Source organism: Suncus etruscus, chromosome 5 (genome assembly GCF_024139225.1).
Source record: "Suncus etruscus isolate mSunEtr1 chromosome 5, mSunEtr1.pri.cur, whole genome shotgun sequence".
Taxonomy (NCBI): Eukaryota; Metazoa; Chordata; class Mammalia; order Eulipotyphla; family Soricidae; genus Suncus; species Suncus etruscus.
The window spans coordinates 95,707,442-95,779,530 of record NC_064852.1 but is presented as its reverse complement, the minus strand read 5'-3'; the positions used below and the strand labels follow the sequence as shown (position 1 = coordinate 95,779,530).

The 72,089-nt window shown below is 40.7% G+C and overlaps 1 protein-coding gene and 1 non-coding gene across 2 annotated transcripts; one reads left to right on the top strand and one right to left on the bottom strand.

Annotated features, from left to right (window-relative positions):
- Window positions 1-5,582: 5,582 nt before the first annotated feature.
- Window positions 5,583-5,689, bottom strand: LOC126010642 (U6 spliceosomal RNA). Its single transcript, XR_007496661.1, has one exon. It is a non-coding gene; the product is annotated as a U6 spliceosomal RNA (small nuclear RNA).
- Window positions 5,690-22,900: 17,211 nt separating this feature from the next.
- On the top strand, window positions 22,901-67,893 carry GORASP2 (golgi reassembly stacking protein 2). The gene is made up of 10 exons (XM_049773445.1): window positions 22,901-23,032; window positions 46,240-46,320; window positions 47,786-47,989; window positions 49,404-49,490; window positions 50,963-51,093; window positions 57,458-57,590; window positions 59,574-59,697; window positions 63,999-64,082; window positions 65,105-65,215; window positions 66,772-67,893. Exons 1-10 carry the CDS (start codon window positions 22,970-22,972, stop codon window positions 67,107-67,109), a joined length of 1,356 nt encoding a protein of 451 aa, XP_049629402.1. The 5' UTR covers window positions 22,901-22,969; the 3' UTR covers window positions 67,110-67,893.
- The last annotated feature ends 4,196 nt before the right edge of the window (window positions 67,894-72,089 follow it).

Sequence of the window (72,089 nt, the reverse complement as noted above, 5' to 3'; positions counted from 1 at the left end):
GGCAAGCTCAGGGGATCACATGGAATCCAGGGGATTCAAACCTATCCACTGTGCTAAATTCTTGATCAAGAAATTCCAAACCAAATAAAGTTTTCTAATGATATTCACAGAATCTAGGTGTATATTGTTTTTGTTTCTTTGTCTTTTTGCTTTAGGGCCACACCTTACAGTTCTTAGGGGTTAGTCCTGGCTCTGAACTCAGGAATCACTCACAGCTCAAGAAACCATAAGGAGTGTTAGGAATGAATGTGCATGACGAGTGCTCTATCCAGCTGCTGCACTATCTCTCCAATCTCTAGTTGTACATTTTTTTTTTTTTGGTTTTTGGGCCACACCCGGCGATGCTCAGGGGTTCCTCCTGGCTGTCTGCTCAGAAATAGCTCCTGGCAGGCACGGGGGACCATATGGGACACCAGGATTTGAACCAACCACCTTTGGTCCTGGATTGGCTGCTTGCAAGGCAAACATCGCTGTGCTATCTCTCCGGGCCCTCTAGTTGTACATTTAAATCACAATTTTTTCTTTCCCTCCAGTGCCAGTCGAAGTCTTGATTTGATAAATGACTTAATTCTAGAAAAGCTTTGACCAGACCTCATGAATCCCTCCTCTTTGCCCCATGTTTTGGAGAGTCTTAAAGACCATGTTTGGAGTCAGATATATTCCATCCACTTTAATACAATATTACATTTACACCCCTAAGTCTATAGTATCGTGATGGTTGACAACATAGTACAGATAGAGAAACCGAGGCTCAGAAATTTTTTCTGTCTTGCAATTCTATAGACATTTTGACATGGAATAATGATTTGAACCCTGATCTCTTTGATTCTAAAGGTCATGCTTTTTATTACTATCACATTATTCCTTCTTAGTTTCTTCTATTCCTATGAATTTTGAGGGGTCTCCCAACCAATATTAAGGACCTTTGGGGAGGCCACTAGTAATTCTTCACCATCTAGGCTGGCAGTTCAATGCAAGGGACTAAAGATATTCTTCTATGGTGTTCATATATTGCACTACCAGTAATATTTAAACCACCCTGGCTATACTGGATACCACCAGGGCTACACCCAGAAATGCTCAAAGGACATGTGGTGCCATAAATCACATTGTAGACATGTGCCCTAACTATACTAGCTCCTTGCCCCATCTATGTCACTTTTAAATAAAAAATGTTAGTTGTATAATATATTGCTACCAACTTAGACTGTGCTAAATTTCACATGCTAAATTCTCAGACAAGATAAAGCAGAGATTATATGTTGCTGATTCTTTTTCTTTTTTTTTTTATCTGTTGCTGATTCTTAAGTCTATGAGGTGACCATAGGGGCTGAAGCAGTAGTGCAAGTGGTAGGGTGTTTGCCTTGCATGCACTGACTTAGGACAAACCGCAGTTCAATTCCCCGGCGTCCCATATAGTCCCCCAAGCCAGGAAAGACTTTTGAGCACGTGGCCAGGAGTAACCGCTGAGTGTCAACAGGTGTGGCTCAAAAACAAAAAACAAAACAAAAACAAAAAAAATGTTGACCATAAACAAACAGACTGTCCTTGTCTAAAAATCAGCCACAGATTAGACCCTCAACTATGGAAATAGCTTAAAGGGCACAGGTTTATTACTAACAAGCACAAAGTTCTAAGATCAATGTTTAGCATCTCATGGTCCCCTGAGCACTACCAGAGGTGGTGCTAGAGTCACCCAAGCACCACTGGACCAGAGCAGCACCTTATCACCAGCCAAGCATTGAACAATTTAGGCCATATAGCCATGCTGAGATTCCCTGAAAGAGGTCTCCAGACCTTCCAAGCTCTGCTTGAGAGCACATTTTCCACCCCCAGTAAAAGGTTAAAATTGATGCTACAAATGTTTGCAAAATTTTCAGAGCCAGAAAAGAATGCTTCACTGATCATTGTATTTCTAACATGTTCTTTGGCTTAGTAAGTGGTATTTTTCAAATGTCTCAATTCCTTAAAATCCTTTCCCCAGAATAGAATTCTAAATAAATGCATAATATCTATCTGTTAACCAAAGTATAATATTTTCTGATATTTAATTCTAAGTCCTTTGTATTATATTTAAGCATTTACATTAAATATAAAAACCATCCTTATAATGTCAATTATTAGAAGGAAGAAGTTTGGTTTTAATTTCTAAGAGATATTGTATACAAAATAAGAACCTAAAAGAGGGAGAAGAAACATTGTACTTCTTAAGGACTAGTCAGCCTGTTTCTGCATTAGCAATTTGGAACAGGCTGAAATGCTATAGTGAAGAGGAGGAATTCTGGAGTGATACCTAGAGAGAGGCTGAGTGGAAACTTTATTCTGAGATAATTCCAAACTACTCTAAGATTCCTCAGCAAGAGTGAAAAATGAGAGATTTCATTTAGAGGTTAAAATGCAAGAAAAACACATTCTGAGGGCTGGGAAGGTGGCGCTAGAGGTAAGGTGTCTGCCTTGCAAGCGCTGGCATAGGACAGACTGTGGTTCGATCCCCCGGCGTCCCATATGGTCCCCCCAAGCCAGGAGTGATTTCTGAGCGCATAGCCAGGAGTAACCCCTGAGCGTCACCGGGTGTGGCCCAAAAACCAAAAAAAAAAAAAAAAAGAAAAACACATTCTGGATCAGAATTGAGAGGGGCAAAATCATCTCAAGAAAGGAGGCTTTCCCAGGAGCGATTTCTTAGCACATAGCCAGGAGTAACCCCTGAGTGTCACCGGGTGTGGCCCAAAAAAAATGAAAGGAGGCTTCCTCACAAACATAGTCACCTTGTCTGCATTCAGCCAGCTCTAAAACTCATTGAGAACTCATTCTGTTCTCAAAGGAGATGTAAAACAATCCATAAAAAATTATGGGTACACTGGCCACACAGTTGAAAGCTGGCAATCTCAGGAGGAGAAATGGGCCACATCCTCACCTCACACTGCCAACGTCACATCTGCTGCTCCCATCACCCACAATCACTGCTTGCCAATGGCCCTTTTTCACCACTCTTCTACAGCTCTGCAGAGACACCAATCTGACCAAAACTCCAGGTATGCAGGTATTTAGGCTCATATCACCAGGGCTTTTTTTTTTTTTTTTTTTGAGAGTGTGGGTATACCCCCCCACACACACACACACACATACACACATGCACTTTCTTGTGCTTCAGGAAGCACTGGTAGCCAAAACCATGCCCCACAAAAGCCACAGTATCAGCAATAGTGCTTGGAATTCCTGGACAACTCCATTGAAAAAAAAAACTGTCCCTTAGAAACATACCAATCTAGATGCCAATCTAGAAGCCACCTAATGTTCAGAAACAAAAGAAGTAACTGAATGATCAACTTAGAACAAGAGCTTACTAAACTTTCTAATGATGACTTAATGACCTCATGGGAGATACAATAATTTTCACAAATTTTCTTGTTGCTATACCTTTCTTTCCTTCTTTTTTTTCCTTTCTGAATAATTTCTCTCTCACTTACCTAGAAATAAATAATGATGATATGATCAACTATGTGATACATGGCTATAAATAATTTTAAAAGGGAAGAAAAAAAGGAGGCTTCCTTCATGGTAGCATGGCTCTCCTCTATCTTGCACCTAGTTTTTCATTTCTGTTCTTCCTCCTCCTGAGTGGCAGGTTTAAATACTAACCTTTTAGCTCCTTTGAATCCTGAGAAGACCAATAACAGATATCCCCTGATTGAAAACAGGAAATAAAATATAAAGGACTTTGTGTCCATGACACAAAAAAGCTACTGTAATTCTGTTCCTAGAGAACTGACTTCTGACAACAAATTGTTCTCCATTGTAGACAAATATTTTGCATTCTTCTGTTGTCTGTCATCCAAGCCAATATAAACAAGTCAGTGTAAGTAGTATTTACCATTTGGGTAAGCTCCCCACACATAAATTAGCACTCCCTAACCCATGTCCTCTGCAAATTAAGGAGAAATGATAAATAAATTCAAGGGGGGAATATAAAGATGAGTTCTGGAATACCTGTGACTGAAGGTGTTACTATGATTGAACAGAAATATTCCTCTAACCAGTTCAAAGATGAAAAGGGCCCTCTTCGGCTTGACTACAAGATGGCTTAACATCTTTTTATTCCTGGGATTCATATCCCTGGAGGAAATTGGGTAAAGAGGTGAGAGGATGGTTGTTGCTAAGAGCTCCACCCTCACAGGTGCAGTACAAATGTAACGGTGCAAGAATCAAAGTCCCCAGTTCCCCAAACTGAATTTTACCTGTTAGTGTTAGCTGGAAAATTATTGCTTAGCCAGGATGGCACATTCGAATAAGAAACTATAATGATTTGGTTCTTTGTTGATTCTCTCTAATTTGTTCATTTGGTCTGACCTGCACTGAACAGAGGTCACTTCCCTTAGCCTCCTTTAGTTACAGGACTTGCTTAATTATTCTTGGCATCTAGTTACTCACCTTAGTGCTTTACAGATGAAAGTTGTCATTGACACCGAGGATAATGGAATTCTTTACAATAGAGGATGTTAAAGAGAGCTTTAACCTTGTCAAACAGGCTGGTTGAACATTTTTCATGCCTAGAGTGTTCTTTTTGCTCTTCAGTAGGCTATGTTTTTGGGTGGGTGGGTGGGATATACTCAGCAATCTCAGGGTTTATTCATGATTTTGTGCTCTGGATCACTTCTGGCAAGATTGGGGGTCATATGGGATCCCAATAATTGAACCCTAATTGGTTGTGTGCAAGGTAACTGCCCTTCCTGCTATACTATCTCTCCAGCCTAATCTAGACCATTTCAAGATCTACCCTCAATCCACCAATGGCTGTGCCTACAGACTGATTCAATCAGCCACATGATAGCACTTCAGTGGGACTCATTTGCAGGTGTTGTGTGGCTCTACAAGGGATGCTGAGCTGCTGCTTGGCGTCCGGCATCTAACTCTGTCCCTCACATAGATTTGATAACTGCTTTGAGCAAATCAGTTAACTTCTCAGGTTACTTAGTTGACAAGACATTAAACTGTTTTTAAGGAAGCTTTAACTTTAAAATACGATAACTTTTGTAGAGGTTTCTGTTAGAAATAAAAAAATTAAAACATTAACTATTTTCTTCGCCACACATAAACAATTGTTTTTGCTATGTTAGTGGGGCTTATATTTTACCCAAAGCAAAAGATAAATATCAGCATATAGATCAAAATATAAATATTAGGCTGGGAGTTAACTCCAAGGGCTGGAGCATGTGCTTTGCATGTGGATATTCTAGCTTGTTTACTGGTACCAGGGGCTTCCAGAGCACCACAAGTAACAAGTATTAGCTCCCAGCACAGAGCTGGATTTGGCCCAAAAACAAACAAAAGGATGTGATTCATCCATTCTCTTACCACCTCTCATATTTCATACATCCACATATGAACATGCTATAGTCGTATCTATTTAGATTAACTGTTCTTGTCCTTGTTTCTCATTAAAGCACATCTCACTGAACACTGTCTTATACATATGAACCACCATAGAAAACATCACATTGTTTTTCATTGAAAGAATGTGGAAAACTTATTGAACCCAGCTTCTGTCATTATTGCCATATTGAACATTCTTTTTTATTTTTTTGAATAATATGGAATGCTTCATGAATTTGCATGTCATCCTTGCACAGGGACCATGCTAATCTTCTCTGTATCATTCCAATTTTAGTATAGGTGCTGCTGAAGTAAGGACCATATTAAACATTCTTTTTTTTTTTTTTTTTTGGTTTCGTGCCACACCCGTTTGATGCTCAGGGGTTACTCCTGGCTAAGCACTCAGAAATCGCCCCTGGCTTGGGGAGACCATATGGGGCGCCGGGGGATCGAACCGCTGTCCTTCCTTGGCTAGCGCTTGCAAGGCAGACACCTTACCTCTAGTGCCACCTCACCGGCCCCTCATATGGAACATTCTTACCATATTTTCCGGTGTATAAGATGACTTTTGAAACAAAAAAAGTCAACTGAAAATCGGGGGTCATCTTATACACCAAGTATATCCCGAAAAATGTTTCAATATGCTGCTAAACGAAACAAACAAACAAAAAAAAAATCAGGCTGCAGAGTTTCCAAATCTCTTTCTTGGGGGCTCCCAAACAGTACTCAAGAGATCTGGGGGCCACTTCTGGCAAAACCCAGCTAACCTTGTTAGTGGTTCAGTGCTAGGGTCCGAGAATGGGTGTTGTTTGGTTTATGTAGTGGGGGAGATTAACTGACACCACCAGGGAATTGCCAGAGAAGGTGCCTATGATAAGGGACCAATCACTATAAGGCTGCTCGGACGCCTCTCTAACTCAGCCAATCCAAGCAGGCTTTTTATGCATACAAATTAGACAACTGTAGAAAAACAGCCCTTAAGATGGGCTTGGATGGTGGATGGAGGCCTTTGTCCTTAGGCCCCGCCACCTGGCTCCATCCCCCATTAACCGGCAGGTCATTATCTTCAGGTGGTCCTGGCGGGTATTGAACTCACTCACAGGTAGGCTTCCAGAGAGATAACATCTTTATTGCCGTGGCCAGCAGATGTGGCTGCTAACCATTTACGCATGCCATTCTTTTTTTTTTTTTTTTTTTTTTTTTCGGTTTTTGGGCCACACCCGTTTGACGCTCAGGGGTTACTCCTGGCTATGAGCTCAGAAATCGCCCCTGGCTTGGGGAGACCATATGGGATGCCGGGGGATCGAACCGAGGTCCGTCCTACGCTGGCGCTTGTAAGGCTTACACCTTACCTCTAGCGCCACCTTCCCGGCCCCACGCATGCCATTCTTAGCTAGCCCTGCATCTTACTTCTTTCATCCATGTCACCTCCAACATCCATCCTGGCAAAAGACCAAAAGCCCCCTATCCCTGGGCCCAAAGGCCTTTTCTAACCTTCTCAAGACCCCTCCCAAGAATGGGAGGGGTCTTGCAGGTAAAGTTACACGTAATATCCACGTCCCAAGAGCCCTCCCAGGAATGGGCGGGTCTCAGGTAGATACACCTAAATCCAGGGTGGAGTCACATCTCCCCCTTCTCTGAAATATAAGTGAGCTTTTGTAAATCTGACCCCGCCTTTAGCCAAAGGTGGGTAATATTTCCAAAGCAACAATGTAATAAAGTGAAAATTAACATACCAGCCCTTTTCAAAAACATAACATTTCTGCAAAATATACCATATACCTGTAACTTAAAATTTTCGTAATGCTTTTTTACCAAGTACTATCCTGGAACTTTCATGTTTCTATACCTTATAATACTATATAAACTATTTCTTGAGAGAACTTTTCGTTCCTATAAATTTTCCCTAAACACAAGTACTACAGCAAAAAATGCAGAACATACATTTTTAAAACAGGCTCAATACATTAAAATACACAGTAGAAGACTATACCAATGAAAATATTAACTATGGAAAACAATAAAGCACATTAAATTGTCAAGAACATGACTTAGATCAGGGGTCTCAAACTCAATTTCCCTGGGGGCTGCAGGAGGCAAAGTCGGAGTGATCCTTGAGTGCAAAGTCAGTAGTAAGCCTTGAACATTGGGGGGTGTGACCCAAACAACTAAAACAAAACAAAACAAAAAAAGATTTCTCTAGGGCAGGGCCACAAAATGTTGTACGGAGGGCTGTTTGCGGCCCACTGGCCGCAAGTTTGAGACCCCTGACTTAGATTAAAGTTAGATGCAGGCGGTTATTTTTTAAGATCTTAAAATGGGCTAAGCTGAATCACTCCCCTTTTTTTAAAATTTTTAAACCATTAACTAACTAAAACTTATCCCATCACCAACTTTGTGTAAAATATGTGACTACCCTTCACCTAAAACCACAAGTCCAGACGCTGGTTTGTCCCACGCTGCTCTCACCACGTGGTTTCACTGCATGGAGTTTCAGCCTCTGCAGGCTGGTCCTCTTGCGTGGATCCCAGGCTCGCTGCTGGGTTGGCAGCTTTTTTCCGCAGGGCACGTTTGGATGTTGAGGTCAAAGTGATTCAAACTAAAAGTCCAGTCCGAAATTTTCAAAGTCGAAGTCCAAATTCAAGCCGAAGGATCTGGGGGTGATCCAAGTTTTCACCTCCCCTGTTTTAGTTGCCCTCCTGCCCCTAGAAAGGGTGTCGGCCATATTTGAAAATGGTTCCATGTGGCCGAACGCTTTGGGCTGACTCCATGTGAAAAGAGCTAAAATCAAACAGAAGATCAGAAATCTCACCATCATCACTGCTTTCTTGGGTCTAGGATTCAGGTCAGAGTTCAGGCACCAGTTGTAGAAAAACATTGTCACAGACAATGTTTTGGACCCGAATCTACACTGTAAAAAGCCTGCTCAGATTGGCCAGAGTCAGAGAGGAAGTCTATTACAGTATAACCTTTGAATCTTTGCTTGTTTTGATTGGCTCACTGTGGTACATAGAGGTGCAGCTCAGGAATGTTCTGTCTGATACAGCGAATATAGGCCTAAACCTATGTTTTAACTAAAAAATTAGGGGGTTGTCTTACATGCCCAGTTGTCTTATACACTGGAAAATATGGTATATTTTTCCTAAAAAGAATTTTTAGAAGTGAATTTATTAGACTTAGTTGTATCCTTCTTTTTAAGAACCCTAATCATACTCCAAATTGTCCTTCAGTAAGTAGTACTAATTTGCTTCTCCCCAAAAATGCCTTTTGCTCTCCCCATTCTTTTTTGTATGTCTGGTATAATTCTACTACTTTTTTCTTTTATTAATTATTTTATTTAAAACCATAGTTACAGGTTGTTCATAATATAGTTATTTTTTCCCCTCTAACACAAAGGTCTGTTTGTCCCTCACATACTTTTCTTTAAAGGGCCCAGAGGTTCCATCCCTCTGTAGGCAGCCTCCAGGCTAGGGGAAAAGCATGTGGGACCACTTTGTAGTGATCTAAGAATCTTCCAAATAAGTAACAGTCATTCAGAACCCCAGACCTGTATTTCTGCAGTTCAGGAGAATTCATTCTTAGTATAGAAAACTCATTTTCTCATGGCAGTGATTCAGGCTGCTCACTTCACAGAGAATATTGCCAGCACCAATTTCTTTCTCTGTTATGGAGGTCAGGGTTGAAGCAACTGCTTACAGGGCAAAGCTGTTTTATGGATTCTCTGAGCTCTCTGCTTTTTTCTTTACAGCTGATTAACACCCAGTGGCTATTTATGTTTAAAAGGAAAGAAGAAAAGAAAAGAAAAGAAAATTTCAGTTCTTTGGTGGTTTAATTAACTTTCTTAATACAGTGTTCACCACAGTTTGATGGAATCCAAACAAAGATTGTGTGTATCATAATGCTTGATTTCATTCATGGTAATTCATTGCCACAACTAATTCCAAATATTGTCTCAGGGCTAGTGTGGTCAGAATAAGGCCTGACCCAACCCTGTATGGGTACCTTGGGGGGACTCCTGAAGTCTGAGTAGTTGATATGTGGTTGGAGGCTGACTTCTGAGACTTTTGACATTTGGTCTCAACTTCATAGTAAAGATCTTAAAATCAATCTTCTAACCTTCATTAATCCCAGACTCAATGACACTGAGTTGCTTCTGTTAATTTTGAAACACTGTGGGTAACTGCCTTATTCTTTGAACAACCAATTAACATTTTTTATTGAAAATTCAGAGAGCTTGAGGTATTTTAGGCACTGACTGTGTATCTTTGGAATTAAAGAATCACATGTATATTAATTCTTATAATATAATTCTTCCATATTATACTGTAGAAGTAATAGCATTTTGGAAGTTTGTTTTGTTGGGTTCTTTTTAGTTTTTGTTTTGTTTGTTTTGGGTTTTTATGAGTGGATGAGGGGAGAACTACACCTACAGTGTAGATGCTCAGGGTCTATTCCTGAATCAATGCTAATGGGTCACTCTAGAGGTGGTTAACGTTCAGCTAGGGACTGAACCCAGAGTTCTGCATGCAAATCATGAATTCCAGCTCTTAAAGCCATTCTCCATAAAGTACAAGTTTTAAGTGCTTGGATAGCTAAGTCATATTGCCTGAATTCAAACCTACCTTTCACATTTCTCAGCTTTGTCTCAATTTCTGCATATAAAGTCAGAATAATAAAACTGTCTATTTTGAGGTTTTTAAATAGAAGACTAATTAACAAGTATGAATCATTAAAACAGTCCCTGCAACTTTGCCTTGCCCCTCATGTCTCTCTCTCTTTGTCTCTCTCTCTTTGTCTCTCTCTCTCTCTTTCTCTCTCTCTCTCTCTCTCTCTCTCTCTCTCTCTCTCACACACACACACACACACACACACACACACACTGAGTTCTTTTTTTATTTGTTTGTTTTGGGGTCACACTTGGCAATGCTCAGGGATTACTCCTGGCTCTGCCATCAGCAGTGCTCAGGGTATCATATAGGATGCTAGCGATTGAACCTGGGTTCAATTTAACCTTAATTGCTGTACTATTGCTCTGGCCCCTTATTTTTATTTTTTCAGTATTTATTATTATGATTTTTTAAAATTATTATTATTAGTTTCTTGGCCACTCCTGGTGATACTCAGGGATTACTCCTGGCTCTGCACTCAGAAATCACTCTTGGCAGGCTTGAGGAACCATATGGACGCAGAGGATTGAACCTGGGTCAGCCGTGTGCAAGGCAAATGCCTATCCACTGTGCTATTGCTCAGACCCCACAATGAGTTCTTGTATTGCACATAACAAATATTTCTTATATTTGTAACAGTTCAGTATTCCATTGAGGAGTGAGAATGTAAATAATCTACCATCAATTTTCCTGCCAACTGCTATCCATTACCTGCTTTGTGCAAGGCACAGTGGTTGACGAAGTCATGGAAAAATCCCTCAAGAAGGTTGGTAATTTTACACATATCCTGCAGTTTTATGATGAGGAAAATTTTATGTTTCAAGAAGTTGCCTGTTGCCCAGCCTGGCTAAGACTAAGTCAGGACTCCATTCATCACAGGATGGCATGAAGCGTGCACTGATCTCCAACTCGTTATTTCCTTTCAGCCTTTCTAAGTGACCTCACCTTTGTTGACGATCTCTGCTCTTGAAAAAAGACAAGGCTATAGGACAAAAAACAATTCCCATTGTCCTTTGAAAGAAACCATGAAATAGGTTATTATTGCATGTCACTGATTACAAGGCACATCTGCCCCCGACCTTTTTCACTCTGAAATCAGATGCTGTCAGAAAGCCTGGTCTTTGCAATCACACGCACAAACATAGTCATGGTTGCTCAGCTGTCATTTCGTTTGAGTTATGTGCATTGTCGGTATCACATGATTTGAGATTTATTGTCCTTAAAATGTCTTCCAAAAGGTCACAGTATGATTCACTTTGAAATGAAAAGTTAGAGAATCTACAGGAAAGCACAGAAACAAAGCACTGTGTTATATGGTAAAAAAAAAAAAAAAAAAAAAAAGGTGCCATCTCAGTCTCATCATTTTTTTTTAAAAAGTCAAAATGTAGAGAAAACTAGGGCCCTAGTTTGGTTGATAGCATTTTTATGCTTTTTTATGGTACATGAAATAATGGTTTATTTTACAGTTAACAGTTTCTTTAGATTTGATGAAATATTTTAAGCATTTTGTTCTATGGATGAAATGTTTTCCCTTTGTTGCTATTATGATGATAGTGAATTGTACACACTTGTGGTGCTAACACACCATTATGGTTATGATGTGGTTATGATGCTTGTACCTAAGGATCACATTCATTTAGCTACAGAGCTCATACACATTCTAGCCGGAATGTTCATTGGTAGGGGTGAAAGGATGTTATGTATTCACACACTTTCCAAAGTCACACTTTACCCCACAATGCTGATACACTTTAGCTGTGATCCTCACACATACCATACTATATGCTGGAGTATATACAGCATGTTGTAACCATTGAGAGTTCCAGACAACAGAACCAATAAGTCTGACCTTTTTGCATTATCTAACTTACAGCCTCGTGCATGGCTCTTAGATACTGAGTCATCTCCCAAGTTACATTTTAAACACTTCAAAGCCCTAGAAATATTAAAAGATCCAAAAGAGTTACTTTTAAAGTTCCCAACATTTCAATTTTTCCATTTCTTTTTTAAATCATAATAATATCTTTATTTAAATTTCAGTCATAAAAAGTACACCCTTCCCTTCACCAATGCAACTGACAGAACCAAATTCTCACATTAAATTAGTTCAGTGGTTCTCAAATAGTGGGGTGCTCCCCTACAGGGGGTCGTGAGGCTCCATAAACAGCAAACACTATCATAACAAGCTAAGCCCTGTGTTTTATGTCTCTGTATGTCTCTGGAGCTGAAAGTTGCTGAAGCTGAGAGTTGCTCAAAACATGCTCATTGTAGCCATTAATCCAGACATCACCTCTGATTAAAAAAAATCAGCTCAAATTATTTTATATATTTTTGGTTTGCAGGTTAAAGTATTTTTAAATAAAGATACTATTTACAGTCACACGGAGGTGCAAAAAATGTTTTCTTTTTCTTAGGGGGGCATGACAGAGAATAATTGAGAAGCACTGAGTTAGTTCAAACCTGTTGGGCTTTTTTTTTTCCACTTGTTTTTATTGAGGGGAGGAATTGGGTCACACCTAGCAGTGTTCAGGGCTTCTTTCTGGCTCTACACTCAGGAATCACTTCTGACAAGCTCAGGGGATCAAGCGGGATGCTGAGAATCGAACAAACCTGGGCTGGGCACACACAAGGTAACTGTCCAATCCACTGTACTTATCTCTCTGGTTCCCAAAATTCATTTTATTTTTTAAACTTAATTATGTTGAAAGAAAAATTATATAATATTTTAAGGCAAAGTCTTTTATTTTTTAAAGCTGAGTGGTTTTAATATAAATTTTAACAAAACTTTAAAAATTAAAATGAGAAAAAAGAACTTGTTTGGCCACTCACCACTTAAAAATATCTACAATAGTATGCAGATATGTAGTGTTCTGTAGAAATACATATTAATTATTGAGTCCTGGATGGTGATGGGTGGAAGGTGAGGCCTTTCTCTATCAGACAGGCCATGCACCTGCAACCCCCTCCAGCCATCGAATCTCAGGGTTCAGGGTAGTCACGAGGAAATGATCCACAACAGTCATTAAGTTCCAGGAGACATTCAAGGCCCTAGCAATCAAGAGTAGCTTCTAAGCTTAAACCTTTTAAGCAGGCTCCATAAGCAGCCCCGCACTTTAACCTACCCCTGATATCTCTCCATGTTGACAGCCCTCCTGCTGCTTCTTCCTGTCTCCTCTACACCCCTCAGGCAACCTCTTTGTTACCTTCCATAGACCCCTCCCAGAAGTGGGCTGGTCTGACCATCAGGTAAAATTAGCATTTAGCCTAGGGTGGGGTGACAGGGTTCTTTATGGAAACCTTCCCATTTTGATTAGATTCTGCTCCTTGTATCCACTGTGAGCACCACCACTAACTGTTATCTGCTAGCCTCTCTTTCCAGCAAATGTGGGAAAATGGTATAGCTATATATGCAAAGCACAGATTTGACAACACTGAAAACATGAAATCTAATCTGAAACCACCAAACTTTATAACGTGCCTGAAAAGGTGGCAGGTGGGGTGATCAGAGTGACAGTGCAATGGATAGAAGGTTTGTCTGGTGCATGGCTCAGCCGAGTTCAATCCCCTACATTCCATATGGCCTCACAAGCCCACAAGGAGTAATTCCAACGAGCAGAGACAGGAATAACCCCTGAGAATTACTGTGTGTGGCTCAACACCTCTCTGCAAAATAAAAGGACATGGGAGATGATCCGAGTATAGGAACACTAGTTGAGGAAGTTTATGGGATTGGTGTTAAAATATTATATGCCTAAAACTCAACTATAATTTGTAAATTGTGGTTTTATAATTGAATAAATTATTTTGAAAATATCTTGACCAAACTGAAAGTTGTTACCAACTTGGTGCTTAACTTTTTGGTATTCATAATTCCCATGTTTATTTTTGTAACCAAGGCATCAAAGTTTGCATGTCCTACTTGGGCTTTGATGACTGACTGCATTTGCTGGAAGCTTCACCACGAATTCTTAATTACATTTAGACAACAATTTTAGACTTGTCAGGAAGGGATTTAATTTTAGCTTAAGGAAATCATTTTCAAACTTGGTACTTGCTCTTCAATTGACTTTCACTCTGTAAACTCAGTAATAAGTCTTCTTTCACTCAACAGAGAAGCACTTTCACATATCCAGGACTCTGGATCAACTAGCTGAGAGAATTTTTTCATCAGCAAGTGATGCTTTCCCATTTTGTACTTCTTACAATTATGGCTATTATGTTTTCAGCTCATTAAATTTAATTATTTTTTAAAATTCATTGGTGATATAGAGTGAAGCTGTCAGAGAGTTATGGTTGCAGAAATTAATTAACAAATGAATGGAAGTTCTTGTTAATGCCAGAATTTTCTGCTATTATTCTTTTATTTTTATTTAATAAGTTCATAGTGGGCTTGAGACCTGCAATAGGAGGCATGGGGAAAGGAAAGCATTAAAAGTCCAAAGTAAAAGAAATACAAGTCTTAGACCCTGACCAGAAACAGAACTCAGGACTCATCTTCCAACTACATTATGGCAGGTTCTATGTTTAGAAAACCCACAGATATGTTGGTTCCCAAATCATCTCTAGCTGGTATTTATGCTTAGTGGATGTCATAAATAAGCTGACATGAAAAGTTAGACTAGACTCCTGTATCTCCTCTTGTTCAGATGAGATTTCTACAGCCTGTGGAGGTCCTTTTCTGTAAAGAGGTGGCACTTAGTGGGAACTTTCAACAGCAAACTTGTCAGACTCTATTGCTGTGAATTCTGTACTTAATACTGAGAATTGGTTCCAAAGCTATAGAATGAATTGAATATTTAGGATCTTCATTTAGAATGTCTATAGAAATACTGGAAATTTAATATTGAGAGCTGGTTACAAAGCTATGTAGAAAAATTGAAGAGGTAATGGGAGGAGGTTATTTTCAATCACATCCATAGACCTCTTCAGCTAAATTCTCTATCTTTGTGTTCAAAAAAGTGTGCAGTGCAAACTGCTTTACTGGAATGCCTAAACCTCTGAATTCCAGTTGGTTTTCCCCAGTAGGCAAGAGTCTGGGGAGGAGAAAAGAAGATTAAAGTGTTTACCTGGAGTGTAGGAGGTTGGCCCCCAAATCACTACTAAAATGCTCACTATTCATTATCCCCTACCTATTATCTCTGGCACTTTGCCAAACAGCTCTGTCAGCAACAGAAAGGAAACTCCTTTTTTCTTATTTTCTCATCTCTGTCAGTAGGAAGCATCAAAAAAGAAAAAAGAAAAAAACTGACAAAAAGTCAGAAAACAAGAGAATTGGTAACACGCTGTTAGGTTTTCAGCCTCTTGCAGTTTAGGGAATACATAAGGTGGGTGTGGATTGAGAGCCCACACCATATAACTAGTGAAAGTGCTTAGTATTACCTGAATTAGAAAAACTCTGTGGACAAAGCTTGCCTTATATACAGGCTATCCAGGTTCAACCCCAGACATCCTTGGTCCTCTGAGCTTCACCAGGAGTGATCCCTGAGTGCAAACCAGGAGTAAGCCCTGAGTTCTGCTGGGTGTGTCCTGAAAACAAAAAAAGTATTTCTTAGTGAGAACTAGTGTAGATAGTAACATAGATGTCACTGGTTTGGAAATAAAAGTATAAGGCCAAAATACGACAAAGTGGGGGAAATTAGATTTAAGGAAACTGGGCCCGGAGAGATAGCACAGCGACATTTGCCTTGCAAGCAGCCGATCCAGGACCAAAGGTGGTTGGTTCAAATCCCGGTGTCCCATATGGTCCCCCATGCCTGCCAGGAGCTATTTCTGAGCAGACAGCGAGGAGTAACCCCTGAGCAACGCTGGGTGTGGCCCCCAAAACAATTTAAGGAAACTATTGCTAAGAGCAGTCCATGCCGTCACTCAACACAAACTCATTGAGCTTCTGCCATGTCCCAGGCATTGTGCTGGACACAAAGAATAGAAAATCAATTATAATCTGGTCCCTGCTCTACAGCTGCTGACACAGAGACAGTTAGATATATGATTTTATCAGGTAATATGTACTATGTTAGAATTATGACTAGGCTGGTCTACAGGCAGAGAGTATGATTAAAAAAAGAGAGAGAAACCTACAAGACAATTTCAGTTACACATATTCAAAAATTTCTGAAAGGTTTTTTTTTAGCATGGCTGGGAGTGACCCCAGCAACACAGGGTGTGATCCAAAGAACAACAACAAATTTAGTCTATTTAAATAAAAAATGGAATTTCAAAATATATAAAAAAGACTGAAAAGGGGCTTGAGAGCTAGAACAGCAGATAAGATGATTGCCCTATGCCTATATCATCATTGGTTATTGGAACTATGGAGCAGATTTGATGGATCAGGTTCATAAGCTAAGGGTAATTGGCATGGAGTAATGACTCACTCACCCCAGTCTGACATAGTGCCATAAGGGAAAAATTTATCTTAACATGATACACTAGTGTGCTGGAGGTGGTTTCCAGGGGGGTGTGCAGAGTAATTTTGTATCAACAAATTCTTTTGCATTGATAAGAACTTTGATTGGGTAATACCGGTCCTCTTATATTTCTATGATTTTCAGATGATTGCATTTTTCCTAATAACATGCTGTTATTGTTATGCTATCTTCTCATAATAATGTATTTAAACCTTTTTTCAAATATTTACATACCATCCACACATCTTATTTGGTGAAGTATCTGTTCATATATTTTCTTTTTTTGTTTTGTTTTGTTTTTTGGGCCACACCCAATGATGCCCAGGGCTAAATCCTGGCTTTATGCTCAGGAATCACTCCTGGTGGGGCTTGAGGGACCATATGGGATGTCAAGGATGAAACTTGATTTGGATGTATGCAAGGAAAGCACCTTACCTGCTGTGTTATCTCTCTGGCCCTCTTTGCTAATTTAAAAAAATTGATTGATTGATTGATTGGTTGGTTGTTGGGCCACACCCAGTGGTGCTCAGGGTGTAACTCCTGGACTCAGAAGTTGCCCCTGGCAGGTGGAGGACCACATGATGCCAGGAATCAAACTGGGTCCCTCCTAGGTCAGCTGCATGCAAGACAAACACCCTACTGCTATGCTCTCTCTCTGGCCCTCTTTGCTCATTTTTAAAGTGACTTATTGTCTAGTGGGAACAGTTCCAATTATCACTGTTATAGTAGACTATAGTCACCACTTTTTGTGGTAAGCACTGTCTCTGGATATTTGTTTTACCATACTGTCTTTTGTTTTTCTTTTATCCCAAAGATAAGTGAGATTATTCTGTCTGTTTTTCTCCCTCTGACTCATTTCACTTAGCATAAAATGGATGCTGAAAGGTGATAAAGTGACATACATGGCACCCCTTCGTCAATAATAGGGCAAACCACAGTGTTGAGAGAGAGAGAGAGAGAGAGAGAGAGAGGGAGGGAGGGAGAGAGAGAGAGAGAGAGAGAGGGAGAGAGAGAGAGAGAGAGAGAGAGAGAGAGAGAGAGAGAGAGAGAGAAAGGCGCAAAATGTTTGCCCAGAGACAAGCAGTAGTGGCAGTAAGAGATTTTCTGATACCTCTGATATTTCCAAAGACCAACTTGTCTGCAGTAGGTTCATTCAATTGAGACTGGCTTTGGACAGTTAGCTCCCACTTCATGTTGCCATTATTTATGTTGACTTTGGCAACATCCCAGTACTACTATTCTCCCCTTTTGTGGGTGACTGCGCACCCCACAAAAGAACTCTGGATGAATTTTCCACCGCCTGCCTGATAGCCACAAAGTTTGCATAGCCCCGAGCCAACTAGAAACTCTGCAAATAAATTTAGCTCAGCACACAGAATCTGGCTTAACCAGATTCCTTAACCTTTCCATGGAACCTGTTTTTGTGTCTGCTCTCAAGCATATAGTTATAGATATGTTTCTGTAAAGTTTATATTGTGATCCTTATTGCTTGCACAAAAGATAGATCTAAATGGAAAATAGGCTAAACAAATAATTGTATTTGCGTAAATATCAATTAGCTATTTGTTTAAGAATTTGCTTCCCCTCCCCCCATCCTGCCAGGTTCCTCCTTATCCTTCCCGCCATCAAAATGTGCTCCCATTGGTTAAAATTGTTGTACTTGTACAAATCTGATTGGTTTATGTTTCAATCCTATGTTACTACTCCTCCCACTGGAGCAGGGCATAAAAACCCTGCTCTCCCCTCAATAAAGCCTCTCGACTGGCACACACGTCACCCTGAGCGTTTTACTAACTTCTACAGCTTAATTTTTTAGGTGTTCACAAAAGAGCTTAACACTCGCGAATTATTTGTAGTTGCCTTCTGCCTTCTGTCCTGGTTGAGAGAAAGCTGCTGGCCAGAATTCTATCCCAGTAAAGGGCAGGAGCAGAGGCAATTGCACCCTTTATTTTAGCATATTCCCTAACTGAAAATGAGAAATAATTTGCCCCAAATTTGATGCAAAGTGGAAACATTTTTTTCCATGCCAAGTCATGTGGACTTGTACCTCACTCTCTACCTTTTGACACTAAAAACATAATACAGATTTGAAAAAGTAAAAATAGGAACAGAGAAGTAACTTATTAAATTATCCTGACAAAACATTTTTCAAGTTACTGCATACATTTAATCCAAATAAACAAAATCATCATGTTCCTAATGCCAGTTAGTAATTAGGTCCTAAAGCATGATGCTCACCCTGAATGGATCATGAAGGGTTTATGATAAACCTGTGATGGTGAAGTTACCAGAAATGAAAACCCAATAGAGGAAAGAGTTATTCTAAATTTTGAGATAAATAAGTAACGTTTGAGATGTGTCTTCAGGAAAAGTTAGAATTTTTCTAGATTGAAAAATGTAAGCTAGAGGGGCCGGGCGGTGGCGCAAGAGGTAAGGTGCCTGCCTTGCCTGCGCTAGCCTTGGACGGACTGCGGTTCGATCCCCCGGTGTCCCATATGGTCCCCCAAGCCAGGAGCAACTTCTGAGCGCATAGCCAGGAGTAACCCCTGAGCGGCAACGGGTGTGGCCCAAAAAACCAAAAAAAAAAAAAAAAAAAGAACAGAAAAATGTAAGCTAGATCCTTTCTCACACATAAATTCATATAAATAGAGGTGAAAAGGCGAGAAAGTAAATAGGTTTGTGTGGATACTAGCAAGGTTTTAATCTAAAACATAAAGTTCTAAGGAAGGACTTGAAACTGCAATATGAGACATGGACTATCAAAGGTTCACAAGCTGGTTCTGGAACCTTGGCTAGTGTCAGATGTTAGAGAAACAAAAATTTGGATCATTGCACAGAGCAAGAGCTTATGCCAACACCATGAAGTGAATATAATTGCCCAATAGAACAAGAACATTATCATCAAGTCTAACCCTTATATTTATTCCCTTGCATCAAATTCACTAATTTGTTGATTTTGCTGCCAGGCACTCTACTAATTATGATGAACACAAAGCCAATTCCACTGCAGTCTCAGTCCTGAAAGAGTCTGATAACCACAGTTCATATATGTGTTTATGTGTTTGTTATGTGTTTATTAGGTATCTTTAAAAATTTGATATTGACTTATCAACAATAAAGAAAGTGAAATTATGTTGTTTTTTTTGGTTTTTCGGGCTACACCTGTTTGATGCTCAGGGGTTACTCCTGGCTAAGCACTCAGAAATTGCCCCTGGCTTGGGGGGACCATATGGGACAGCGGGGGATCGAACCACGGTCGCGATGTTTTCTTGGCTAGCGCTTGCAAGGCAGACACCTTACCTCTAGCGCCACCTTGCCGGCCCCTGAAATTATGTTTCTTATAAAATTGTAAGTATTTTTATAGTTTTAGAAGCTGTCTGTGAGAACTATATAGAACCAAAGAAACAAACAAAAATATGTAATCACATATTAATCACTACTGTAACTTTTACATCATATCCTCCATATTCACCTGGTTATATGAATTAATATATATTCATTTAAAATATTTGCATGTTGAGGACAAAGACATAGAACAGCTGACAGGGTGCTTCCCAGGAGCCCCACGTGCTTCCCTAAGAACTGCTGGGAGTAATCCCTGAGCTCAGAGCTAAAATTAAGCCTTGGGCACCTCTGGATATGGCCCCCCAAAATGTTTGCATATATTTATAAACATTTTTTGGGGGGCCACACCCAGCGGTGCTCAGGGGTTACTCCTGGCTGTCTACTCAGAAATAGCTCCTGGCAGGCACGGGGGACCATATGGGACACCAGGATTCGAACCAACCACCTTTGGTCCTGGATCGGCTAATTGCAAGGCAAACACCGCTGTGCTATCTCTTAAACATTTTAAGTGAGTAGTTTCTATTTTCCCATATAAGCTTTCTTTTTTTCTACTAGTCACTCATTTTAAATCCCCCATTTGAATGAAAAATGTCTTTTACAGTTATTTTTCTCCAACTCAGTACTCAATTCAAAGTCCTGACATCTCCTGATGTATGTATGTATGTCTTTCATGTGCCTTTTATAGTTTTGTGTATATATGTACCTTGCCTTTGTTATTGCTGTTGCAGTGTACTGTATTCACAGGGGAGAAGGAAGCATACACTTGGATTCTTGACTTTTAATACACTATACCCATTTATTATTCTTATCTTCTTTATTTACCTATTGATTCCTTAAAATGCCATTTTTCTATTCTTCCAACATCTGAATTCCCTGGAAACTAGAAGATCTAACTAAAGATGTGATAGAAGCAAGCAAAATATTTGAGATCAGAATACTTAATGGATGATAATTCACTTCACAGTGTATCATCTCAGCATATGCATTTAGAACCTTGGTTTATTCACCACTATTAATGATTGTCAAATTGACCTCTGAAAAAAGGCTATAATAGAGGTGGTCCCTGAAAGGGGCAAAAAGTGCAAAACCATAGGCAAAATATGCAGCAAAATACTATTTTGGCCTCCTAAAGAAAATGGGTGGGAGAGTCCAAAGCAGCTAGTGGTGAAACTCCAGTGACATGTAATTGTGCTTTCTGCTCTCTCATCACTCAGATTATTACTGATCCATTGAGCTTGTTCTCACAATTGAGGAGAAAAAATCATAACGTTCAAGAACATCAACAACAAAAAACCCAGTAACCCCTTCAAAATGGGGTGAGTTGATGAAAAGACATGTCCATGAAGAGAACATAAAGATGACTGGTCATCCTTATGTGATGAGGAAAAATCTTCAACACTGATTATCAGGGAATGCAAGTCAAAATGAAAATTATATATGTTCTCTGACCAGTGAGAATAGCATGTTTCAGAAAGACTAAAAATAACCACTCTTGGCAGAGCTATTTGGTATAAAGAAACTTCATCACTATTAGTGGTGGGAATTTTGTCTAGTTCAGCATCTGTGGAAAACAGAATGGAGACTTCTTTTTAAGTGTAAGAATAGAGCTTCTATATGACCCAGCAATTCCACTTCTTAGCATATATGACCCAGCAATTCCACTTCTTAGCATCTACAGTCCAAATACAAAACATTCATTGTATCTATTCATTTGAATAGATGCATACACATCTATGTTCACTGGAGCACTGATACAATCTCTAGGATATGAAAACACCCCCAAGGTCCAACAATAGATGAATGGATAAAGTAGATGCAACATAGTGGAATACTATACAGCTATAAGATGGAATCATGCAATTTTTTTTGCAACTTGGATGGAACTCAAGGGCATCATGCTAGGCAATATAAGTCAGAGGAAGTTCAAATAGCTCACTCATCTGCAGTATGCAAGACAGAAAAAGGGAATGGACAATGCTGAATAATGATGGACCCTGAACCTTGGGTTATAAAATCATTGTTATTACACTCTAATGTTACTAGACAGTATGGGAAAGGAGGGTGTAGGAATGAGAAGGTAGACTAACAAGAAGGTAGTCTAAGTAGAAGTAGCCAGGGTGGACATTGGTGGAGCACATGCATTTTCAAGAACTTGAGCAGTGGTGAAGTTCGATAACTATGCCTCAGAATCCTAAATATTAACACAACTGTAAACCTGTTACCTAACATACAGCAATATTTTCTAATAAAATTATTTTATTTTGACCAAAGTGGATTACAAATCTTTCACACTAATATTTAAGGTACACAGTGACATTGAATCAGAGGGCATTCCCACCACCAGTGTTGTCCTCCCTCCACCCCTGTTCCCAGCATGCATCCCATATCCCCCTTCTTTGCCCCCTGGGCTGCTAGTATAAGTGTTCCCTTCTGTGTCTAGCTTGTTGTAGATTGGGTATCGATTCTGTTGTCGTTGGCTTTGGATTTGGTGTTTAAGTCTGATCATTTTTTATTTCTCAATGTCATCCGCCTCATACAGCAACAATTTTTATAAGACAATAAAACAACTTCATGATATTCTTTGAAACTTTAGAAGAACTCTTTTACTGAGCTGAACTAAGCTGATTCTATCCAGCCCACAGAAAGCACGTTCACTATCCTTCTCTACTGTCCAGTAGTACTGGGGTCAAGCCCAACATGAAATTCCGACTAAGGAACCCTTTCATGAACTCTAGCCACCAGGGGGCGCTCCCACGAAAACGCCACCATTCTTGACGGCGAGCGGAAAGCGTGCGAATAAATCAATCTTGTCCCACACGGCGCCCCGTAGCCGGTGAGGCCGCTAGAGAGGCGCTGTAAGTTCATCTTCTCGCGCGACTTCGTTCAGTAGGCTCCTCCTGGAGCTCTAGGTCCCCGCGCGATCAAGCGTGCGTGCTCGGGCCCCTTCCCGCTTGCTCGCGCTAGGGGGCGCTGTCGGCGGCGTCTCAGCGGCCGGGGCTGCCGCGGCGACGCTCTCCCAGCGGGCAGTGCGGTGCGACGCTCTCTCCATCCAGAGGCGGCAGCGAGTGCCACGTCCCAAGTCTCGGCTGCGCGGAGGAGAGCGAGCGGAGCGGGCGGGGGGCGGGAGCGGAGCGGAGCAGCGCAGCCCGGCCCGGTACTGGCTCGTCCGCCGCCGCCGCCATGGGCTCCTCGCAGAGCGTCGAGATCCCAGGCGGGGGCACGGAAGGCTACCACGTCCTGCGGGTGAGGAGCCCCTCGGAGCCCGGGGACGAGGCTCCTCAAGCCTGGGGCCACTTGCAGGCGCTCCCGGGCCGGAGGAGCCACTGTGGGCGCTGCCCGGCCGCTCACACTGCAGGGATCTGGCGGAGGGCGGCGGGTCCCTAGTTCCTACTGCCTGGGGACTCCCAGTGCTGGGGAGCGGGGGCCCCGGCGAGGCGGCTGCCGCCCGCTAATGGGGTCCGCCCCGAGTGGGGGGCCACCTTGATCGCCCCTTCCTCCCCCTCTCCCTCTGCCCCTCTCCCGGGCCGCTTCCTCCGCTCCCAAAGGCAAAGTCCTGCACGAAGCCCGAGCCCAGGAGGAGCGCCGAGCCAGTTGGGCCACGTTGGGCCGGGCCAGGTTTGGGGCGACAGCAGGTGGGACGTGGACCCGGTTTGTACCTGGACCTTTCTTTCCCGTGTCGCCCCCCCGACCCTTTTGGGGGCCCGTCCGTGTCTGTGTCTCTCAGATTGTGGAGGGAGATGGGGCGCACCTGGATTACGTTGGGACGCCCCCCCCCCCCCCGCCAACTTGGCACTTGGACCCGGTTTTTTACCTGGACCTTTCTTCCCCGTGTCGCCCCCGCCCCCGATCTTTTGCACCCATTTGGGGGGCCCGTCCGTTTCTGTGTCTCTGATTGTGGAGGAAGGTGGGGTGCACCTGGAACATGTTGGGACAGCCCCCCCCCAACTTGGGACGTGGACCCGGTTTTTACCTGGACCTTTTCCTGTGTCGCCTCCCGCCCCTGACCTTTCGCGTCCGTTCCTGTGTCTCTGTCTCTGGAGGAAGGTGGGGCGCCGCGTGTGACACGTCCACCCGGAGGGCTATGGGGGAATGGGGAGGACGTAGGGCGACAGGATGCACCACCCAGAGTCAGAACCAACCCAACTCCCGGGCGTGGTCTGGACTCTGCCTGCACGGTAGAAGGTGTGTATGTATGTAAGGGGGTTTGGGGAAGGGGGTCCCCCCCCCGCCCTCACAGCCCCCACCTGGAAAAGGAGCGTTGTGCGGGGACGCTCGCGTGGCCATTGGTGGAGTGCCCCCCCCCCCCCCGCATCTTAGCGCTGTTGGCAGCATGCAATCAAAGATTCCTAGAGGTGAACCCCCACACCCCAGGGCAAGCGAGAGTGTTTTCACCGTGATGGAAAAAGTGCTCGGGCCTGTTCTTGCCTCTGCATGTACCTGGGGGTGTGGCGGGGGATCTTAAGTCGCTGCTCACCTCTGGTCCCGCTGGGAGCTACACTGTGGGTCGGGAAGGATGATTTCTCGGGTGTGGAGAGGCCATCGAGAAACCTTCTAGACCTCACTGTGTCACCTTCTTCAGTTCCCTCCAGCTGACCCAGTAGTTGGGTGGAGGGTGCGGGGTGGGAATGACAGCGTCTGGGGGATGCCAGCTGGGAAGGGAAAACTGCTTTTTCTCTCCGTTGCCCTCCAGTCTGATTTTTGAATTTCTCAGTCTTGGGGTGTAGTTGGCCCGTTCTCCCTGCTGTGTCTCCCCGTGGCGGATTGTGGCCGTTAATCCTTGGGTGTTGGGGAGAAGGGGGGTTCCCTGGCATGTTGATCATACCTGCGTTCAGTGAGAAACATTTACTGTTAACTTCAAAAGTCACTTTGGAGGAAAGTTGTAGCCATCCAAAGGATCGCAGTTTATATGCGTTCCCATGTAAAACAAATAGAAGTGGGATTTTTGTTTTCTTGTTGTTTTTGGCTTTGGGGCCATACCCGGCAGTGCACAGTGCTCTCTTCTGGAATCTGCCGCTCAGGAGTCACTCCTGGCGGCTTTGGAAGGCCATATGGTGCCAGGAATCCAACCCTATCCATCACATGCAAGGCAAACGTCCAGCCCGCTGTGCTATATCTCTCTTGTCCCCGTGTTGTTTTCATTTGATTTTTTTGCTGGGGGGTCACATCCAGCAGTATTCAGGGCTTACTCCTGGCTATGCACTCAGTGATCACTCCTGGTAGGACTGGGGGACCATATGGTGTGGCAGGGATCAAAAGCAGGTCCCGTGCAATGGAAGCTCCTCCAAGTAACACTGTGGTATGGCTCTGGCCCATGGAATTTTATTTTCTTAATGTAGGTGTACTTCAGTCAATCAGTGTTCATACCCATTTGATTAGGTTTTGATCTACCAATTATACTCATTGCTGTTTTGTTACTTGAAGTTGCCGGGAACTCATAAATTAAACTTTCTTTTTTCATTGTTTTCCCATATCAAATTTTAAATTGTTATTTAGGGGACAATCTTGAAATGCTCCCTGACACTCTGCGTGATATATACTGTCCATTTTTTGTGTTACATATGACTGCATATTTTATTTTTTCATTTTGGGACCACACTCGGGTTGCTCCAGGCTCTACACCCAGGAATTACTCCTGGTGGGCTTGTGTCATTGCACGGGGCAGCTGCATGCAAGGCAAATAACTTACCTACTGAACTGTTGCTCCAACCCCTGGTTCACATTTTCATGTCATAGCTTTCTTCCTCTAAAGCCCCCCTCCCACAAGTACCACTATAGATAGTCCTTGTCTACAAAAGAATACCCCATCCTTCTCTTCCATGTTTCTTTTTGTAATTGTTAGAATCATATAGTTCATACTCCTCCACACCTGGCTTTTCAGTTAATAAGCTATATGACTGCTTTTCATGGTAGTATCTAGAGATCTGTCCCATGCTTTCTTTCTGTTAGTTCTGTAGTTATCGATTGTTACAGGTGTTGGACTTTCAGTATTTCGAATCTTTTATTACAAGTGACTGTCTACAACCTGAAATCCTACCTCTGTGTTGACTTAAAATGTGCCTTTTCTCCAGTGATTTGATTTCAGCATTTATGTAAACATCTGTCTTTATTTTAGTAAATTACTGCACATTTGTGTTCATTAGAGATCATATGATAAATTTAGTAAGTATGTAAAAAAAAAGTCAGTTGCATGTAATCCCACAATTTTAAGAGCAAATAATGTTATAAAGTTTTTTTAATTGAATAACTGTGAATTACAAACTTATTAATGGTTGAATTTCAGGTGTACAGTGTTGGAGTACCAATCCCTTCACCTATATCCTTTCCTCCCCCACCAAAGGGCACTGGATAGCAATTCTGCAACTGAAAGGGTATCATACCTATCACTTAACCTCTTTTCAGCATTCATTTCTAATCCAGAGTGAGTACTTCCTCCATCACTCTCTTAGTGGTCTGTCTCTTCTCTGCCTGAGCCCCATTCCCTATTTGGGCAAACTTCTTTCTACTAAGGACCAGTTCTCTGCCCTTCATTTCTCTTGTCTTCAGGCATTATTCTCATTTATGTTTCTTTATATGACAAAAATGAGTGCAATCATTCTGTGCCCCTGTCCTTCAGACTCACCTCACTCATCAAAGCAAATACTGTTGGTATTTTAAATAGGCTTTTCCCCTCATGCGTAAGGTTATTCCTTTAGCCATGTTTCACAAAAATTTTGAATGATATGATATATTCAGTACTATAGTCAAAATTGTAAGATGTTACTTATACAGCCAGAATATCCAGCAGTTGAGGAGTTGTTTAATAAGTGAGGGCCTTGTCATAGATGCGAATGCAACACATTTCAGTTTCTGTGAAGATTTTGTTTCAAAACACTGAATTTAGATGTGTCTCTGTGTATACCCATGTACATGTATACAGAGAGGAAAATAAAATCCAGGTGAAGCTGGATATTAAAATGCTTAGGAACCAGAGCCTTAGTGGTAGGGCGTTTGTCATGTACACAGCAACCAAGGGTTTGAGCCCCAGCATTCCATTACCACCAGGAATAATTCCTGAGTGCTGAGCCAGGGGTAACTGCTGAGCAATGCTAGGAGTGCCCCCCCCCCCAAAAAAAAAATTCTTGGTAAATGGTCACTGTATTTAAGGTGTTCTTATTTTTTCAGGATATTTATTGAGAAACTGATTTACAGATTTACATAATCTAGTTATTTCAAATATACAATGTTCCAACACCAGTCCTATCACCAGTGTGACCTTTCCACCAGTATTTCCAGGGTCCCACCCACCAGCCCGCCTGCTTGGTCGGCAGGCACATAACAAATTTGCTTCATATTACTTGCTTCAGTAAAACTTAAAGGAATAGCAAACAGAATTATCAGAAAATAAGTCAATTAGTGGTAATTGCGATATTTTTAATAAATTACTTTATTTAAAGAGCATGTATTACATAGTTGATCATAATACATTTGTATCTGCCACTCATGTTTCAAGACCAATCCTACCACCAATGTAAAATTATCTCCCACCATTGTCTGCAGATTCCTACCCATTCTCAAGCCTACTCCCTTGGGAAGCACAAAATAATATATTTTTATTGTTTGTGTATAGGTAAGTGGTAATGAATTTATTTTATTTTTGTTTGTTTGGGATTTGTTTGGTTGATTGGTTGGGGGGGGTTGTTTTTTTGTTTTGTTTTGGGGCCACACCTGGGGCACTTGGGTTACTCTGGCTCTGCTCAGAAATTACTTTTGTCCGGGATGCTGGAGATCTAACTTGGGCTGGCTGCGTGCAAGGGGAACACCTCCCTGCTGTGCTATCACTCTGACCCATGAAATTATTTTTTTAAGTACAGCAATAAGAAAATTTGTGAAAATTTATGTATCTCAATGAGGTCAGTAAGTCATCAGAAGAATTGCTAAATAATTTGTTGCTCATTGATTTTCTGTTATTTTTTTAATTACTGTCTTTATATATACATTGTTAAAAATTTCTTTAGACTTTGTGGTTTCCAAGGTTGTTCAAAATACAGTATATTTCCCTTAGTTACAAAGTTGTTAAGTTTCATACAATGCACAACATCCTTCACCAGTGCACCAGTGTCCCCAGTTTTCCTCCTTGCCCTCTCCCCTTCTCATTCCCTCTCTCCCTCCTGTTTATTTCCTTTTAGACAGTATGGTTTGCAGTCTTGGTACTGATGGGGTATTTTGACTATCACTTTATCTCCTTTCAACACCCAGTTCTTAAGCCAGGGAAAACATTTCCAACTATCATTGTCCTAGTGGTCCTTTCTCTGCCCTACCTACACTCCCCCACTCTTGTGTCAAGCTTCCTACCCTGGACTGGTAGTCCTGGCCCTTGTCTCTATTGTCTCTGGATATTACTGCCATACTGTATTTTTAATGTCTCACAAATTAATGTGATCATTCTATGTTCATCCCTTTCCCTCTAACTCATTTTGTTCAGCATAATACCCTCCATATCAATCCAGGCAAATTCCTTTACTTCATTTTTCCTAACAACTGAATAGTATTCCATTGTGTAGATGTACCATACCTTCTTTAGCATTTCTTTCTCATCTGTTCTCAGGCACTTGGGTTGCTTCCAGATTCTGGCTATTGTGCTGATTGCTGTATATATTTTAAGTGTTCTTAATCTCATAGAGGTTAACTATATGCACCATAAGAGGGCCATAATTAATGTCACATGTTGGGAAGTTTCTCCTATCCTTTAAAGGAGCTATTTTAAGGTTTCTTGCAGAATTAGTTTCAAAACTTTGAATCCAAAACACTGTTGCCTTTCCATGAAGCTCTGTGTAGTTCCATCAAATCTGAATAATAATCTAGCTGGATAGAGGTGTTCTTGATGAGGTGTTCATTTTGTTCAGTTTTTGTACTATAGGCTTATTTAATAGATCTGTTGTACATCTTAGGGGCTCTTTTTGTATATACGTTCCTTTTTTTGAACTTGCTGCTTTCAAGCACTCTCCAGTTTTGTTATTTTGAGTATGATATGTCTTGGAGTTTTTCTAATTAGGTCTTTTTTCACATGGGTTCTCTTGAGTCTGGGTGCCTGTAATCCGCAATCCTGGGAAATTCTTATTGATAATTTCTTTGATTATTGTTTATTTGTCACATTTGTCTTCCTGTTCTTCAGGGACTACAGTGATTTTTTTTTGGGGGGGGCGGTGAGGAGAGAGGGTCCCCAGGCAGCTGTATTATGAACCCAGCTAGGATTAAGCCCTGGCTCTGCTCCTGGCAAGCTCAGGGAACCATATAGGATGTCAGGGATCGAACCTGAGTCTGTCCTAGGTCGGTAGCATGCAAGGCAAAACACCCTACCACTGTACTATCACTCCGACCCCTACAGTAATTCTTATATTGTTCTTCTTTACTTCATCCCATTGTTCTTTGATATGTTGTTCATTTGTTTTCAAGTATTTTCAATCTTCTGTTGTCTCCAAGTAGTTTCCTCCTACTCAACTTGGGCTCCTGGATCTTTTGCTATTCAGAGCTTCTATTGACTTTTTTCTTACCATGTTCTCATTTCTGTCATTTCAGACTGTTGACTCTCATATGTTCTTGTACTTTGGTGACTACCTGTGTTATTGGATTTATTTTTAGCTCATTGAACATCCTCCTTGTAGTATCACCAAAGATACTGAAGATTTACTGAGCTGGTTGGTGTTTATGTCTTTGGTGATAGTGTTTTCACTCATTGAGCTGGGTGGGCTTCTATGTGTTTCCTTGTTTTTCTAGTATTCTTGCTGTGTTGGGGAGTGAGTCTTTATAGTTAGACACCCCACCCCCCAAAGAATCTGGACCAACAAGCAGAAGGTCAGCAGTAACTGTAGTGTGGACCCTTCATATGAATCAGGACGGATGGGGAGGCTGCTGGAACCCAGATAGCTAATAGGAAGGGGCTCTGCCTTCTTGTCCTCAATAAGTCCATTATGTCAACCAGAGGGGAACATCACCTGGGATGATGGAGCAAAACACAAGGTTGGCCTTTGAAAGTTTTAGCAAATTTTTTTAGTTTTCTGCCTTGATTATGAAATATGTGTATATTCACCCCCCAAAAAGTGTGGTTATAAGAAAAGTTGTTTTGTGGCAACACCCAGCAGTGCTCAGGTCTTATTTCTGACTGTGCTCAGGGATCAGTTTTGTGGTGTTGGGGGTTGAACCTGAGTCAGCAGTATTGAAGACAAGCACCCGGCCTACTGTTCTCTCTCTCTAGCCCCAGAAACAAAAAAAAATTTTTTTAAGTGTGGACTTCTAATGGAATTGTTTTAAATTGTTCAGAAATCTTTGTTGTTATTGTTGCTCTTATTGTGAGGACCCATTAGTGCTGGGTTGGGGACAGTGTGGGACCAGGATGTGTCCTACCAGTTCAGAAGTCCTATCCCAGAAGTCTTATTTTTTTTCTTCTAATTTATAAATAAGTTATTTAATTGAATCACCATAAAATACAGTTACAAAATTGTGATTGAATTTCAGTCATATGATATACAACACTCTTCACCAGTGCACATTTCCCACCAATATCCCTAGTTCCCCTCCCACCCTGGCAGACATTATTCTTTTCTCTCTGTCTCTCTGTCTCTCTGTCTCTGTCTGTCTCTCTCTCTCTCTCTCTCTCTCTCTCTCTCTCTCTCTCTCTCTCTCTCTCGCACACACACACACACACACACACACACATCACATACTTTCTTTCTCCCTTTTTCTCAGATATTGTGATTTACAAAATTTGTACTGAAGGGGTAACCTCCATATCACTTTAACTTCTTTCAGCACCCAATTTTTGTCCAAAGGGATCATTTCCAACTATCCTTGTCAGTGATCTCTTTTCTGCCCTAACTCCCTCACTGTTTGTGCCAAGCTTCCTACCACAGACCCTTGTCTTTATTGTCTTTGGATATTATTACCATACTATCTTTTTTTTTTTTTTTTTTGGTTTTTGGGTCACACTCAGGGGTTACTCCTGGCTCTATGTGGTTCAAATCCCGCCATCCCATATGGTCCCCTGAGCCTGCCAGGAGCGATTTCTGAGCATAGAGCCAGGAGTAACCCCTGAGCGCTGCTGTGTGTGACCCAAAAACCAAAAAAAAAAAAAAAACCCCGAATAATTCTACAGGGTGAACCACCGTCCTTCTGCATGCAAGGCCAACTCCTTACCTCCATGCTATCTCACCGGCCCCTACCATACTATCATTTTTTATATGTCCAACAGATGAGCATGATCATTCTATTGTCTGTCCTTCTCCCTCTGACTCATTTCACTCAGCATAATACTCTCCACATCCATCTATGTATAAGCAGATTCCCAGAAGCCTACTTAATAATAGAACATTGTAGGGTGTCAGAGAAGTACCTACAAGAACCAGGTTCTTGATCCCCTGTGTGCTACATGCACAGAGGCCACCTTGACAGGCCCAAGTATGTTGCCCCCTTTGCCAGTGGTAAAATAAAATAAATATATTTTCTTTGATGGGGGAGGGAATAAACACACACAACATTGTCTTTGAGGGTTTTGTTTGTTTGTGTTTGGGCCGGCACCTAGTGGAGTTTCAGGAGTTACTCCTGGCTCTGCGCTGAGAATTTGCTCTTGGCAGGCTCAGGGGACCATATGGGATGCTGGGAATTGAACCCAGGTCCATTCCAGGTCATCTGCATGAAAGGCAAACGCCCTACCACTGTGCCATCCTTCTTGCCCCATAACATTATATTTTAGATTCCTTGATGCAGTGGGTTCAGTTCACTGTATCACTTGGGGTTTTTGTTGTTGTTGTTGTTGTTGTTGTTTGGGCCATACCTGTGCTCAGGGCTCACTCAGGGATTATTCCTGAAGGGTCTGAGGGTCCGACTGTACTGGGATCCAACCTTTCTCAGCTATGAGCAAGGCAAATGCCCTACCTGCTTTATTAGCTCTGTAGCCCCTAGAGTCTCACTTTTATTCCAATCCTCTAATCCAGAGGTCCTCAAACTTATTTGACATACGTACTGTCCCCTTTTCTGTGGGTTGGGGACAGGGGGAGTGGAGAGAAATAACCCAGTGTCCCTGGGAATTCTGTGTTCTATTTAAGTGAATTATCAAAAAATGCCAAAAAGCAAAAAAAAAAAAAAAAAAAAGTAGGATTCAGATTTGTGGGGAGTTGGGCCACCCGTGGAGCACTGGGGCTGCCCCTAGCTCTCTGCTCAGAAGTTAGACCCAGAGGTTTTTAGGAACCATTTGTGGAGATTGAGTTGTGTCAGCAAGTCCTGCTTTACCTCCAGTACCTCTCAGAACATGTGTTCTTAAAGACATTGGCTGCATCATATACAGACCTTAGTAGTCTCTAGGAATCATAACTATTATTGGACGTAAACTTTTCCCAGTGATAATAGGCAGTGAGCTAATTAGTGTGTCCTGGGGTTTGAGAAGAACAGGTGGTGGTGGTCCTCTGATGGGGTTTAGTGAAGTGGATAGAGCTGGCTCTCAACTTCTGGGTCATTTATTGACGGGACTTTTAAAATAATTTCCTCTAAAACTTTTATAAGAATTTATCTTAGAATACCAACTAACATCAGGATATTTGTTTTACTGGCACTAATGTTCTACTGAAAAAATTTTATGATGTTGAATTAGCTCACTAATAAAATATTTATTAATAACCTAGACTAGAAAGTATTGATCTATAAATCGTAATATCTTCTTTGGTCTCTAAATATGTATTGCCTTGGTAGTTGTGATTATAAGAAAAAGACTAATTTTTCTCATCCAATGACTTCAGAACCAAGGTAGCTATATTGAGAGACGACTAAACTTCCCTCCTGCCATTACCAATAAATTTACTGCAGCATGAAGAAAATGGTGCTGGGCTGCACGGGTTTTATTTTCTAAAGAGCAAAGAGAAATTACTGAGGCACATCAGAAACATGCATCTATGTATCCTATGTACATGAAGTGAAGTTTTTGTGAAGTTTTTAAAGCAGAGACCATATACTCTTGCGGGGATTCTGGGATTCCAGCTTCATTGCTGTTCTTTCAATGTCTTCCTTTGGGCAAACTTTTGAACAGCTTTGGGCTTCAGTATATATCTGAAAATTAGGGATAATAGTGCCTCTTTAATTTTTTGGGGGGAGGGGCTACACCCAGTAGTATTGGGGATTGCTCCTGGCTCTATTCATGAATTACTTGTGCTTGGAGGACCTTATGAGATGCTGGCTGGGTACTGAACCCAGGTTAGCCGCCTACCAGGCAAGTACCCTACCTTGCTGCACACTCAGGTCAGCCCCCATCTTTAACTTTTTCTAAATAAACAAAAGCCATATTCTATGTTGTAGAAGAATTTTTTTTAATAACTGGAGCACTTAAAAAATGTATTTAAAATGCTGCTCACCTGTTCTGAAGATTAAATGTTCATGTAAAAATCAGTGCAAGGTTTAGAGTATTCAGACTAGTGAATGTTAGTTATGCTTTATTTCTAGCATTTGAATATTTGTATCTCCCTTTAAGAACTTCTATTAAACTGCTAAGGTTTGTTCAAATATACTAATTGTAATCATTTTAAGTAGTATTTCCTTTTAACCACTCAACAGCTGCTTTTTGTTCATAGGCCTAATACTGACTTTACTGCTGCTTATAACATTTTTTAAATCAAATTTGATCTCCTAATTTTATAAATATGCATGGTTAATTTGTAGAGATAAAGATGGCTAACATTTTTTTGTATAAGTTTCAGGAGTGCTTTTTCCTATCTATTTAGAGATAAGTTGTCACACCCTGCTCACCACCAGAATGCGGAAGCCCTTTTATTACTGCCGGTTGGACCTCCACACTTTGCTGGCCTCCCTGCTTACCCTCCTGCCCTCGTGGCCTTCTCTGGTAATCCTAGTTCTGTGCTGATGACTTTTAAGGAGACTTTTTTTCTTTTTTTTTTTTTTAATAATGTTAAAAATGTTTTTGAGCTTTTCATCTTTTATATCCACACTGGATGTAGGTTCTTGGGCTGTGCCTCAGCACCGTGCTCAGAGATTACTTCTGAAAGTATTTGGGACTTCCTGATGCATATCAAGCATCCAGCCCAGAGAATGATTTCTCTGGTCCTTAAATCTTTTATTTTAGCTTTTTTGTTTGTCTGTCTGATTGTTTTCGCCATACCCCGTGGAGCTCAGGGGTTACTTCTGGCTCTGAGCTCAGAAATTGCCCCTGGCAGGCTCAGGGGACCATATGCCAGGAATCGAATCCAGGTCAATTGCATGCAAGGCCCTACTGCTAAATCTTTCATTTTATAGATAGCTAATATTAGTGTCCTTTCTTTGCATTGCCAGTGTTACTAAATACATTAATTAAAATGACTAAAGGAATTTATAATTAAAGTAATCTTGTTGGATTTGATCTACACTGTAGAAATCTTCAGACAGCTTTGCAACACTTCTTTCACTTTGAATCATTCAATCTAGTCAGCCTTCTCACATTAAAGTTAAGAAAAAAAAAAAAAAAAAGCCCAGAGATTACCTGGGGTCACACAAAAAAATTTTTTTTCCTGAGAAACAAAATTTTTTTTTTGGTTTTTATTTTGGGCCACACCCATTTGATGCTCAGGGGTTACTCCTGGCTAAGCACTCAGAAATCGCCCCTGGCTTGGGGGGACCATATGGGACGACGGGGGATCGAACCGTGGTCCTTCCTTGGCTAGCGCTTGTAAGGCAGACACCTTACCTCTAGCGCCACTTCACCAGCCCTGAGAAACAAATTCTTAAAAACTTATAAAATGAGGGGCCGGGCGGTGGCGCTAAAGGTAAGGTGCCTGCCTTGCTTGCGCTAGCCTTGGACGGACCGCGGTTCGATCCCCCGGTGTCCCATATGGTCCCCCAAGCCAGGAGCAACTTCTGAGCGCGTAGCCAGGAGTAACCCCTGAGCGTTACTGGGTGTGGCCCAAAAACCAAAAAAAAAAAAAAAAAAAAAACTTATAAAATGAGGTGATATGGTATTGTAGTTCTTTTAGAATATCTTTCAACATTTACTTAACATGAATCTTTTCTAGGAATATACCAAATAATGATAGGTTTTCTTTTCTTTTCTTTTTTTTTTTTTTTTTTTTTTTTGGTTTTTGGGGCCACACCCGTTTGATGCACAGGGGTTACTCCTGGCTATGCGCTCAGAAATTGCCCCTGGCTTGGGGGGACCATATGGGACGCCGGGGGATCGAACTGCGGTCCATCCTACGCTAGCGCTTGCAAGGCAGACACCTTACCTCTAGCGCCACCTTCCTGGCCCCGATAGGTTTTCTTTTAATTTTAGTTATTAAAATTTTATTTAAGATAGCTTTATATATTACAAATTATTTCATAGGGTCAATGTCAAGAGAGCATTTATCACTTTGAATTATTTTAGTTGAACATTTGAGGAGAGGAGGCCGAGAGATGGATGGTACAGCAGATAGCATGCTTGCCTTGCACATAGCTAACCTGGATTTGATTCCCTAGTCCTCTAAGCGCTGCCAGGAGTAAAATAAATCAGAACCAAAAATGAACCATATGAGGAGACTATTGTAACAGATGACTCTTGAATTATTTATGCATTCTTTCTTTAAGTCTTTTGTAGGAATACTTACTACACATTTGTGCATACTCTCAACTAGGAAAATTGACTCTTCTGCACATATAGAAGAGTACCTCAACTCCAAATTTACCCTTTTAAAAAAATAAATAACTTTGAAGTATTTGTTTTTCTTTTTAAATACCACAATCCAAATCTCTTCATTGTTTTGATACATTAAGCACATTAAAGCTTGAAGCTTTATGTGTATTGAGTCATCATTTGGGTGTACTTAGCTTGAACTTTTTTTAGATTTATTTATCATTTCTGCTGTTTTGTTAAAAACAAGACTGGGGCCAGAGCAATAGCATAGCGGGTAGGGTGTTGCCTTGCACATGGCTGACACAGGTTCTAGTCTCGACATCCCGTAGGGTCCCATGAGTCTGCCAGAAGTAATTTCTGAGCACAGAGCTAGGAGTAACCTTTGAGTGTCACTGGATGTAGCCCAAAAGCAAAAGTAAAAAAAAAAATTTTTAGGAGGCCTGAGTGATCGCACAGCTGTAGGGTGTTTGCCTTGCATGCAGCTAACCCAGGACAGACTTGAGTTCGATCCCCGGCATCCCATATGATCCCCGAGCCTGCCAGGAGTGATTTCTGAGTGCAGAGCCAGGAGTAACCCCCAAAAACATTTTTTTAACTAAAAAATAAAAGTAGTACAAAGGTGAGAGAGTGTTAACATTAACTTAGGTTGTAGTTATTTAGAAAGTGACACAAAGGTTTTATTTGTATCTTTCATGTGGAGATGAACTAGAGGTACAATAGCAGATAGCCTTCTGAAGATCAAGTTTTATGGAAATACTGACATGATTAGAAAACTTAAGGGAGATCACTATACCAGAAACTTGGGAAGTGTATTTTTGATACTACTTTATACATAGTCTGATGATACTTTGTTTTGAAATCAGCATTCTAGTTTCCTTGGTTAATGTAAGGCATCAGCACAACACTCCTCAGCTGGAAGTGTCCAAGTATTCTCAAGTGGATTTGAAAAAATACCCCTACCATGTACATAGAATGATTACACTGTCTTGTACTGTGGACCTTCCCTCCTTTAAGTAAGGTATAAGTGTGTGCGATGTGGGTGGGGGGTACACTGGGGCTTGGGCTCTTGTGAAATGAAAGGACTCTTTCTGACAGGCAAAGGCAGAGGAGTAGGCATTAGTGAATGAGTGAAGGGGATCAAAAGGTATAAATTTCTCATAAAGTACATAAATCATGGATATATAGTGCACATTAAGGCAGCTATTACATGTCTGAGTATCTATGAAAGAGAGTAAGCCTTCAGAAAAAGTTGTCATAAGAAAAGATAATGTAACTATGATGATGGATGTCATCTATTTTTACTGTGGTATTGTCTTATACTGTATACAAATAATGAATCATAATGTACACCTGAGAATATGTTCCATGTCAAATAAATCTCAATATAAAATAGACATAGAGGGTTAAGTTATGTTTAGCACCTATGCTTCTATGCTCAGGAAATATCTAACACGTTTTTAAAAATTTACTATAACAGGGCCAGAGATTGTGTTGTGTGAATACTTGTCTTCCATGTGGCCAACCTGGGCTTGTTCCCCACCTTCTCAAATTGTACCTGTGTTTCCCCCAAAATTGATACCTGAGAGCAGAGCCAGGAGTTAGTCCTGTGCCCTGCAGGATCAACCCTCCCAAAAGATTATAATGTAATTTTAATACTTCAATATTTATTAGTAACAACATGAATGAGTAGAAGAATGTATGAACCTGATTATTGGCACTTCTAAGAGGCAAACTTTACCGTTTGAAAGTTTTTTTCACACACACTCTAGAAAAAAATACATTAAGGTAAAACTTGTAAGGCAGGAATCAAAAAGATAGTCTAAACCACATATCTAAAATGTTTGTGGTAGAAGTGGAGTTTTCCTTAGTGCTAAGAATTGAACCCAGGTCTAATGCATTCAAGGCACGTACTTTATTTACCACTGCGCCACATTCCTGGCACCAATGACCCCTAAATTGGATCCATAGAATGATGCATTCTAACCATGTCTGGGTGTGGCCCTGTTGTCCCTCAGTACTGCTACAAGGTAGCCCCTATAAAGAACATTTGCTAGGATCAATTCATTCTTCAAGAAGCAAAGAAATGATCAATATAGAAAAGGGATATTCATATTCATATTTTCCCACCCCCCTCATATTCATATTAAAAATTAGCATCAATGATGAGAAGCTTGAATCACAAACTATATATTGACAGTGCTCAAAATAATGTCTTTTAATCTTAAGGGTAGTTTTAAGGGGTTCTGAAATAAATTAGTGGATCATGTCTTTATTGTACACAATATGGACAAACATCTTCAAGAAAATACCAGAACAAAACATCAGAAACCTTTACTTACTAAGTATCAGTATTTTTTTAATGAGATGTAATGCTATGCAGGGAAAGAAATAATTTTATTTTGTATTATAGTAAAAAATAAAGTGGAAGAGCAAGAGAGTAACGGGAAAAAGGCAGTCCTTTGGCCAACTACAGTTCAACCCCAACATCACATGTAGTGCTTGAACACTTCCAGGAGTGATCCCTGAGCACAGAGACAGTCCTGAGCATAGTTAGGTGGGGCGCACACACACACAAAAGGTACTCCCTGACTCTCCACAAAAGGTACAAAAAACTGTCCTACAGGAAAAATACCATTAGCTATTTTCCCAATCAACTTCTAAAACAGTCTTTTTCCTCATTTTTTTGATTCTCAATCATCTATAAATATCATGAGATTTAGCCTTAATTTTCCTGCAGAACATACTTTTACTAGCTGGCTTTCCAGTGAAACATCCTCTCCTGAGATGAAAACATAATAGCACTTTAATAATACTTTATATCCATGCATGTCAAGCATCCTACCTGCTAATACTGTCTCTCCAGCCTTCCTGTTTGTTTTTGACTTCACTTAATCTAATGCCCTTAAAAAACATCCATGTTATTTTCCTTCCAATTGTTATTATTCTGCAGAATGTCTCTTATGGCAGACAGGTAGTCCATGATGTATGCATATATTCATACATAAGCATATAAATACATAACATAATTTAATCTTGTTATTCAGTAATGGCCACTGAAGTTATTTATAATTTGACCATTGTAAATATTGTTGCAGAAAACATGGGACTGCATATCTTTTTTTATCTTTTTTTATTTTCATTTACTTAGGACAAACACCCAGAATGAATTGTTGGGTCAAGGGTGAGTCTGTTTTTATATTTTTGAGAAATTGATTGAGACGGCGCCCTATTGCTTCATGTATTGGCTGCCCAATTTATATTTCCTCCAACACGGAATGACAGTTCTTTTCTTCCGCATTACCAGTGATGTTTGTACTTATCTTTTTAATGTAGTTAATAGATTTTGATCTGCATTCTCATAATGATCAGTGACGTTAACTATCTGTCATGTACCTGTTGGCCAACTTTATGTCCCCTTCAGAAAACTTTATTTGGATCTACCTATATTTAATTGGATTTTATTTTTGCTATTGAATTTTATGAACTTATTGTTTTATTTTGAGTATTAATCTGGTTATAAATTGCAATTATTTTTAGCCATTTGTCAAGTTTTCATTTGTTGGTGGTTTCCATTGGTGTGCAGTAGTTCTATTTGTTTGTATTTGCTTTTAATCACCTTTGCTTTTGTGGTCTTTGTGATTGCTTTATTTTGCTTAGCAAGATGCTTTCTTTTTTATCTTTTGACCTTTCCCTTTGCAGTGGCTGACTGGAGTCAGACATGAACTTGGTTGTGGTATTTTCACATTTCAGTTGTTTGCCAGGAGTCAGCCACACATCAGGTCACCATCCTCGCTGAGGATTGTTTCACTCATGCAGATTCTACAGGGTTCGCTGGGGGTTGCTGTGGTGTTCACACGTGTGGTCTCCAAGAGTTAAACCCTGGATCACTGTGCTCACATTATCTTTTTTGCTTATGGTGCTTGCCAGGGTTCCCCTTTCACTGGTGGTGCTCATTCACTAGCTCTAGTGTGGTCAGAAATCAAAGATCAAAGCAGAATTGCCAGGACATGTGCTCGGCTCACATTGCAGTGCCAGAGGTTGAACTCAGTATGCCACATATAAAGGTGATGAAGCCCCATCTTCCAGCATGTTTTTGCAAAGCTCGTTCATGTTGTGCCACATATTAGTAAATCATTTTTTATTGCCCCAGATATTCCTATTTGTGGCTAAGCCATTTTGTTCATTCAGTTATTTGTTTAGTCACTTGAGTAATTTCTGCTTTCTAATTTATGAATAATGCTGCTAGGACATTTGCATCCAATGTTTATACGGGCAAGTTTTTATTTCTCTTTATTAGGATGCCTAGATGTAGAATTGCTGTATCACACAGCTTTGTGGTTTACTTTTTTAGGATCAGCCAAATTTTTTTTTTACACTGGGCACATTATTTTAATTTCACATCATGAATGTGTGAAAGCTTTAATTTCTCCAGGTCCTTGTCAGGCTGTCTTATTGTCTTATTTTAGCTCTTATTGATATTTTTTAGTTTAAGATTACAGTTTATTGTTTCCAATCTAAGAACTATTAATACTTGAATAGAACTCAACTATTCTATGTTTTCTTTAAAAGCTTTGATCTTTAGATTTTCTGTCCATCTGAAATTTTGTGGGGGTTGTTTGTGTTTTGTTTTGTTTTCTGTTTTTGTTTTGGTTTTTGAGCCACATGTAGTGTTTTTTTTTTAAGTTGCTTTTATTTTTAGTTGTTTTTGTTTGCTTGGGCCACATACAGGTGCTCTGGGTTTCTCTTTGCTCTGAGTTTAGGAATTTCTTCTGGTGGTGCTGAAGGGACCATATGAGATATGGAGCATCAAGCCTAGGTCTGCCACATGCAAGACCTACCCACTCTACCCACTGTACAATTGCTACAGTCCCTTCAATTGATTGGTGTGTGATGTGGGGAGGTTGGATTTCCATACTGGCAGGTCTTACTCCTAGCTTTGCACTCAGGGATCACTCTTTGGGGGCACACCCATTTGATGCTCAGGGGTTACTCCTGGCTATGCGCTCAGAAATTGCTCCTAGCTGTGGGGACCATATGGGACGCCGAGGATCAAACCGCGGTCCATCCTAAGCTAGCACTTGCAAGGCAGACGCCTTTCCTTTAGCATCACCACTCCGGCTCCTTAGGGATCTCTCTTGCTGGGCTCTAGGGAACATGTAGGTTCCCTGGGAACAAATCTGAGTTGGCCACATGCAAAGCAAACACTCTGCTCATTGTACAATTGCTCCAGATCTTTGAATTGATTTGGAGGAGTAGTGTTTGGGCCACACCTGGTGATGCTCAAGAATTACTCCTTGTTCTGTGTTCAGAAATTATTTTCAGCAGGCTCAAGGAGCCATATAGGATACCAAGGATCAAACATGGTCGGCCCCAATGCAAGGCAAACATCCTACTCACTATGCTATGGCTCTGGTTCTTCAAATTGATTTTTAAGACATAACACTTAACAGTTCCTCTCATCCTAACATTTTACATATTTTTTCTTTTTCAAAAGAAGTGAGGGAAAAGTAATGCTAAGAAAAATAATGAAGTATGCAGGAATTAGCTGGATGGAAATTGAAGAATTAAAAAGTGAATTTAAAATATGTAGGACTTTTGGGGGCTGGAGTGATAGTACAGTGGATAGGGTATTTGCCTTGAACACTACCAGCCAGGTTTGATCCCTGGCACCGCATACAGTTACCCAAGTGATCCTTGAGTGCAGAGCCAAGAACCAGCCCTGAGCACTACCAGCCGTGGCCCCAAAACAAAACAAATGAAATAAAATCGATTGGGCTCTTGCCATCAGGCAGTGATTTAATTAGGCATTTCATAAACTTAGACCCACTAAATTTCTACAATAACCTTATAAAATAGATGGCATTATTCTTATAGATGAGAAAATTATGATCCAGAAAGGTAAAATCATATCAAGCTCACACGTCTGATAGGTAAAGCTATGGTTCAAAAGTAAGTCCGTTTCTGAATTATCTTTTTAGAGTAATTTTTTCAAAATTATAAAATTTTAATAAACTTTTGATTATGGTCTGTGGCACAAGTGATATGTTGTGCATGTGTTTTTAATTAAGATACTTTAACAGGATAATCAAAACAAGTCTTATAAGGAACAAAAAGAATTAACATGGTAGTCTGATACTTGAGAGCATTGTACCTAAGAGATTCTTGTCAGCAGGTAATACAGCCAGAGCAACCTGCCAGTCCGTGCGTATAATTGGCTTTTCTGAGGATCTTATTTTCCATGTTATGAAATAGTAATAAGAGTATTAGAATCGGTGGCGAAGAGATAGCATGGAGGTAGAGCATTTGCCTTGGTGGTTCGAATCCTGACATCCCATATGGTCCCCAGAGCCTGCCAGGGGCGATTTTTGAGCGTAGAGCCAGGAGGAATCCCTGAGTGCTGCCAGGTGTGATCCAAAAACCAAAAAAAAGAGTATTAGAATCAAAAAGTATTTTTTAGGGCTCCCTCTACTGTCTTCCTCGCAATAATTAGAATGTCCATTAGCCATAATTGTGCTGGTATTAGTGGTATAAATGAATTTAAGGGGAAAAAATTAATTTCAAGCTCCATTAGTAACAGACAAGAGATCAGTGTTTGTAACAAATGGAAATTCAAAAGAGAATTAGAGAAAGAATTATTTAACTTTATTTTAGAATTCAAATTATTGAATCTATTTTTGAGATATGAGGGAAAGTGCTTTTAATGGTGTTAAACTTTTCATTTCACACAAGTAGTGGTAAAACTTTATACTCAGCGGCATGATAAGAATCTGTGTGGATCACTTTCTCAGTTGGTACTTAAGTGCTGTCTTTACCCTTTTTAACTGAAAAGCAAACATTTGGCAGCCTCTGTGGAGTAATCTGAAATTGATCCCTTTGCTACTTCTTACACCTGAGGCATTTCACACCTAACTGATAAGCACCTAAGAAAAGGGCATCTCACACAGATAGCTGACCCACTTGCTGTGACTGACCTTACTTTCTCCTCATTGTAGCTCCAGTAGCCATCATTTACTTTCAGAGATTTGACACTTAGGAAAATCTATCTGCTATTTTGAGTTTTCTACCTTTGCTTGATAATATAGAAAACAAAATGTTCCCTGTTTTAGAAAATCAAACATAGAGGAGGTGGAGAATGTTTTGATGGCTAAAAGTAGCTTACTTGATTGGAACCAGAGAGAGAGCATACAGAAGGCAGGCATTTATTTGCCTTGAATATGACGACCTGGGTTGGAGGCCCGGCACCCTGGGTGGATTCCTACTGAGCCTTCCAGGAGTGATGCCTCAGCACAGAACCAAAAAGGAGAAAGCCCTGAGCACTGCAGAGTTGACCCCCCCACCAAAAATAATAAAAATAAACAAATAATTAAAAAGAAATATCTACCTTGTAGACGTGAGACCTTGAGTTTGGTGCTCAGTTCAGCCCATGTGCCGAACAGACCTGGCCCCTCTGCTGTCTGCTGCCACTGATGCTGCAACTTGAGTGCATGACTACATGTCTGAGAAGGACGGCTAAAGTGTCTGACCCTGCTGGCAAGCCCCATAACCAAACTTTTGGGAATCTCTGCTTATTGCAACAACAAAAAAAGGAAAAGTGGGGACAGTGAGAATTATTTTTATTGATTTTATTAGTGCTGTACTGATTATTTTTAATTAGTGCTAAAATAATCAGGTTGTTTAATTTTCAGAAATAACTTAATTTAAGATATGTAAGAAAACTTGCAGAAGCTCATCATTTTTCATAATTAAATTTTGTTGAATAGCAATATCTAGTCCTATGTTGACAATAAAAAGAAAATCCAGTTTTGCCTCTTCAGAGGCAATGATAGTATAATTTGGTTCTAAATAAAAGTTAACATTAAATTTTTAAAAATGGTGATTCTGATTGACTTTGGAGGAACATTCTGGGAATAATCGAGATTCTATCTTGAAAGCCCTAAAATCTGTCCCTGTTTAAATAGCTACAGCTTTCTGTGGGGATGAATGTGTATTGCTTGTATAGCTTCAGAACTGGCTATAGGGGGCTGGAATGATAGTATAACAAATAGGGTGCTTGCCTTGTAAATGATGGACCCAGCTTCAATCCCCATCATCCCATATAGTTCCTTGAGCCCAGAGCCAGGAATAAGTCCTGAGTACTGCTGGGTGTGACCCAAAAACAACATAAGGAGAACAGGCTTTACAACTGTTAGGACCGTAACAAAATCAGCCTTCAAATAGCAATGCAAACTTATGTTCATAGGATCGCTTTGGCAGTGTTTTGTAATATCAAATAATAAAAATTTCTGGAGACCAGGGAGTACTGGGATTAAAGACACTTGGCTTACATCCCACTGACCTTGTTAATTCCCAACACCACAAAAATGTGTTTCCTTTTCCTTTTGTTTAGGGGCTACTCTCAGCATAGTGCTTAGAGATTTTTCTCAGTAATGCTCAAGGGAGTAAGTGGTGCTGGGGATTGAACCCAGAAGGCTATCAAGATAATTTAAAACAAAAACATTTGGGCCGGAGAGATAGCATGGAGGTAAGGCGTTTGTCTTTCATGCAAAAGGACGGTGGTTCAAATCCCGGCATCCCATATGGTCCCTTGTGCCTGCCAGGGGTGATTTCTGAACCTTGAGCTAGGAGTAACCCCTGAGCACTGCCAGGTGTAACCCAAAAAAAAAAAAAAACATTTTAGAAGAGGAACCAGGAAGATAGTACAGCAGGTAGGGCACTTGCCTTAAATATGCCTGAGCCGGGTTTGATTCTTGGTGTCCCAAATGGTTCCCTAAGCTCAATGTTTGTATGATTCCTGAATGCAGAGCCAGGAGTAATCCTGAGCACCTTCAGATGTGACCTCAAAACCAAAAACAACACAAATATTTTAGATGAGAAACTACAAAGTGGATCGTATTGCCTTTTTTCTTCACTATTTTATCATAAATAATTTTATTCTACATAAAGTTTTTTAGAAATCTGGCTTCAACCGTTCCGATTATAATATGTACTTTTAAGTTTAACCACTAAACTTTTGGCAAGTCCTAAAGATTTCTTACCTGTCAAATAAAAGAGTTGCACATAATCAGTGATTTCAACCCTCCCTTTTTTTGATCATGAAGAATCTGTCCAAAGCCATGGATCTTTATACTCTAAAAATCGAATGCAAATCACAACACCCAGTGTTAGGAGCTGCAGTATTCCCATGATACATGAAATCATTTACAAACTTTAGATTAGCATCCCCTGGACTAAAGGATATTTATATTTTCAACCTCTGTAGTTTTATGCCTCTTCCATATGACTCTGATTTATTATGTATATATATGTATAGATATATATATTATCATTTTCCAAATTCCTACTTCTGGAATTTTGCTCAATATTTCTTCATATTCATATATTCTTCCTAACCCCCTGTCCATATTCACCTTTTAAGATTCTATTGCATTTCACTTCATAATTATTACAGATTTGATATCAGTTATTTTTGCAAAAGGGTGAGCTGAAACTATTAATGACAATGTCCTTTTAAGTTTGTCTGGTATCACTTAAAAGTGTGGTGTGGCAGTTATGTGACGGTAATGTTTATGTGGTGAAATATGGTTATTACAAAGAGCCACTCCTAATGATACTCAGCCTAGTGATGTGTGCAGTAGCTCCATGTACACTTGGCAGTGCTAGTGGACCATGCATTGCTAAGGATTAAATGCAGGTACCTCGTGCATGCTGGGCATTTGCTCTTCCACTGGAACTGACCCTTCTTATCTCTTTATTTGTTTGTGCCATACTGGCAGTGTTCAGAGGCTGGTTGGTAGACTTTGAACCTGGAGCTTCCACATGCAAAACATACTCTACAGCCCTTTGAACCCTCTTCCTGGCCCCTATCCCTTCTTTTGGTTTGCTTTTGGTTTGGCTGTACTCAGAAATTAGCTCATTAATCACTCCTGGTAGACTGAGGAGATCATATGGGTTGCCAGGATCGAACTCAGGTTGCCAGTGCAAAACAAAAGTACCCTAGAACCATTCAAATGTTGTGTGTTTGTGTGTGTGCGTGTGTGTGCCCTTTGTTAATGTGTTGTAATTTAAGCTTTTGTGTGTGTGTGTGTCTGTGCCCTTTGTTAATGTGTTGTAATTTAAGCTTCTGGGCCGGAACGATAGAACATCAGTAAGGCGAGAACATCAGTAAGGCGTGCCTTGCACGCAGCCAACATAGGACGGACCCCGGTTCAATTCGAATCCCAGCATCCCATATGGTCCCCTGCACCTGCCAGGAGCGACTTCTGAGCATGGCCAGGAGTGACCCAAAAAACAAAAAAAAATAAATAAATAAAAAAGAGAAAAAAAGAAAATTAAGCTTCCCTGTTCAACTGTATTTCCATTATCCCCTAAGCTCTTTGGTTTTATAGTCCCATGATTAGAGGTTCTTTGTCCTTTGTCTCCTTTCCCATCCCCCCCCTTTTTTTTACTATTCCTCAGTCTTGACATCAGCAACTATATTCTAATACTAGCTTTGTAACTAAATGGTGCCTTGTTAAAAGACATAGAATAAGTGCTTGTTAAATGAAGTTTAATTTGTCACTTGTGATGATTACCTACCTACTTTGTCATGTGCTGAAAGCTAGGAATTTGCCCCAAATCACCCAAAAAGTAAAAAGTGGTGTGGAATATAGAACCATAGAGGAGAAAAATCATATACAAATGAAATTAAGTAGAATAAAGGGAATTATTTTTGGAAAGATAGGGAAAAAAAGAGAAAACTATCAATAAAATTAATCATTTTTACTAAAAAGAACCTGTATTAACATTTAACTTGCAAATTTTTGTTGGTTTAACCTTTTGCATTTTTGTTTTTTAGGTACAAGAAAATTCCCCAGGACATAGAGCTGGTCTGGAGCCATTCTTTGATTTTATTGTTTCTATTAATGGTTCGAGATTAGTAAGTTCAACATTTTATAGTATTTCCTGTAGTATTTGTAATCATTTGTAAAAGGAATTTTTTTCAGGTTGTCTTAGGATGGATATTCATTAGTTATAAACATATAAAAATTGGTATGCTACCAATTTTAAAAAATAATTCTACAGTAAGCATGAAAATTCAAATGTGTAATAGTACAAATAGTATATATATGCATATATACACAAACACACACACATATACACACTGCTATACCTTATATTCTAATGATGGTATTCAGGGAATATAATCTCTGGAGACTTCTACTTTAAACGTTAAAGTTTTCTTTAATCGAAAAGAAACCAAGGGCCGGGCGGTGGCGCTAAAGGTAAGGTGCCTGCCTTGCCTGCGCTAGCCTTGGACGTTCCGCGGTTCAATCCCCCGGTGTCCCATATGGTCCCCCAAGCCAGGAGCAACTTCTGAGCACGTAGCCAGGAGTAACCCCTGAGCGTTACCGGGTGTGGCCCAAAAACCAAAAAAAAAAAAAAAAGAAAAGAAACCATGAAAGTGAAAGTTACACTGATTTTAAGATGTCAGGCTTTGCCGGAAAAATAGCATGGAGGTAAGGCGTTTGCCTTTCGTGCAGAAGGACAGTGGTTCAAATCCCGGCATCCCATATGGTCCCCTGAGCCTGCCAGGAGCGATTTCTGAGCATAGAGCCAGGAGTAACCCCTGAGTGCTGCTGGGTGTGACCCAAAAAACAAAGATGTCAGGCTTTTGTAAGTTCCTGGCAAATCAATTATTTAAGACTTGTGTTCAAATAGTTTATCAGTTTCATTGCACCTAAATTCTATGATAGATAAGTAGTTTTTAGAAGCTGACTTAGTTATATGTTCCAAAATATAGAATTAAAACCAGTTTTTATAAGTTGTGTTCGACATACCTACACTAATGGAAGAAATGAAATAATTTTAGCAAAGATAATTTTAGCAATAGCCATTTGGTGGTCTAACTTTCTCACAAGTGTCAACTTTTTATTCATTACTTATAAGTGGCTGGCCCTTACTTATTCTTTTAATGAAATTGTAAAATATTTCCATTGTCATTTTCTTCCAGCCTCTAATAAATGAAGCATATTTTTAAAGAACAGAGTACCAAGCTGAACTTCAACCATACTAACGCTCTAGATTTTAAAGTTAAATTCATACTAGATTAGTAATATGGGATGTTTTGTTTTTGCTTAAGCCAAATAAAGTGGGGTTATAAATACCATAATCTTTAGTCATCTTCTACTAAAAGTTAGTCAGGACTTGTTCTTAATGTGAGTTGCTCTTAATTTCATGACATCTTTTACTTGGGGATCATTTGAATATTAATGAAACCTTGGCCTGTTGAATGTTTAAAAATGTTAATTATTAATGCTACTACTGTAGGGCCATAGGAAACTTAACCTAAGATTAATTAATATTAAATTGTATGAAGTAAAATAATTTCTATGTATTCACAGAATAAAGACAATGATACTCTTAAAGATCTACTGAAAGCAAATGTTGAAAAGCCTGTAAAAATGCTTATCTACAGCAGTAAAACACTGGAGCTCCGAGAGACCTCAGTCACTCCAAGTAACATGTGGGGTGGCCAGGGCCTTTTGGGAGTGAGCATTCGCTTCTGCAGCTTTGATGGGGCTAATGAAAACGTATGGCATGTGTTGGTACGTATCATCTGTCACTTTCACTTTCAGAAGCAATGTAGGAAGGTATTTTAACAGTGTTTGCCTTGATTTGGTGAAATTATAAGGTTAGTACTGTTAGGCAGTTTTTCATTTCTTAAAAATTAGAATTTATTGCCTTTCAAGTATGAACTAACTTGTAATTCAATGCTACATGGGTACAATGAGATTATCATGCTGAATGAATTCAGAAGAACAAATACAGAATGATCACTCTCTTGTGTAATTTAAAGAAACATAGTAAGGAAATAGCAATTGACCTAAGAGTCCGGCTGCAAACCTGAGTCAGCCTGAGGGGGTAGGGGTGCAATGGGAGTAAAGGAGGGGACTTTAGGATATTGATGTGGGGAAGGATGCTAACACTGTGGTAGGTGTGGTTTCGGAATTGTATGCCAGAAACTATTATGAATGGTGGTATAAATCACAGTGCTTAAATAAAAAAATAATTTAATTAGAAAGCTTTAAAAATTATCTATGTGTATATGTGTGTGTGAATTAAGAAAATCTTGAGAAAGAGAAGCAAATATAGATGCCTAAAATCTTTTTATTTCCTTTATTTGTTTTGGGGCCACACCCAGCAGTGCTCTGGCTCTCTGTAGGAATCACTCCTGACAGTGTTCAGGAGACCATATGGGATGCCAGAGATCGAACCCAGGTCATCTGCATCCCAGGCAAATGCCCAATCCACTGTGCTATCACTCCAGTCCCTATGATCTGTTTTTGTTTTTTTTTTTTTTACTCATTAGAAGGTATGTTAAGGAAGATAGCTACAGAAACACTATGAATATTGATTAAATATATAATTTATAAGTTTATGAGATTTAGAGTATATTCTGTTAGGATTTTTTGTTTGCTTTGATTTTGTTTTGGTTTGGTTTTTGGGCCACAACTGGCAGTGCTCAGAGGTTACTCCTGCCTTTCCCTCAGGAATTACTCCTGACAGGTTCTGGGGACCATAAAGGATGCCATGGTTTGAACCCGGTTGGCCTCATGCAGAGCAAACATCTTCTATGCTGTACTATCACTCCAAGCCCCTCATTTTGTAGGTTTTTTGTTTGTTGTTTGTTTGTTTTGGTTTTTGGGCCACACCCAGCAGTGCTCAGGTGTTACTCCTGGCTGTCTGCTCAGAAATAGCTCCTGGCAAGCACGGGGGACCATATGAGGACACCAGGATTCGAACCAACCACCTTTGGTCCTGGATCGGCTGCTTGCAAGGCAAACGCCGCTGTGCTATCTCTCTGGGCCCTCATTTTGTAGTTTTAACAGAAACTGTAGAATGCTTTGGCATATCTCTAGCAAAACAGTTTATTTTTAGGTCAATCTAATTAGGAGCTATGAACTTTATTGTTTGGAACATTATTTCCTATCCATAGATGTCTGTCTTTGTGTCTCCTAGGAAGTAGAATCCAATTCTCCTGCAGCACTGGCAGGTCTTCGACCTCACAGTGATTATATCATTGGAGCAGATACTGTCATGAATGAGGTAATTTGTTTGTTGATAATGAAATATAACTTTTTCTCTGTGTTTCAGTTCAAAGGTCTACTGCTACTTTGTATTTAGGGTTGAGATTTAGGTTTGGGTTGGTCAAAGATAATACATGCCTCAGGGTTCTTATTTGAGTGGTGTCTTATTTGGTAGAATTGTGAAGAAAAACACACTGTGTGACAGTGGATGGATTTGGTGTGTGGTAATCAAAAAGCTGTCACAGGCCAGAGCAATAGCACAGCATTTGCTGTAGGCCATTTGCTTTGCGTGCAGATGACCCGAGACAGACCTGGGTTCAATCCCAAATGGTCCATTGAGCCTGCCAGGAGCGATTTCTGAGATAGAGTAACCCTAATGTGCTGCTCAAAAACCAAAAAGAAAAACAAAAAACTAAAAAAGCTTTTGTATACTATAAGTATAAATAAATTCTCATTTTAATTTGTTTTGTTTTTGTTTAAATTTTTGTCTTCAACCTTTTGCTTTTTTTAGATGATAAAATTGTACCTAGTATAGTAAAATTGTCCCTGATATAATTTGATGTGTGATATACAAAAAAACTGTCACATACTATAAAATATAAATTCTTACTTTTGGTTATTGATTTTATTTTTTTCTTCCCCTTTTTGCCTTTTATAATAGTCCCTGGTATATAACTACTATACTAGGGGCAGTTTAACCAAACAACTCATTTTTAATAATGAGAATAAATGCCAAATATGTACAATTTTTATATAGAAAGGTTTTACTAAAATTGCTGACTAGGGAGAGCAACAGCTAGATAAGGCTCCTGCCTAAAAACATTGACTAAGTGATAAAGTCACTGACAGAATAAAACTTGCATTGGGGCCGGCCAGGTGGCGCTAGAGGTAAGGTGTCTGCCTTGCAAGCACTAGCCAAGGAAGGACCACGGTTTGATCCCCCAGAGTCCCATATGGTTCCCCCAAGCCAGGGGCAATTTCTGAGTGCTTAGTCAGGAGTAACCCCTGGGCATCGAACAGGTGTGGCCCAAAACACCAAAAAATAAAATAAAATAAAATAAAATAAAACTTGGATAAAGTAAATAGTTAATATTGAGTTATCCTTGCTTAGAATATTGGTTCTGGAAAAAACATTTTTTAATTTTTGGGCCACATCCTCCAATGCTTAGAGTTAATCCTGGCTCTTCACTCAGGAATCACTCTCGAGTGTGCTCTGTAGACTCCACAAGATATCAGATATCAAACCCAAGACTGTTTCCTGCAAGGCAAGTGCCTATCTCTCAGGCCCCTGGAATTTTGGTTTTAAAGCTAGAGGGCCCTGCATCTATTCAACTGGTCCTTTAATAAACTATAACTCAGCATTGATAAGGGGGAAAATCCTGGTCAATGTTGAATGAAACAATCATACTTGAGAGCCTGCTTTTGTTTGTTTTATGTTGTCCCACTCACTATAAAGTTAAGCAACATAAATGTTTTGTGATGTTTTTGCAGTCTGAAGATCTATTTAGCCTTATTGAAACACATGAAGCAAAGCCATTGAAACTTTATGTGTATAATACAGACACTGATAACTGTCGAGAAGTGATTATTACACCAAATTCTGCATGGGGTGGGGAAGGCAGGTAAGTTTATTTTTTAGATGTTACGACTGCTTACAACTTACTCATTAAATGTGTTATTAATGTGTTATTTTTAGTTTAAAATTGTTTACTGGTTTATTGACTTCACTAAAGAAAAGAAGTACTTAAAATGATATACAAGGTTTTTTTTATAAGGCATATATTTAAGGGACACAGTAGATCTATTGTGCAGTTGACCCTTGAGATAAAGAAGCATGTAGTGAGGGGGGTCTGATCCCAATGCATTTGAAAATCTGCATATAATATTTTTTGTTTGTTTTGGAGCCACACCTGGCAGCACTAGGAGTTAGTCCTGGCTCTGCGCTCATAAATTACTCTTTGTAGTCTTTGAGAACTATATGGGATGCTAGAGATAGAATTCGGTCAACCATGTGCAAGACTAATGTCCTACCCTCTGTTCTAGTGATCTAGCCCCTGCATATAACTTTTTTTTTTTTTTTTTTTTTTTTTTTGCTTTCTATTTCTGGTTTTTGAACCACACCCAGCGGTGCTCAGGGATTACTCCTGGCAGGCTCAGTGGGTCTTCGGTATGCCAGGGATTGAGCCCAGGTCGGCTGCAGATAAGGCAAATGCCCTACCCATTGTGCTATTGCTCTGCCCTAGCTGCATATAACCTTTTTTTTTTTATCTTTATTTAAACACCTTGATTACAAATATGATTGTAGTTGGGTTTCAGTCATGTAAAGAATACCCCCCTTCACCTAACTTTTGACTCAATGAAAACCTTCACTAATAGCTTACTTTTGTCTTATTGATGACATAAACAATTGGTTGATGTATATTTCATGTGTTGTTTGTATTTATTACAGAAATCCTGAGGAGAAAATACATTTATGAATATGCCCTATATTTATTTATTTTGAAATTTACATATAAGTCAACCAATTTATACGGTTCAAATACTTTGCTTATAAGTCAACAATAGTTCTCTAGGAACCTTTTTGTTATTTTAATAAAATAGTCATCAATTTTATTTTCCTAGTTTTCTTTACTCATAGTAGAGGAGCTTTCTTTTGGTGAATTATCTTAGTACTGTGCAGAAACTGTTGACTTTAAGAAATAGATTGTTGGGGCCAGGCGGTGGCGCTAAAGGTAAGGTGCCGGCCTTGCCTGCGCTAGCCTTGGACGGACCGCGGTTCGATCCCCCGATGTCCCATATGGTCCCCCAAGCCAGGAGCAACTTCTGAGCACATAGCCAGGAGTAACCCCTGAGCGTTACCGGGTGTGGCCCAAAAACCAAAAAAAAAAAAAAAAAAAAAAGAAATAGATTGTTGTTGGGGCCGGAGAGATAGCATGGAGGTAAGGCATTTGCCTTGCATGCAGAAGGACAGTGGTTTGAATCCCAGCATCCCATATGGTCCCCCAAGCCTAGAGCCAGGAGTAACCCCTGAGCATGGCCGAGTGTGACCCAAAAACAAAAAGAAATAGATTAATGGGGCCAGAGAGATAGCACAGCAGTAGGGCATTTGCCTTTCATGCAGCCAACCAAGGATGGATGGTGGTTTGAACCCCAGCATCCATATGGTTCCCTGTGCCTGCCATGAATGATTTCTGAGCAGTCAGGAGTAACCCCTGAGTATTCCAGGTGTGAACCAAAAACCAAAAAAAGAAATAGATTGATACGCACCAAAAGTTAGGCAAAGTACAGAATTGTAACAGCCACAAAAGGCGATCTATAAGCAGATTTGGTAAAATCTGCTTTCTGGACTTTTAATCCAGTTAGTTCTCTATTTTCAAAAAGCCAAACCAGAAGTAAACCATGATCTAAAGTAGTTGGTTTTTTTTTTTTGGGGGGGGGGTCCCTCCCAGCCACACCCAGAAGTTACTCCTGACTCTGTGCTCAGAAATCACTCCTGCAAGCTCAGGGGGCCACCTGGGATGCCAGGGATCAAACCAGGGTCTATCTCCCATCTCAGGTCAGCCACATGCAAGGCAAATGCCCTACCACTGTGCTATTGCTCCGGCCCTGATCTAAAGTTTTTAAGCTCTTTGAACTATTGCTTACATTGTACAAGTTTTTATTATTTTATCAGGGCCAGAGAGGTAATACAGTGGTTAAAGTATTTACCTTGCATATGGCTAACCTGGGATCAAGCCTTGGGATCCCCTGAGCAGCATGAGTTTGGCACAAAAAATAAATGTCTTGGTCACCTTTTTAATTGAGTTTTGTGTAAATGTTATAAGAAAATCTAGGGTTTGAAAACTGCCAAATTGCTGTGAAAAGGAGTTAGTTGATGCAGTGCCCTTACTTGAGATTTCATTCCCTGAAAATATTTTCATAAGAATGTTAGATTTGGATGGGGCCAGAGAGATAGCACAGCAGTAGGGCATTTGCCTTGCACATAACCGATCCAGGACAGAAGGTGGTTCGAATTCTGGCATCCCATATGGTCCCCCGTGCCTGCCACAAGCGATTTCTGAGCACATAGTAACCCCTGAGGACTGCTGGGTATGACCCAAAAGCAAAAAAATAATATTAGATTTGGGACCAGAACCATAGCACAGTAGATTTGCCTTGCATGCATCAACACTGATTCAATCTATGGCATTCTATATGGTACCCCAAGCCCTCCAGGAGTGATTCCAGAGTACAGTCAAGAAGAAACCCCAGAACATTGTCAGGTGTGGCCCAAAAAAACAAAAGAAAAAAATAGAGTGCAAATTTGAGGGCCTGAGTGATAGTAAAGTGAGCAGGATGCTCACCTTATACTCAGCCAACTAGAGTTTGACCCCCCATATGGTCTCCTAACCACTAGTAGGAATGATCCCTAAATGCAGAACCTGGAGCAAGCAGGCCCAAAAAAATAATGCTAAATTTGTTGTAATTTGAGAAAAAGTGAAATGGCAATATAATACTAAGAATTTGGTCATTTAAGTTATCCTTATCCTTTGCTCAGATTTATAAACTAAGATGTCTCCTGACAAAATTGAATTCATTTCAGAGACTGCCTCTTCGGAACTCAATTCAGAAAAAGCAAAGTGCTTTATTCATTAAGTAGACAAATTTTAATTTTATAATAGAAAAATATACATCTGGGGCTGGTGTGTTAATGTAGCTGGTAGGGCACTTGCTTTGCATGCACTGACACTGACCCAAATTCTCTTGCTGGTATCACATACGATCCCCAGTGTCTGTCTACCAGGAGTGATAACCTGAGAGCAGAGCCAGGAATAAGCTATGAGCACCATCGCTTATGACCCAACACCTTCCTTCTCTCCAGAAAAACTTTATACTTGTGGACTAGAGAGTTAGCACAGGGTTAAAGCCTTTCCTTTCTCACAACTGATCTCCATTTCATTCCTGGCATCTCTTGGTTCCCCCTGAGCAATATTGGGTCTAGCCCCAAAACAAGGAAAATAAAAGACAAAACACTCCAACCTCTAATACCAATTCAGGTCAGGTTGATACCACACGAGTGTTATGAGCATGGAATAAAAAATGTAAGAAAAGGGCCCGGAGAGATAGCACAGCAGTGTTTGCCTTGCAAGCAGCTGATCAAGGACCAAAGGTGGTTGGTTCAAATCCCGGTGTCCCATATGGTCCCCCGTGCCTGCGGGAGCTCTTTCTGAGCAGACAGCCAGGAGTAACCCCTGAGCACCGCCGGGTGTGGCCCGAAAACCAAAAAAAAAAAAAAAAAAGAATGTAAGGAAGAACTCCAATGGTGACCTCTTAACACCAAAGAACTTCTGTAGCTTTAAAATTACATTGTCTAAATGCTGCTGTATTCTTGTTCTTGGTAAACTGTACTCTAACTCAGTTGTTCTCTTTTGGAAGTAATTTTTCTTTTGAATATGATTTAGTATCTTTTATTTCTGTAGGTAATCTTGTACACAGTTTTCCTAAGTTTACTCTCATTTACATACATTTTGCCCCTATTTTTTATTCTTCCTTTGAGGCCCCCATACTTTATTTATTACAACAAATATTTATTTTCTCTCAGTTTCTTTGACTATCTTTTTATTTTATTTTATTATATTTTATTTTATTTTTTGGTTTTTCGGGCCACACCCATTTGATGCTCAGGTGTTACCCCTGACTAAGCACTCAGAAATTGCCCTGGCTTGGGGGGACCATATGGGATGCCGGGGGGGGGGAGGGGGGGGGTCGAACCGCGGTCGCGATCTTTCCTTGGCTAGCGCTTGCAAGGCTGACACCTTACCTCTAGCGCCACCTCGCCAGCCCCTATCTTTTTATTTTCAAAGGATCTCTATTTTCTCTTCATAAGCTTTCTTATCAACACAGTTATTTTGATGAATAAGCATCTTGTTTCCAAAATGTAGTTACTGCTGAAACGCTATTATTATTGATCAATATAAATTATTTAACCTTACTTTCTTCCTTTAATCTATCTGAGATGGACTTCAGGAGGAATTGCAGTTTTGATAGTAAGAAAATGAGAGAATAGGGAATAAAATAATTTTTTTGTTTTGTTTTGTTTTTGGTTTTTGGGTCACACCCGGCGGTACTCGGGTTACTCCTGGCTGTCTGCTCAGAAATAGCTCCTGGCAGGCACAGGGGACCATATGGGACACCGGGATTTGAACCAACCACCTTTGGTCCTGGATCGGCTGCTTGCAAGGCAAACGCCGCTGTGCTTTCTCTCCGGGCCCAGAATAAAATAATTTTGTAATATGAAATAGCACTGTGGAATCTGATAAGGAAGAGCTGTAATTGGTCTGACTTGCTGCTTTTGCAGCGTTAGGTGAAGATAATACTCATGCAAGTAAACAGTTTCCTTTACAGAGTACCTACAAGACTTAAATTTATCTAGTAATTTAGTAATCTAGATAAGAAGTATCTAGAAGTAAAAGCAATCAGGATGGTAACAGAAGTTGAAGCTTCTTCCTCACCACTTCACTGTGGTGAGGAGCTGGAGCCTTGTACAGCAGGTAGGATGTCTGCCTTGCACATGCTGACCTGGATTTGATCCATAGTATCTCATATGGTACCCTAAGCATCACCAGGAGTAATTCCTGAGCATTTGAATAAATTTTGGACAGTGGAACTGCTTTGTTATCTTGGGTGTTCTTCGGTTCCAACTAGTAGAAACTTATAATTAGGCATAGATTCATTGTTATAACAGGGGTAAGTTTAGTTAGAGAAATAACTACATTGTGAACTATCCTAACAATGAGAATGTATGAGGGAAATAGAAAGCCTGTCTAGAGTACAGGCGGGGGTTGGGTGGGGAGGAGGGAGATTTAGGACATTGGTGATGGGAATGTTGCATTGGTGATGAGTGGTGTTCTTTACATGACTGAAACCCAAACACAATCATGTATGTAATCAAGGTGTTTAAATAAAATATGTATATATATTTATATATATAATAAATCCATTGTTACAAGGTCACTCAAAATTAAGAACACAGCTGAAGAAGCAGATTTGGACAGAAGACTCAATAACTCAAGGGATTTCTAGGAAGAACGATTAATTAATTGGCAATTTCATCAATATTCTGCTGAAGGGATGAGGATGGTTTTGGCTTTTATTATATCTAGGATTTGTGGCTGAGGATTAAGAGTGGTAATAGACCTGACTTTGATCATGAGCATCTCTTGGTTGGGTAGCCTTAAGTCCCTATTGACAATCTGAAGAATTGCACACATGGCAGAGAATAATTCCTCCCCTAGAGAAAAGAATAATGGAAGATCTAACAGACTCCAAAGTACTGTGATCATACCTTACTAGCAGTATGTCTCTGCTGGTATTAGGACAGATTAGAAGGATTCTGGATTATACGTGACTGATTTGTCAGCCTCTGAGTTAGAACCATGGTATCTGTAAATAACATCATCTTATGGAAGTACTTGGAGCTCTTCAACTAGAAAGCAATATGTCATTCATTTAACCAATAAGAGTCGAGTGTCAGCAAATGTTAATGCAAATAAACAAAACAAATCCTCTCCTCTGACCTTAATGTTGAATTGTGGAGACAGAAAATAAATAAATATGCAATATGTTAGGTAGTGATAAATGCTTGAAAAAGCTAAGTAAGTTCATTATCCATGATATGAGGAAGGCTGCAACTTCGTATAGGTTGGTCAGAAAAGATCTCTAATAAGAAAAGACATTTTTGCTGGGCCCTTCCTGGCCCTCTCAGGAGAGCTTCAGGAGACAGAAGAGAAGAGAAACAAGCAAAGCTGACAGGTCCCCTCAGTCTCTCCCAGTTGCACTGGTGAAGGGCGGGTGTGTTCTTTACATAACTGAAACCCAACTACAATCATATTTGTAACCAAGGTGTTTAAATAAAGATTTTTTTAAATGGACATTTTGTTATGTAAGCCTCATAGAAATGCAAGTGATGACTGATAACAATGACTTTAAGAAAAAATGTTTCCATAGCCTAGGATGTGGCATTGGATATGGATATTTGCATCGAATACCTACTCGCCCATTTGAAGAAGGAAAGAAAATTTCTCTTCCAGGACAGATGACCAATACGCCTATTACTCCTCTTAAAGATGGGTTTACAGAGGTAAGAGAATTTTTTTTGCCTCCCTATATCATACAGTTCGCACCAGGACAATTCAGGTATTGATGTATGCAGTGAAAGCACTAGTTGAGATAGGGCAAATGATGAGTTAAGTATTGATTGTGGTGAATCTGAGGTTTCCTCAGGCCCTGCTGGAGGTTAAATATATGGGCATGAATTTTAAGAAAGAAGACTAGGCTAGACATGCAGATTTGGATGCCATCATGATGCAAAGAAAAGACAATTAAATTTAACCCAAAGAGTGTGAAAATATTGTTGCAGAATTGGCTCAAATTGGCCCTGAATGGATTAGAGAAATGAAACTGAAAAAAAAAATTTTTTTTAATCCGTGGTATTCAGATAAGTGAGCAGAGTCTAGTAAAGAAAGCTAGAGAAAAGTACTGTTTCTAGAAGAAGGGCATAGTCAGCTAGGGGAGATCCTTTAGAGAAGGATTGAAAACAAAACACATCTTAGACTCAAGTAAGTTCAGAGCGTTGACAATGTGCAGGTATCAAATTCTAGGGGCTGCCGAGTGAGTGGTGAATGAAAGTGATGGTGGCTAGAACTTACTATTTCAAGAAACAGCTGGGAAAGAGAAAGCTAAGTATACCTAACAGGAGCAAGGTAAGTCTTTTAAGGAATAGGGGATGTTTGCACAAAGGGTTTTGTGGGGGTGAGAAGCAGCTGTACTCAGAGCTTACTCCTGGCTCTTTGCTCAGGGTTCACTCCTGGTATGGCTTAGGAAACCTTAAGTCAGTTGTGTACAGTGCAAACACCCTACCTGCTATGCTGTCACTCCAAGCCCCAATTTATAGGTTGTTTCTTTTTTTAATGTTTCCACTGCAGAATCACGAGACAGTTAACTTTTATCTTTATAACTAAATAAAACACAGACCCAAAAGCAATGCTGTGATTGTGAAAGAAATATTACTGCAGGGCCAGGAAAGAACTCAGAAGACGCCCAGCACTATCCCTGAGCACCACTGGGAGTGACCATCACAAAGCTGGGAGTGGCTCCTCAAACACTACAGTGTGACCCCTCCTAAAAAAAACACAGCTGCTGCTGTTGTTTTATGATATGCAGTTTGACATCCTCAGTACCAGGAACTCTGAGAAGTCTCTCCTTTGCTCGTTTCCACCTCGCCTATGGCACACCACCAGAACTTGTGTGTTATTCCCATAGCTGCTTCCCTAATTAATGCTTTCCATCCCAGACATACCTATTAATGGTGATTTCAAAACACTAGTGGTTGAATTAGCACCTAGGAAAAAGGGTCAGAAGGCAAGTCAGTGTGGTCAGAGTGTGCCAAAGGATGATGGAGCTGGCATAATTGGGGTTTTCGTAATTGAAACCACTGGTCCACCCTTCTCTGCAGTTCGTAGATTCACATCCCAAAAGCTAGAGAATTACTGAGAAAAGAATGTTCATGAGGTTGAAATTTCAGAGACTTCCCAAAAAACCTGTCATGTTAATAAGGCTTCCTCATTTCTTATGAGTAGTGAAAGTTAAAACAATGAAACATGAAAACAGCCCAGGGATAGTTGGCAAGTAGGGCATTTGCCATGCAGACAGCCAGCGAGGCCCCATCCCCAGCATCGGTTATGGTCCCCCAAGCACTGCCAAGAGTGATTTCTTAGTGCAGAGCCAGCATCTTCAGGTATTGCCAATAAGGAAAAAAAAAAAAAAAAAGAACAATAAACTAACTGAACATTTAGTAGGAAGAAAACATTATTTTTTAGCTTTTAGTGTCTGGGGTGTTTAGATAAGAGGAAAGAGTGGAATCTCCCGGTGTGGAAATAGAACAGTGTGTAATGGGTTAGAGACTGTGTTGGGAGACCTCAAGTGTTAAGCTGGGACCAGTGTACTGCGCATAGTCCTTGCCAGGTATGGGAATTGGGGCTCTTAAGGCAGAAATGCTTTTATCTGTAGGAAAAGTTCTTTCAAATAAATTTCAGTGATTTACTTTTGTTCTTTTTTTTGGAAGGTCCAGCTGTCCTCAGTTAATCCTCCATCCTTGTCGACCCCAGGAACTACTGAAATTGAGCAGAGTCTGTCTGGACTGTCTATTAGCTCTACTCCACCAGCTGTCAGTAATGTTCTCAGTACAGGTGTGCAGAACAAAATGTGTTTTTTATTGTTTCGTTACACATGATACTCTTTTCTGCCAGCTCAGATACGAACTTTTAATGCCAGTTTTCTCTAGAAACTTTAGATGCACTCTCATGACACCTAATACCGCTATAAAAGGTGCAGAGACTTTTTATCAACATGTTTTTAAACTCTAAGCTTCTCTTGGATCATACAAATTGTACCTCAAAGTTCTGTTTATTTACTCAAACAAATACTTGTGCATCCTCTGAGTAGTCGGCCCTGGGAATATAAAAATGAGCCGGGTGCTTTTTCTTTATAGATTTAGTCTTTCCCTGTAATCATGTACCTATTTTTCCTTTTCTTTGTTCCTTTTCTGACTTATTTATCCTTTTTAAAAAATAAATCCTTTTGGATGAGTTATTTTCCCCAGTTTACCTAGGTATGATTCATATACTTTGCAGTGTACCCATTGAGTCTTTTTAGTACATTTGCAGTTGTATATTTGTAACTAACTCAATCAATTTTTGAACATTTTATTTACAAAGAAACTTGTATCCATTTTGCAAGGCAGTTACTGGCCAACTTTCTATTTAGCTTGTTCCCTAATATAAACATTTTATATAATGTGTGTGGTCTTGCATAACTGACTTATTTTACTTAGAGTAATTTTACAGAGGGGGCTGGAGAGATAGCATGGAGGTAAGGCATTTGCCTTGTATGCTGAAGGACAGTGGCTCAAATCCCAGCATCCCATATGGTCCTCCGAGCCTGCCAGGAGCGATTTCTAAGCATAGAGCCAGGAGTAAACCCTGAGTGCTGCCGTGTGTGACCCAAAAGCCAAAAAAAAAAAAAGAATGATTTTACAGGGTTCATAAGAATATGTTACCCACTTCTAGAGCTAAATGTTCCATTTATGAGTTTAGATTTATATATTATTCCATTATTCCATAGGAGTATTCCATCTTGGGTTCCATTGTATAGTTATAGATACATACATTTTATATCAGTTGACAGTTTCTATTTTTTGCTCTATCACCCACAATGACTACTATGGACATTTGTTCATAAAACTTTGTTCAAAACAAAATTTGTATATTGGTTTTGCATGCAGATTTTTTGTTTGTTTCATTGGGGGATAGTAGCATTGTTGAGTATATTCTGTATATCACAGAGTATACTTACATTGGTATATTGATACAATGTTGTTCCTTTTAAAAGAATCAGGGCATGGTAGAGCAGTTAAGGAATTTGCCTTGCACACAGCCAAAGCTGGTTCAATCCCCAGCACTGCATGTAGTTAGTCCCTTGAGCACCACTGTGCGTGACAAAAAAAAAAAAACCATAGCTATTAAAAAAGTACTTTGACTCGGCAATAAAGCACATGCCAGGCCCGGAGCGATAGCACAGCGTTGTTTGCCTTGCAAGCAGCCGATCAAGGACCAAAGGTGGTTGGTTCAAACCCGGTGTCCCATATGGTCCCCTGTGCCTGCCAGGAGCTATTTCTGAGCAGACAGCCAGGAGTAACCCCTGAGCAACGCCAGGTGTGGCCCAAAAACCAAACCAAAACAAAACAAAACAATAAAGCACATGCCTTGAGTGTGTGAGTTTCTAAGTTTAATTTCTGACAAGAAAACAAACCCAAAAATCCTATCTCTTAAGTTCTTTGTCTTTTTAATATTAAGAATATATTATGTTCCAGCAGTTGTTAAATACATAAATATGCCATAGTTTTATTAACATATTTTATTATTGAATTCTAATTTATATTCAGAATATTTTCCCAAGGTATAATTCAAATTTTTATGTTTTTGTTTAGGATTTACTCAGGGGAACATACGTGATGCCAGGGATCAAATGAACTCTGGTTAGATACTTGTAAGGCAAATGTCCTAATACCCACTTATGCTATCAATCTGGCCCCCAAATTTTTATTAAAAATATCAAACACAAAAACTAATAGAATAATATATATACCCTACCATTCAGCTTTACCACTTATTAATCCATAGCATACTTTTTTGTTCTCTACTCTTCACTTGATTGGGGGTTTTTGTTTGGTTTTTGTTTTGTTTTGATGCCATACCTGGTTGTACCCAGGACTTGTTTCTGCACTAAGGAATCACTCCTGACAGAACTCAGGGACCATATGGGGTGGCAGAGATCAAATCCAGATATATCTCATGCAATGTAAACATCCTCACTGTACTATCTCTCCAGTCTCTTGATTAATTGGTTGAGGTGTTTTTTTTTTGTTTTGTTTGTTCCTTCAAATTTTATTGAGGAAACAAGAAAATACAGGTAGCATTCACATCAGTTAGGCTACACTTCAGTTTTAGAACATTGTTGTCTCTTTTTTTTATTTTTTTATTTTTGGGCCACACCCAATAATGCTCAGGGTTTATTCCTGGCTATGCGCTCAGAAGTCGCTCCTGGCTTGGGGGGCCATATGGGATGCCGGGGGATCAAACCGCGGTCCATCCTAGGCTAGCGCTGGCAAGGCAGACACCTTACCTCTAGCGCCACCATGCCGGCCCCCACATTGTTGTCTCATAACATTGTTATTTCCTTTCCTAGTCATAATTACAGTTGGAAGGAGTGTTTTAGCCCCATTTATAATTCTATTATTTGTTTTCTTATATCCCAGCAGAAGACCATCTTAGTACTGAATAAACTTGGTAAAAGTGAGTTGGTTTATTCCACAAGGCAACATCCCAAACGTGTCTGCCTAACTCCCACTCCTGTTCCAAATAAGATTAGTTCAATGCTATATCCCAGCTCTCAGTCTTTTTATTCCCTAATGTTTTAGTTTTCTTGTAACATAACAGTAATTCATTTTTTTTGTCTTACAAAATGTGGTCTGAGAGCCCTGATTATTTCTTTAATATTAAAGATAGAAATACAGTAGTCGGGCCAGAGCCATAGCGCCTGACCTGACTTCAATCCCAAACTTCCTATATTGTCCCTTGAGCATTGCCAGGAGTAATTCTTGAGCACAGAGCCAAAAGTAACTAACCCCTGAGCACCGCTAAGTGTGGTCAAAAACAAAAAACAAAAAAAAACAAACAAATGAACCAATCATTCCTCAAAAGAATGAAAGAGGAATCAACATCTCACCTTGATAAGACCAGACTCTGGCTAACATTACTGGTTTTATTCTGGACTGAAGGCAGAGCACCTCCTTATGTGGTGGGTTCCAGCAGCCTCCAAACCTGACCATGACAACAACAACAACAAAAAAAAAATTTCACCTTGAGTAAACCATAAACAGAAATATGAGAAAAAACTTTTAAAATAGTTTTTATTGAAATAAATTTAGAAAGCCGTGAAGTGTAAGAAAGAGAAACACAGGATTTTCTAGAATGGAAGTAGACAAGCAAAGAAACAGCCAGGCAGACAAGACATATATTCAGTGAACAACATGGGTTTGAAGAAAAAGCCAAGGAGCAACTTTATTTTTTAATGTTTTTTGGGCCACACCCAGCAGTGTTCAGGGGATTACTCCTGGCTCTGCACTCAGAAATTACTCCTAGCAGACTTGGGGGACCATATGGGATGCCCAGGATTGAACCTGGGTCGCCTTGTGCAAGACAAATGTCCTCCTTGCTGTGCCCTAGCCCCAGGAACAACTTTTTTATGGTTAGATTTTTATTTCTATTCATTTGTTGCCAGAGATTGAACTCAGATTTCCCTATATGTAACACATATTTGAACTCTGAACTGAGCTTTTACTTCTGTCAGCCTCCATATTTGTTATCCATATGCAATTTTAATTCTATTGTTCCACATTATTCCAATTTTAGAAATGTAAAAGTTTGTTTTTGAAAGGTCAGAGAAATTACTCATTGGTCTTGACCACTAACTTTGACCTGAATTTAAACCATGACAACACATAACCTAGCCCACTTGCAAGCACCACTGGGCATAGCCAGAGTTGTCCCCATCCCCAATCCCCAACTCGCAGAATCTGATGAAAGCAAAAACTTTCCCAATTGCATATACCAAATATTGTATACACTGCAGGAGCTTCACATTTCTGATTTTTCTGAAACAGTGTTTATGGACCCTGATTAGGTCTAGTGTAAAACTGTCCAGTGAATTTAGCTGGGGTTGGTTTGAAGCTCTCCTAGCATAACAGCTTTTGTAAAAGGCCTTGTAGACCTATGTGCTCTGATGGCCCCTGGTACAGCCCAGAGACAGGACTGACAGACTCCACCAAAGATCTGAGCATGGGGAGGAGCTTCCTGAAGACTCTTCTGATCTCTTCATTCTTGGCTTGCTGTGTTAGAGTTATTTTCTAAAGACGATGCTTTTATTTTAGGTGTACCAACCGTACCATTATTGTCACAAGTAAGCCAGTCCCTTGCTTCTGTGTCACCATTGAACCCAGCTACTACATTACCAGGTAATTGGTAGAAAAACTAGAGATGTGCATCAAAGCTGAATAAAATATTAATACTCTGCTTCTTTAAAATATTACTCATACAAACTACATAGTAATTGTGTATATCATTTAATCTTATTTTGTTTCATCAGTTACTTTGTGATAGATGATAAACAAATGGCAACAATATTTTAGTCATCAGCTCCTTACCTGCTGAGCCTTAAGCTCTTTCTCTTGGTGGACTACCAGCCCAGTCCCCAACCCCAGGGCAACATTGATCTGGGGCAGGTCTGTCAGAACTTCAGCACCTGCAAGTTCAGGCTCTGGTAGTTGTTGATGTGAATAGACATTGTGTCCTGGAAGAGAGCGCCCTTTATTTGCAGCTTTGGCATAAAGATAATTTTTTATTCCTCTTACTATTCCCAGTGAAGATCAAGTAAGTCCTTTTTCCAGAAAATACAGATCGAATATTATTTTATTGATCAAATATACTTGGGTTGTAAAAGCCAGTAATTATAAGACTTGAGTTGCCTTAATACAGATTTAAGTCATTAACCAAATGTATTGTCTAGTCACATACCCAGAGAAAAAGGGGATATGGCATGGGTACTTTGAGTAAGAGGAGTACTCAGAAATTTTGTACACAATTCCACAACTCTGCGTCTGAAACTTTCAGCTCTAAAAAAACTTTTTTTGAGACTGTAGACCTCAGCCACATACAAAGACCACAGTTCTGTGTATAGCCATACTTGCTGCTATAACTTAGCCCCTTTCTCCAAACACTCAGGCCATGCTCACTCTTGTTCCCAGGCTTTTAGAAGTGTTTTTTTTTAACCTATTAGCTTTGCTATCACTTATGTACAGAAAGATGATGTGTTTTGGTAGATTTGGTTGTTGGTGTTGTAATAAAACAAACTGCCTCTTAAGAAGTAGATTTTTAATGTCCTCGCTTTGAAATAGATAGTAGTTTGCTCTGTATATAGGGATTGGAAATTTTTCCCCCCTGATGAAATGATCTTTTCTGTTTTCATCCTTCTCCTCAGGTCTGATACCTTTACCAGCAGGACTTCCTAACCTACCTGCCCTCCCCAATCTCAACCTTCCCACGCCACACGTCATGCCAGGTGTCAGCTTACCAGAACTTATAAACTCGGGTATGTTGCCAATCTTACGCTCCTAGGGCTCTGATTAATAAAAAGCTTTATCCAGGATAGCCAATCCTCTCTATATCAGTTTTTTTCTAGGAAGGGATAAATCAGTTCCAAAGGGTTTTTGTGAATGTCTTTTGCCTGGCTCCTCTATTCTTGCTATTTCTTCTCCCTGCTTCCTGGCAGCCCAGATGACTTATGTGGGTGGGCTGAGGAGGGTATTCTGGACAGTGCAGGGAACAGTTCACCCAGGTAGAGGTGAATGAACTCTGCAGCTCGTTTCATCGGGAACAGCTGCCATCACTGAAGTAGTGAGACCAGCACAGAAACTTAGCTATGAAACATCACCCTTGCTCAGCTGGCCGGGGTTGTTATTTAATCACTACTCTTCCTTAGCAAATGTTTGTATGATTAAAAACTTACTTTAGTTGCAAATAGCACAGCACCTAGGCCAAGTATTTACTCTCAGATTCTGTGTGCTGATGAAAATGAAGCAACAGAGTGATACATAAATCTGCTCTAGTTAATGTGTACCCAGATTACCTTTGACTTGGAGAGGGCTACATGACAGAGTGGACTTTTTTTTTTTTTCTTTTTCTTTTTTTGGTTTTTGGGTCACACCTGGCAGCACTCAGGGGTTACGCCTGGCTCTATGCCCAGAAATTGCCCCCAGCAGGCTCGGGGGACCATACGGGATGCTGGGATTCGAACCACCGTCCTTCTGCATGCAAGGCAAACACCTTACCTTCATGCTATTTCTCTGGCCCCCAGAGCGGACTTTTAATTGCTTATCTTAGTTGGCCCATGAGGACCCTGGTGTGCACTGTGCCTTTTCTGTCTGGATACTATACACCAGCTATATGTCTTCATATATACCCATCTCAATAACCCATTTACTTTTAATCAGGGTTTCCAAAAGCAAAGGGAGTACTAGTAAGCTCAAAAGAACATCAACTTTGTTAGTGCTCCCTTTGTCTTACCTCCTGTGCCCTCTCTTCTTGGCTTCTTCCTCTACCCTAGTCTGCCCTAGACTGAGAGCATAAAGGTTTTCTCTAGTTTAGTAATTTCGCTATAAACGAGGTATGAACCAGCTTTTCTAGAAGTGATGCTTTTCCTTCATTCTGCATTTTCAGATCTTCAGCGTAAACCACTGAACTAAATGGCTTTCCATCCCCAGGCCTAACTTAGGTTCTTAGGAACTTGGGTCCAGGTGAGGCTATTACAGGGGCTGCACTCCAGCCTTGTGTCTGCTCCTCCTCTTTGCCCGCTCTTTGATTGGCTTCAGGTTCTCCCAGCTGCCATTCATGTGGCTGTCCCTCCCTGCTCTACAATCATCCTGAGCTGACTGAGCCTCACAGCCTGTGGGCTAGAAGCTAGGAGCCCAGTCCGAGCCAGCTGCTTTTGCAGCAAACTTCTCACTGGGGATTTGGAATAAGAGTTTGTCTTCTCCCCTCAGCTTCAGTGCCTTCAGTAAAATGCCAGGAAAGACAAGTTACAGGAGGATGAGAGCTGTCCTTTCAGTACTGGGAGGATGTGTGATATCTGTGCCATTTCTGTCCTAGGTCTACCACCTATTCCTTCCTTGCCTCCCCGAAACCTACCTGGCATTGCACCTCTTCCCATGCCATCCGAGTTCCTCCCTTCCTTCCCTTTGGGTCCGGAGCTCTCCTCTGCAGCAGGCCCTGGGGAGCTGCTGCCCCCGACCAGCATCCCACCCTCTGGCCCTGTCACCGCCACGGCAAAGGCAGACGCTGCCCCTACACTCACTGTGGATGTGACGTCCCCCATCCCCAAGGCCCCCACCACCGTGGAGGACAGAGTTGGCGAGTCAGCCCCACCCAGCGAGAAGCCTGTGTCTGCAGTGATGGATGCAAATGCCTCAGAGTCCCCTTCACTTTGAACCCGTCTTGGAGGCGGCATGACGTGTGCCTACGTAACCACGGAGCGAGTCTGGAAATGCAAACTACCATTAATTTCATACTAGTTTGTACCTATCTGTAGGCATCCTGTAAATAATTCCGAAGGGAAAACTAAGCTAGAGGATGTGGGCTTATCTCCTGCCAAGTCAGGATGGGGCTGCCAGGGCTGGGAGGGGAAGGTCAGAAAGTACTTGTATTTTAAAACAACCAAAAAAAAATTGTGAGGGTGGCTTGCTGCCAGGTTTCCACTGCCATTCTTGGGGTGTTCATCTTTGGGAAAGGGGTGACAAGGCACTCTCAAGGCCCCTTACCTCCCTGCTGCTCCTCTGTAAGAAAAAGAAATATTTTATGCCTAGTACTCTCATGCAATGTCTCTTGTATTTTGTAAACCATTTGTAAGAATGCCAGACCACCTGAGTGAACTGGGAAAGGAAGATTGGTTTTACTTTTTGGTCTCTGAATCCCATCTCTGTTAAGGTCTACACAAAAATCCGAGTGAAGATGTCTGTTAAAGTTCACAATGTGCACTCTTAATTGAACATCTTTTTATTCAGCCTATCCACAGACCCTTGTTTGGAGCTCTCGAAATTACTCAGACAACATTTTGTAACTGCTGCTGATGCTTTACACGCCCACCGAAAAATGACATTTAAAAATATAAATAAAGGAGATGTTACGCAGTTTTCAACCAGAAGGTGGCACTCTGTGGCTACTTATAGCTATAACCGAAAAGCATAAATACAGCAATAAATCACAGTCATTTTACTTTATTCTTCTTGTGGTCCCTTGAGGTCCCAACTCCTAATTGCCACGTGTGCACTTGTGACTCACTGTGTCACACATCTTAAATGTCATTTGTCATGTCTCATGTTTGTTTGCTTTCTCTAAGTTTTCTAAGAAACTGCTAAGTTAAGTGGAATTGATTTACTGAATGAAATTAAATGCATATTATATTTGTTTTTTAAATAAGATGAAAGAGATTTGCTGGTTATTGCTGAAACCAGGGCAGGGGCTCTGCAAAAGGAACAGCACAAAAGGGGCAGGAGAGAGCACCCAACAGCCTGTGGGGCCACTTCACTCGGGAGCCAGGTGCGCTCTGGGGATTAAAACAAGTTCTGGATCTAGTCAGAGTATCTCTGCAGTATGAAGGTTTCTAGAATATTCCTCTGAATCAACACCCCCATTTATTTTTCAAGAAACATACTCTTTAAGACATATAGTCGTAAGCATATTTAAATGTCATGATTTTTTTCCAAGAAAGGTAATGTTGAGCATGTTGTTACTTTCTAAAAGATGCTCATATTAAAAGCACATTTAAGCAGATACTTTAGTGGGAAACCATATTTTAGTTTTACAATATGTCATTTTAATAGTTCTTGTTTGTTTGGTTTTGAGCCATAACCGCAGGCATCAGGGTTTACTCCTGGCAGGCTGGGGGATGCTGGAATCAAACCCTGGCAAAGGAAAATACCCCACCCACTATACTATCCTTCCAACCCCCAATTTTAACAATTCCCTGGAAGGTGATGGCACTGGTCACATCATAGCAGGAGAGTCTCCGTGGATCCAGAGAGCTGGGCTCTGTGGAGAGGGGCTCATCACTTACTCAGCTAGGTTGGCTCTTTGACTCTTCTTGAGAAGGAAAATACTGAGTTACAGATAGTCTCTGCTTCCCGCAAAAATAAATCTCAGTGCTTATAGGCAGTGCTTAAGTCCCTAGGCATCAGGGTCCAGTTCATGGAAAGGGACTCCCCTTTCCCCCCAGGCTCTCTGTCCAACAAAAGGCTTCACTGCTGGTCTGAGAGTAGAGAATCATATAGTCAGGATTACTTTTGCAGCCATCTCTGTGGCTCAGCAGTGCCCAAGTTCACAGAGAGGAGGAGGCACACACATGAGACCTGGGTTTGGTGGGATAACAGAAAAACACAGGATTTAGTGCTAGCTGGGGTTATTTTGAACAGGCTTGGTCACTACATTCAAGTTTCAGGACATAGACATGGGTTTCTCTCCTTTGTAGAAGAAAAAAATGAACCGGGCCCTCTACCAGGTCAGCCTCTCGCCTCTACCTTGTCATTTTAAGGTGTGGATTTTATTTTCAAGGGGCTTTTGTTGACCAGATGTAGCTAAAACTCCAACTCTGCCATCCTCATTACAGCCAGAAAATAAAGGTACACCTTTCCCTTTCTTTTGAGGATAATTCAGAGCACTTTGGCTCAAGTTTTTTCAGCTCCCTCTAGTTACAGCAGAGAAAGGGAGGCTTTCCTGCCACAGAGCCAGCTGACTCTGAAGCCAAAAGAGTTCACCAAGTGTTAGGATACTGTGGCCACAGTGTCATGGAGACAAACTGGAAAGTTCTGAGATAACTGGCAAGAATAAATCAGGAGCAGGGAAGAGACTAGTGGAGCAAGGAAAACTAAGTGAAGGGTGACATGCACAGAGCTGGATGGGCTGGGCTGGGGACTTCGAGGACTTTGTCTAGAAAGCGGGAGTCCCTGAAGGCTTCTCACTGGCTGGCTCAGCTCTGCCTTTGAGAAATCCCACCCAGCAGTTTAGGGCCTGGAGGAGCTAGAGCTCCAGGCATAAGAGCTAAGAGGAGAGAACTTAAAGGGAGACCCAAGAAATGCACTAGAGGGAAGGTGCAGGTGTCCGGCAAGGCCTAGGGATAGACAGCTTGAAGGCTTGACCTTTTGCCTTTGAGATTTTTTTCATTCCTAGCCCATTACTGAAGGCACTTAGTTTAGAACCAAACAATCGAAAGGAAATGAAACAGGCCTTCCTCCTTTGTGCACCAGTGTTCAAGAATGGCCCTGCCTTGGCCTGTAGTTGAAACCTCACCTTTAATTGTCTGGCAACCTGAAAGGGCGTTCTACCCTGACTCCATCAGAATCACCTCTATGTGGATTACCCAGACCCTTGCACCTTTGGAAAGCTTCCCACGAGTGATGTATTGAACAGGGGGTTTCTGCCCCTGCTTGAACCTCTTTCTTCAGGTTGCAGTTAGCACCAGCTGTTCTGCCTTCCTTCTTACCAAGGACTGGTAAGAGTCGCCCTGGCCCCTGACCGGACCAAGCAAGGGCAAGACTACGAAAGCCTTTTCTTTTCTCTTTGTTTAATTGAATCAGATACAGAGTTAAAAGTTGTGGGTTGAGTTTCACAGAATATTTTAGTATCCTATCACCAGTGTTCACTTAAGGTATTTTCTTGCCCTTTGTACACATTAGAGGAGGGGTTCATTTATTGCCACAATTTGTGCATTAGAACTAGAAAGAACAATTCCCAGGTTTATAAGCAACCCTTTCCTTTATGAGCCCCTTGGGTTCTCAAAAGGGTAGAAATTAATACTACAATCAATGAGAACACCAGAAGTCCAGGCCTGTGGCAGAGATCGTGGGATAGGTTCTGGGTACTTAGGGGAGAGAACAGCTGCCCTGTTTACAGCTTCTCTGCATAGGTCTGGAGACAGTTTTTATTTAAGTGCAGCTGAGTCTGAAAAGTACGGGAAACTCTTCAGAGTTTCAGGAACCTTGGTGCCCTCTGACCACTCTCAGATGCTCAAAATCAGAGAACATTCCATTCTGTGCTGAGTAAATGGATCCCCTGATTTCAGTATTAGAGTTGAGTGTTCACCTGGTAACTGGCGGTGATGCAGGCCTCTAGAACTTCAGGTAATATTATTGTTAAGGGGTCTAAAGGAATACCTCTGTGGCTTAAAACGCAGGCCTTGCTACTAAGGTCATGAGTTTAATCCCCAGGAATGCTAATATGCACCACACATGATCCTAGCAGCTCTGATTTCTTTGATCCTCTGCTGTACACATTTTCCTGTTGGATCAGAATCAAGTATGTGTGACACCACAAAAGAGTGAAACCCCCAATCAATGCCACAGCTAAAAAGTGTAAGGACCATGGCCAGGAAGTGTGAGCACTACAGCTGTCACTGAAGTGCCCATTTCCCAGGTGAGCACACATACACCTAAAGGAGTCAAACTCGGTGAGCCTGGTGGCCAAGTATGCAAGCACCACAGCTGAATAGAGGATGGCCACGGCTATCCAGGATTCACAGCTACAAGGAAAGAAAAGGGGGAAGAGAAAATAAGTCACAATTGTTTTATCTGCTCTCTGCTTGGGAGCTGGTGTGATAGCACAATGGCAGAGCATTTACCTTGCACGTAGCTGACCTGGGATGGTTCCAGGTTCAGTTCCCAGCATCCCATATGGTTCCCTGAGCCTGCCAGGAGTGATTTCTGAGTGCAGAGCCAGGAGTAACCCCTGAACACTGCTGGTGTGGCCCAAACCCCTCCCCCAAATAAATACTCTGCTTGGGACCCAAGAATAGTCCGGCCAGTAGGGTGCTTGCCATTTATGCTGCCAACTTCATATAGTTCCCTAGCCCTTCAGAAGCAATCCCTGAGCACCACCAAGTGTAGCCCCAAAACAAATGCTCTCTGCTAAGATCTGGATAATGAATGAAGGTGCTGAGCCAGCCCCATATGCAGGACAATTGGCCTTTTAGACAAGAGGTAGCAGTGTGGCTTTCCCACTCTGCGATGATTCCTTTGAACTGATCTCTTTAAATGGGAAGTGTGAGTTGCCAACATTTAAAAACCAGGGCGTTTTATGTAAACACAGTCAGCTGTTGTCTCAAGTTCTGAGAGTCACTGGTCTAAGCACCTGTCTCACAGCCTTAGAGCAGAGTTGGGCCCCTGGTGCTGACGGTGAGTAAGCCTGGCAGCTCTGCTTTCTGATTCTGCACTTGGGCATGACTTTCCCACGCCATAGCCAGCTGTGTGCAAGCACAGCCAATGAAACAGTGTTTTAAAGACTTGTGAAGTCAGAGAGATAGTACCAGAGAAAAAGATCTCACCTTGCATGCAGCTAACCTAATTCAATCTGATACTGCATATGGTTCCCCAGGAATCATCAGGGATTCTTTCAAGTACCACCAAGTGTGGTGTAAACAT

Coding starts and splice junctions, on each gene's coding strand:
- GORASP2 (XM_049773445.1), top strand. CDS start 22,970: ATGGGCTCCTCGCAGAGCGTCGAGATCCCAGGCGGGGGCACGGAAGGC. Junction 23,033..46,239: donor AAGGCTACCACGTCCTGCGG/GTGAGGAGCCCC, acceptor TTTGTTTTTTAG/GTACAAGAAAATTCCCCAGG. Junction 51,094..57,457: donor GCATGGGGTGGGGAAGGCAG/GTAAGTTTATTT, acceptor ATGTTTCCATAG/CCTAGGATGTGGCATTGGAT.